This window comes from Rattus norvegicus, chromosome 7, assembly GCF_021556685.1.
Source record: "Rattus norvegicus strain SHRSP/BbbUtx chromosome 7, alternate assembly SHRSP_T2T, whole genome shotgun sequence".
NCBI classification, from domain to species: domain Eukaryota; kingdom Metazoa; phylum Chordata; class Mammalia; order Rodentia; family Muridae; genus Rattus; species Rattus norvegicus.
The window spans coordinates 116711205-116769514 of NC_141540.1; the positions used below are offsets into that span (position 1 = coordinate 116711205).

Below are 58310 nucleotides of genomic sequence, written 5' to 3' on the forward strand. Positions count from 1 at the left end.
TGAATGGAAGCAGTGAACTGGAAGGTCACCACTGAGCTTCCTCTTCACAGACCTGACTGAGCCACCCAGGGGCATTTGGTCACCTGCACTGTGAGGACCTGAGGGGCCCACCTGACCAGTTTGTCTTGTTGATAAAACAAACTGCCCTCAGGGTCCTCAGTACTTGATCCCACCCCCTCAGGGCTGGGCTGGAAACACTGCTCATGCCAGCCAAGCACATCCTTAGGTGGTTTTAAGAAACCAAGCTCAGGCTAAAGCTGAGTGGAGAAGGGGGCTGGTGCTAGTTCTAGGTGCTGTGTAACTCAGCTGTACCTCCTGCCAGGCCCCAGGGGGTGCAGCTTAAGAAATCTGGGAAGGTGCCTCCTGGCACCTTCTTTTCTCTCCCAGGGCCCAGCCAGGTTGAGAAAGGGGTTGTGGTTGTCTTTTGGTACAGTGACTCAGGCAGAGAACAAGGATCCATTGAAAACACCCAAATGAACTGAAGTCAGGGATGGGGTGGGGGATGTTCATGGGAGGAGCATCCCATGTTGCATCCAAGGAACACCCAAGGAGAAGGATGTTGGCTTCACCACATACCTCATAAAAGGGCCTGTGTGGTCCATTAGCCTTAGTGGGAGAGTAAAGGTACAGGCAGGTTAGGGTAGAGGGTTGTACGAAACCAAAAGAGCTACATTGTTATTAAAGGAGCAATATTGTTATACATTGTTACTAAGTTTCCGTGCCTTACAAGGTAAGTTTGTTTCCTTAACCTAATGAATTCTGCAGAGTATTTTAACCGATGTTGAACTTGTAACCCTGTGAAGAATATCCACCCCCCCAACACCCCCCACCCCGTAGCCTTGTTAAACTCCCAAACGCTGTGATGTCGCCCCTTCCACCAGATATACTTTTGCACTTATCTAACCCACAGGCAGCCTTGAATCCTGAGTCCCCCTCACTTCTGTCCAGATGCTAACAGCCAATTCTCTTAACAGCTATTTTCCATCAACCCTAACCCTTCTCCAGTAAAAGGGATCTCAAGCCCTATGAAAGACCGCTCTCTGGAATCCCCAGGAGAGGCAGCTGTCTGGCCAACCTAAATAAAGCTTGCTTAATCAGACAATTGTACAAATATTTGTTTCTCAGGTCAAACAGTTGGTTTCTTTGGAATGTGAGGCAAAGTCATTTCATAGAGGAACAGTTACTTTAAGAACCATCTGGGCAGACATTCAGTGTTCAAGTACATTTGTTGGCATTGTCCCAAGGGGAGATAAGCTTGTAGCCTTAGTCCACAGGGATAGATGTCAGCTTCTGGACTAAGATGCTTAGGGCTCAGAGTAGAATGCCCCTGGGAGAGCTGTGACTGCAGCCTGCCCTCCCAGACAATAGCCTTCAGTGCCACAGTTTGCCACACTAACTCTCATAGCCTGCAGACCCATCTTCAGAGCATAGACCACCCAAGCAACATCATCATTAGTGAACTCCCAGAGTGCCTGACCTTGAAGAGTCTTGATTTAAGATTCTCTTGATTGGGGGCTGGAGAGGTGGCTCAGCGGTTAAGAACACTCACTGCTCTTCCAGAGATCCTGAGTTCAATTCCCAGCAACCACATGGTGGCTTACAGCCACCCGTAATGGGATCCGTGGCCCTCTTCTGGCACACGGGTGTATATGCAGATAGAGCACTCATACACATAAAAGAAAGATTCTCTTGATTGGCTATTATAAAACCCCACGAAACTGTTACCACATTGAACATGGGTGGTGCTTAGGGTAACTGGCAACTGCTCCTTGGCCATGGTCACTCACATTTGATTCCAGAATAAGCTAGGTAAGAGCTGCCCTTTGGCACTGATATCCTGGAGAATGGAAATAAAGTGCAGACTAATTACAAAATAAACTGGCCCCTGTTTATAGTCCAAGGGTGTGCCAACAGTTCATGTGGTCACCTCTAACACAACACTGGATAGAAGAGATAGACTATGCCACCACTGACCCAACAGCTTGCACTAGATGCCTGTGAAGAACAGCTGTGTGGCCAGAGGGTGAGCAGACCTTGGGGCCAGGGTCTGGGCTCCTTCCTGTACTGTCTCTGTCTTGCCCTCACCAATAGTAGCACTCGTATGGCTGAGGCTGTCTTGCTGCAATGATAAAAACAAAAGTTAATCTCAGACAGACTAAGCCCCAGCACCCATCCCTCAGTTTCTGAAATGGGCACATATGTGTGAAGCAACCAACACATGCTGTAGTCCTCACAGGGCTACACACCCACAGCTCAGAGCTAGTTTGGGTCAGGACAGGTAAACTTGTAGTTTCATGGTTCTGCTGCTCACCGGCCCTTGTGTCTTACCATTCTTCCTGTTTGTCAGGAGGGCCCCATAAACAGACTCAAGAAGAAATTTCTGTTAGCTCCTGTGGGTACACACAAGCCAGGGAAGGACCCACCTGGGGCCAGGCACTGAGGCTGGGGAAGTCACTGCCCTCTGCAGGCACACACAGGAGCCAGAACTAGCCAGGCTTCTGGAGAGCTCAATCCCAGGACACCTGCAGAGTTTAAATGACTGGCCACCATGCCCCACCCTGCAACTTCAGACCTATGGCCTCAATGTTGGCCTTCTTGTCTCCTTCCAGAAAGACTTGTTCCTTTTCAAAGCCCTGAATCTCTAGATTATAGAGACCTGCTCCCTCTTGTGTCCATGTCTGGAAAGAACGATGAATACCAACAGGACCTGTATGTATAACTGTGCCAGACACTCTCCCTTCCAGCTCATTAGCACTGAGGTCCTGTGCTGCTCCAAGAACCTGTGACACTGGGTCCCCAGCACCAGAGCATCTAGAACCCTGAGTTGACCTCAGCTTGGGTCTGGGCCTCCTTCATTAATGTCCCTTCCCCTCTCTGATTGAACTGGGTGGTGGGATCTGTCCTCTATGGGAAAGATCCCTGGTGAGAGGATGTCTGGTCCTTTTCATTGGTCCCATAGTCCTGAAAGTGTCTGGAGCCTTAAAGTGTGTTTTCTTCCCCTGGTTAAAATTTCTTCTTGTTGATTGGACACAAGCCAGGGTCATCTGGGAAACAGGCAACTTCTGTTGAGAAAATGCCTTCATTAGATTTGCCCATAAGCAAGTCTGTGAGGTATTTTCTTGTTTAAGGCTGACATGGGAGGACCCAGCCCACATGGGTGGTGCCACCCGAGGTGGGGTGTCCTTAGATGTATAAGAAAATAGTCTGAGCAAACCCTGAGGAGCAAGTCAGTAAGCAGCATTCCTCCGTGGTCTCTGCTTCAGTTATTGCCTTCAGGTTCCTGCCTTGGCTTCCCCTGAGGACTGTAATCTGTAAGCCAAGTAAACCCTTTCCTCGCCAGGATGATTTCGGTCTTGGGGTTTTACCTCAGCAATAGAAAACTGACTAAGACACTCCCTGTGGAGGAGCCTTATCTAACAAAGCTGTCATCTTACCAACCAGGGGGGTCTCGGTGCCTGTCCATGAGACCAGGTTACACACATGCACATGCATGTTCACACACACACACACGCACGCACACATGGCCCAGCTGAGAAAACATTGGTGCAACAGTCAGGAACCTGCCTCACAGTAAGCACTGTGTGCAATCTGAGGGTGAGTGTTCAGTTATCGGGCATTGAGGAGCCCTCTGTCCCAGGGTCTGACACACTACACTGCATGGGAACCATGATAGTCCAGGAAGGGGATAGGGATGGGAGGCAGGGGCTTGGCTTCTTCAGAGCATGCCCAGATCATGGCAAGTTCATATAGACAAGTTTATATGCCCTGTCCCTAAGCAAGCTAACATTCCTGCCCAGAAGACAGTAGCTCTCATCTGAGGGGCTACCTGAGGCACCTCTGCCCCCTCACACACCCTGTAGACGTGTAAATCCTTACCGTGTGAGGAGATGGCTCAGCATCCCTAGACTGCATAAGAAAGACTGTACCCAAATTGCATGTGTGGCGGTGGCACCATCAGGACATCATTTCCCCAGGGTTGAAGCAGCAAGGGTGGCCTGAAGGAGCAGTGTGGGATCCCAGGGGAGAGAGGTTTCTCTCTAGGGTCAGCTGGGCCCCCTTGGACTCCTACTGAGAATGCCCAGAGGTTCTTTCACATCCATCACAGGGCTCTGGAACTCCAACCCCCCAGCTGGTCCAAGATTCAGATGCCTAGGCTGAGTCCATAGCACTAGAAATGTCGGTCCCCACTTTCACTGCAGCTGGGGGTCCCCGAAGCAGTGTGCATGCTTCATGTTGCTGCCCACCTTTCTACCACACTGTGAGGCCCTTCTCCAATAACGCCTCACTGGTTTCCAGGTCACCCTGGGATCTGGATTCCTCCAACACTTCCCTGTGTCTGACCAGGCAGACAAAGAGCAGCTCTGCACTGAGTCTTTGCCTGAAACCCTACAACCCTTGATGATGCTGGTCAGCTCCCCGCCTCTTCCCAATTTGTAATGTGTTCCATGTTCCTCGAGGTGTCTTGTCTCAATTTCAGTAAAACGCACATATCAAAACACATGAGCGCTCTGGCACTGCTGTGACACCATTTCTACTGACTGCCTCCAGGGCTCTCCCGCCCTTCTGAATGAAAACTGCTTCCCGCCCTTGGCAATCACATTCCAGGAATGTAGCTTCTCTAAGGCCCTCCTATGGCTGGCATCACACAGGGCCGTCATTTTGTGACTCACCATAACGTTTTCAAGGTCCCTCCTTTTCCATGTGTCATATTTTCCTTCCTTCCTATGACTGGGTAGTATCCTGATCCATTTTGTGCTGCTATGACAGAGTACATGAGGCTAAGGCTCTGGAAAGAAAAGAGGCGTTTTGTTTTTTTTTTTCTTTTTTTTAGCTTACAATTCTGCAGGTTCAGGAGTGAGATGGCTGTGTCTGCCGGACATTAGCAGACTAGTTTCAGGAGAGGTAATCAAGAATCAATCCTCCAGACAGACCTGCCTTCCTACCAGGCTTCATGACTTACTGGTCCCACTGCCTGGCAGCATCTAAAACCAAGCTTCTAGCATTCAGAACTTTGAAGGACAGCCTTACCCACCACAGCATAACTTATGCATACACATCCTATATATGCATTCCTCCAGTGATGGGCATTTGGCTTACCTCCACCTTTTGTTGTGGCCACTACATACAAAGGTATGCACTGACTGTATACACAGGCGAATGCCTAGCCAATGCCCTGCTTTCAATTCTTTCGGGGCATAGAAGCAATTTGAATGATGTAATAATTCTTGTTAATTCCCCACCCCCTACAGCAGCTGCCCCATTTTCCTTTCCCTCCAACAACACAAAGCTTCCAATTTTTTCACCTCCTTACTTACGCCATCAGTTTTCACAGTGGCTATTCTAATGGGTGTTACTTGAAAGTCACATTTTCCAATTATATTACTTTCTGTGTCACTGGGAGCCAAGAGTCCCAATCAAGGTAGCTGAAGAGAGAAAAGGCCTGCTTTATTCAGTTACGGTGGCTCAGTCATCATGGTGGGAAAGGGCGTTGTGTAGTTGTGGTTGGTCAAGAAGCAAAGAAATGGGAACACACACTGCTAGTTTACCCGCTTTCTCTCTTATTCCATCAGAGTCCGTATCCCATGAGACGATGTGTAGACTTAGATTTTTCAAAACCTACTTTAATAAGGCTTTTTAAATGCTTTAACCTCCCTTCTAGCCCACCACCCACCACAGGTAGTGGAGAGAAAAGGTTAACAGCAAAGGAGGATGAGGACCTGCTATTTCTTTGGGGCGATTCTAATCTGCCTTGTCAGGATATCAGCAATTCAGTTCAGGAGTCAGCAGCAGTAGCTTAAGCCACTCTCAAACACCACTCAGGAATCAGCAACAGTTGTTAGATACAACAGAAACCAAGAGGCTCAGCCAATCAGCCCAAGTCTGCAGAAGCATCAAGAAGCTGCCACAGTATCCAGAGATGTCCTTTGAAGTGTGTCCCTCTACAAAATCACAACAAACGATGATCAGTGAAGAAGGCAAGGTGAGCCAATGCCACACTGTGTCGCCCACTGTCTATTGGGTTACACTTACACCTGTTCCCAACATCCCGTGTCCTCTCAAGCGTCTCCTCTAGCAAAACATCTCATGCCCTTTTCCAGGTAGCTTCCAGAAAAATACCACATGTCTGCTCTCAGCAAAACACAATGTGTCTGCCTTAACAAAACTTCCTCTGATAGGACAGTTTCCAGGTAAACATCACATGAAAGAACTGAATCTCTAAAGAACCCAAGCAATTGCACTTCAATGGTGACCTCCCCACACACACACATTCAGGCAGCTCTTGCAGACACATCCAGACGTGTACCTTCTGGGCGAGTCTAGATCCAGTCAAGCTGACAATGGAGATAAACCATCACGCTAACTACAAGCAATGCTAGGTGTCTTCTGGCTGCTTATTTGGTTACTCCTGCATGTTTCTTTGTTGATTTATTGTTGAGCAACGGCAGCTCTTTACATTGTATCAGTACCAACCTCCATTCAGACATGTGGTTTAGAAGTATCCCTTCACCGTGGATGGGTAAGCAGAGAAAAGAAGATGCTGATGCTGTACTGGGATAGCACTGAGACAAATGACCTCGATCTTCAGGCATGCATCTGGGCCTCCTTACAGAAGATCAACTGACTGGTCTGCTGACTGCTGATGTTCCCTCATGGAAGGAGAAGGAAAGCCATCACCCATGCTGGGTACAAACTCTCCACTGCTTTTACAGTCCTTGCTTACGCTCTTGAACTAAGCCCAATAAATTCATTGGCTCTTCAGGGGAAGTTTGGTGGACTCAAACTTTGGTTTGTAATGGAGACCTTAGAAGGTGGGTGGTAGATATTTCTAAACTTTTCCAGCCCCTGGGGAAAAATTGTAGAGCCATGTTGCTTCTTTCTCTGTCCTGCAGAAAGGAGCGACACACGACATTCTTCTCAAAGCAGTTTATTCAGGAACCTTTCAACATGCAAACAGGAATCTTTCTTTTCTTTTCTTCTCTCTCTCTCTCTCCCAGCCCCCGAGCACACTCCCTTATATCCTCCCTCAACTCAGCCTTCTCAGTCCAGACTGCGTAATCTCATTCATAGGTCCACGTCACATGGCCTGATTTTGCGTCATGGTGCGCCTGCACAGCTCTCACAATGGACACGGCTAGTTTCAGGTGTGTGAGGAAGTCAGGTGCTAGTCATGAGACTTAGCTGCAGTCCCGGGCGCATCTTGGGACTGTCACCACACCCACTCCCCACATCTCCCCCTTCTTTATGTTTTTGGCAGAGAGAATGCCTATCTTAGGTTGCCCCTGCAGCAATGCCCCTTACCCGTCATCAGGAGACAAACAGCTTACGCTCGATCCCGTCTTAGGTTGGTGACAGGCCCAGCTGCAGTCCTGGGCGCCATCTTGGGACTGCCGCTACACCTGCTCCCCACAGAGCCAGCAGGGAATGTTGTCTCTTTAAGATGCCTTTAAGTTAGTTATGTTAATTTTTTTAGTATGTATGTATGTATATATGCATGTATGCATGTATGTGTGCATGTATATATATATATATATATATATATATATATATATATATATATGAGTACCCAGAAGAGAGAAATAGATCACACTTTATAAATGATTATGAGCCACTGTATGGTTGCTAGGATTGAACTCAGGACCTCTGGAAGAGTAGACAGTACTCTTAACCAGTAAGACATCTCACCGGCCCCCAGTGATGTTAGTTTTTATATTAATGAGTTTATCAGGTTTCATCAACCTTTTATGAGAAGTACACTGAGTCATTTGCTTTCTTAGTGTTCAGGATGCTTCAAACTATGTCATGAACTTCTGACCTTGAAAGAATTTTTATTTCTTTCATATATGAACTATGACCTTGAACTTCTGATCCTTCTGCTGCAAATTTCCAATTGCTGGAATTATGGGCATGTGGGTTCTGGGGATGGTGCTCAAGGCTTTGGACATGCTAGGTGAGACTTCCATTTGCCATCCACGTGCCCAGTTCCTCCAAGTTTTAGTTAATGTTTTTCCCTCTTGAGCACAGCAATAACTAATTATACTCTTACATGATCTAATATTTTTAAAGGCTTGTTTTATTTTAATGACTGATCCACGTGAGGCCACAGCCTGCCCACTAAGTACAGACATGAGGGAAGCTTCACTTCTTGGTCTCCTCCTCCTCGGACAGAGTCTTGATGCTCTCCTCCTTGGCTTGGAGGCGCTCCTCCCGGCGCTTTCGTGCTTCCTTGGTCTTAGACCTTCGAGCCTCAGCCTGGTCAGCCAGGTGCTTCTTGCGGGCCTTGTCTGCCTTCAGTTTGTGGATCTGCTCCATGAGAATCCCCGCTTGCTTTTGAACACATTCCCTTTGACCTTCAGGTACAGGCTGTGATACATATGGCGGTCAATCTTCTTAGATTCCCGGTATCTCCTGAGAGGCCGGCACAGGATCCTGATCCTTCTCATCCAGGTCACCTTCTCGGCCATCCGAGAGTTGCAGTGCCCTTCCACTTCCCTATGCCCGTATGCCTGCCCTTCCGTCAGCCAAGGTGTTCTAGTATCGAGCCCGGGAATGGACAGTCACAGGCTTCCGGATGATCAGGCCATCTTTGATCAGCTTCCTGACAGGAGTTCACATTGGCGATTTCGTAGGTTTCTTTGGGGTCCAACCAGACCTTCTTTCTACCACAGCAGAGGACACTAGAGGCAAGCCTCTTCTGTAGCCTGAGCATGCTCATGGCTGGAGACACAGCAGCGAAAGGAAAGAGCTCATGATCTAATATTCTATTTTCGCATTTAAGTTCCTGGCGTAACATGGTAGGTAGCATCTTTTCTTTGGTAGGGCTTTTTGTTTTTGTTTGTTTGTGTTGGTTTTTACTTAGTTTTATAAAGGATCTCTTAATCTAACTCTAGGCTCTTCCAGAAGTGAATCTATAGACCAGGCTGGACCAACTTAAGGGAAGGTCTTGCGTCATTTCTTTACCTGCTTGCTTGTGTCTTGAGACAAGAGTTCATGTAATCCACTCTGGCCTTTGACAGTCTATGCACCCAACACTGAGCCTTGAATCCCCACTCTTCTGACCTATCTCCCAAAAGCCGGAAAGAGTTACTACCCTGATTCTCACTTGTAAGAAGTTTTTGTATAAGTTAATATTATCCTGCCTATTTGTTTTTAATGTGCACGATAGCGCTACTCTTAATGTTTAGATGATTTTTATTTCTTTGTATATGAGCATACTTGTGGATGCACATGCACACTGAGGCACGCATGGGGAGGTCAGAGGAAAACTTCATGGAGTTCATTCTTTTTCATTGTGTGGATCCAAGGACTGAACCCAGGTCATCAGGCTTGGCAGAAGCTGAGCCCTCTTGTTTAGTATTTGATTTTACTAGATTAGCCTGGTATTCTCTATGTAGCCCAGGCTAGACCCAAGCTCATAGTGACCCTCCTGCCTCAGCCTCCCAAATGCTAAGATTACAGGGATGTACTACTCAACTGAGCTTGGTGTTAACTCAGCGGTGCTTTTTCCTCAAGGGCCCCCAGGGATGTTTCTCTCCTAATCTATTGCCGGGGTGTCACTCACTCACCCCTCCTCTTCTTCATTCACATCCCTCTTAGTTTCTGGATTAGGCCTGTCTTGGTCACCTGCTACTTCTTATCAATCATCTTAAAAGTTGGTTTCTCTGCAGCTGTTCTTGTGTGAGAGCCACCCCTCTCATGCGCATGAGCCAGAGCAGGGCCAGTGTCCTGTGAATTAGAATGCGTCAGGGTCCCCAAAGAGGAGACAGCGTTGGGATGCAGCAGCGTTTGGATGCAGAGACTCAATTAATTGTTACCTGTGAAATATATCCCCCAACATCACTCACTGTCCCATTGTCTGAATTTCTATTTCCAGCCAATAGCCAGCAACAATGTGTCTCAGCATGCACCTCAGTGGCCAAGGTGACAGGGTCAAAGCCAGACTTAACTCTGGGTAATGGACTGGGTTCAGTCCTTCTTTTTTGTCCGCACTACAGAGATTAGATCTAGGACCTCATGCATGCTAGTTAAGTGACACCACTGAGTCACATCCCCCAATACTGAACTCAGTCGTTTGAGCCAGTGACCATTGTGACCACATCCCACATCAAGAGAAGCAGTGCACGAGTGTATACATACCCTCTTATACACCTTCACATACGTGTATATAAATATATACCACCATCGCATGCACACACTAGCACACACACGGAGGGGCAGAGGTTACTAGCTGACTGCTCTCCTTCCTCTCCTGTCGATCCTCTTGAAGAGAGGCTTAGAATGAAGGAGAAATCCTGGCAACCTGCCAGCCGCAGCTCCTGCTGGTGCACTCTGATGGGGAGAGGTCAGAGAGTCCTTATCCCAACAGGGTGGGCAGTCCATAAACAATGTTGACTTTACAAGGCGTGGCTTATCCTGTCAGGACCTCCTACATAATAATGGGAAATTAAAGAGAAAATCATCTCTCTGTGTCAGGGTGTTTCGTGGAAAGAGGGGCTGGGTCCAGGTTTCTGCATCTCACATGTGACCTTGGTAGTTCACAGGCCCATGCTGTGATAAGGGTTATTTTATTACCATCCAAGGGCCCTTTTCTTTCTGAGTCACATTTTAGTTTAGTTCAGAGTTAATACTACCTTGTGTATACAAATGGTACAAAACACCACCGCATGTATACAAATGGTATATAATAGCACCACGTGCATACAAATGGTGTATAATAAGTAGAGTGGCTTTTACAATATGAGGCAAACATCTGCTTATTATGTAGTTACACAGGTAGCTCGTTTCTCCCAATGGTAGGAACAATTAAGATTAACCACTCAAACCAGCCAAATAGTGCAGTAGATAAAGCCACCTCTGCCAAGCCTGATGGCCTGGGTTTGATCCCTGGGACTCACAGGATGAAGGAAGAGAACTGGTGTCTGAATGCCCTGCCCTTACCTCGAACACTCACAAAATTCACATAGTAAAGCTTATCTAACCTTTAAAATTATTTATGTGTGCCTGCCTGTCTACCTACACACCACGTGTATCCAGGCGTACTCAGAGACCAGAAGAGGCCATTGGAGTCCCTGAACTTGGGGTTACAGGTGGCATTAAGCTGCCAGATGTGAGGGCTGGGAATTGAACTCAGGTCCTCTGCAAGAGCAGTCAGTGATCTTGACCTCTGAGCATCTCTCCAATCCCAAACAATGAGTATCCTAGGCTGGCCTTAGACTTGTGGTCCTCCTGGCGACACCTCTTCAGCATATCCCACTGACACACACCACCATGACTGGCAGCAACAACAGTAACAAATAATCTGCAAAATCGGGGGTTGGGGATTTAGCTCAGTGGTAGAGCGTTTGCCTAGCAAGTGCAAGGCCCTGGGTTCGGTCCCCAGCTCCGAAAAAAAAAGAAAAAAAAATAATCTGCAAAATCTCTGAAACAGAAAAACCATTGTAGTTTAGCACTTCAAGGGGAATGGGCTGTAAAAGAGGTTAACTGAAGGGTGTGTGTCTGTGCACCACATGTTTGCCACCCCTGTGGATCGCCTAGTACTGGAATTATGGAAGGTAGTGAGCTGCTGTGTGGGTTCTGGGACTAGAACTTAGGTCTTCTGGAAGAGCAGCCAGGGCTCTTAACCACTGAGCTACCTCTCCAGCCCTGACCCTCGCTTTTTGTTTACATGTTTTTTTTGTATTGTTTTTGGCCTCAGACTCCAAAACTTCCTGCTTCTGACTTCTGCGTGCAGTCAGTAAAGAAGCCCACCGCCATGACAGCTGACCAAGTTGTTTAAACAATCCTGACTTTATAGAGGAAGAGACAAGTTCATTTGGAAGGTTTCATGGGGGTGGAGACCTCTGATTTTACACTTGTCCTATCAGCCAACACGGCCTATGTAGCCAGCTGGTGATGCTGGGGCCCCATGCTCATTATGAACGATGGTTTTTTTTAAAACGGTGGGGCTGGAGATTTGGCTCAGAGGTTAAGAGCACTGGCTGCTCTTCCAGAGGTCCTAAGTTCAATTCCCAGTAACCACATGGTGGCTCACAACCAAACATGGGATCCAATGCCCTCTTCTGATGTGTCTGATGACAGCGACAGTGTACTCATATACATAAAATAAATATATAATTTTTTGAAAGGCCCATGAATTGCTATTCTAGTCTGAGACTTGACTCTGAGACTGGGGCAAGGTTACTTGAAATGCAGCTGTCACCAGGCAGCAGGACCACTCGTGTGTCTTTCCTGTGAGCCCTGTGGTGGGGGTGGTATAATATGGGAAAGTTGGAATGGATGTCCTGGGCCCTTTAGAGATCCAAGTCAGACAGGGCCCGAGAGGAACTGTGCCAACAGAAGGGATGCTTCAGGGCCCTGAGTTCTTCCCCTGAGATCCCCGAGGACTAGACTCTAACCCTCCAGCCCTCCTTCCCTGATCTCAGGCTTACCACAGACCAACGGAGGAGAAACTGTAGACCTGTCTTCCCAGTCAAGAGGGGCTTACCTGGATCGTTTCAGAATGGGGGGGAATCACATCCCAGCAGTGCTCTGTCGCGCACCCAATGTCCCGCCAGCAAGAACGACGCGCGGCAACCGGATTCTTCTGCGAGCAAGCCTTTACTGTGTTACAGCTCTTCTTAGTGTTACAGCTCTTCTCAGTGTTACAGCTCTTCTTAGTGTTACAGCTCTTCAAAGTGTTACAGCTCTTCTTAGTGTTACAGCTCTCTTGAACAGGGACTCCGAGCAGCAAAATCGCTCGACTTATATAGACAACTGTATGCTAATTATCTCTCAGGGATTGGTGGGGCTTGGATCACCCCACTACTTGTCCTCCAGTGATTGGCAGAGAATGAATCACCTCATTAGCATATTAACGGTCAACTGACACCTGGTGCATAAACCGCACATGTGCAGTACCGCTGTTCACCACTAGAGGGAGCCCTAGCAAGGGGACAAGCCTGCACATGCGCAGTAAGTCGTTTATATCCAGACAAGGCTGGATGTCGGCGCCATCTTTGTTTCACAGCGCCGCTCTCTACATCTCCCCCTTTTTTGTTTAATAAAATGACTGGTCTAGATCTGGGTGTCACGTCAATCTTGTCATTGCTCCTGTCTTAGGTCGTTCTCATCCAAACTTGGCCTTACCCGTCATAGAGTTACCCTATCGCCACCGGGCCCCATGTCTTAGGTTGGTCCAAGTTCGAGGAAAGTTGCCCGTCCCTGCATACAATGACTCCACATGACTGTGACAAAAATGATCTAGGGCGAACTCTTGATCTTTCAAAGAGGTCAGCCATATGTTGGGAGAAGTACCCTTTTTAATGGTGGTCATAGCATGGTAAACAACCACTTTGTGTCTGGCATGTTCTCTTTTTAAACGGCCAATAAGCCAGAGACCTACTCCGCATCCCAGAAGGACAATAGCTCCCCGGGACAAACATGCCCGCCCACTCCTTAAAAAGGGAGAAAGCATTGGTAACCCATGAGGTAAAGTCTTCAACTGTGATGGGGTCCAGCCTAGTGCTGTTGAGGACAGCAATCTGCATCAGCAATTGTCTTGATAGTTGCTCTGCTTTCATGGACCAGTTTCCTTTCAGATAATTCGAGATTTCTTTGTTCTGTTGAAAATCCTGAGAAAAGTTAGCTCGCAAAGGAATAATGCATAAACCTCTAAAGGAGGAAACACAAGACAGCTGTGTCATATGATACAGTGCTTCAATTTGTTCTTGAACTAAATCTATCCTTTGATTGGCTAATAGAAGGCCAGATGCCAAATGGGTATTAAATTCTTCTTGTATCTCTAGTGCCACTGCAGTTCTTTATACAATCTGATTGACAGTCTTAGCCATCTGTATTTGATTGGCCATAGCAATTTCAGCTGTGGTAGCTGCGGCAGCAGACAGCACAATGGCTGAAATTATGGCTGCCGTAATTCCAAAATCTCTTTTGGCTCTCAGCAAATTAAGAATAGGAAAATTATCTGGGTTTGCCTCCACTAGGATTGGCACAAAGGAGGGAATCTTAACCATCACTGTGGTGTCATTAGTGCCATCCCAGCATTCAGCTACATAGCAGACTACATCAGAGCTATTACAATTCAAAGCACCACTGCTTACATTAGTGCTTATCAGAAAAAAGGTGATCTAGCACATACTGAAGTACTAGTGGCAGTATTATTTACCAAGAGGTTATTATATTGAATATTGATCAACCTGGTATCACCTTTTTCTGGTAGCTGAAACATTATACAGCACGAAGTTCTCTCCCATCAACCTAGCAAAGGGGGTCAGGGATGTATATGCCCCTTGCTCATTGGACAGCACCCATTGAAACCAAGGCCAGAGATTATGCTTGCCAGTCTTATTCTCAAAACAGTAGAATTGCTATGAACTGGCATGGGTACTGGCCAGGATCTGGCAATAGCCCACAGGGTGAGCGAATTAACCTGTATTACCATTCCCAGTAGTAATAGTAGGGTTCGTCGTCTCATCTTCAGGAAGAGCAGAAGGCAATTTTCGAGTCAAACGCTCAGGTACCCAAATTGGATTTTCTTGATTCTGCGGAAAAACACAAATCGCTCCCCTGGATCATATTAGAAAAGGATCCGGGCCTTTCCATTCTCCAGTGAGTACATCCTTCCACTTCACCTGATCCTTGGGTTGGATAGGCCACTGCCCATGGCGTTCTGCCATCGAATAGTCATGGGCGTCTAAATTTAAGAAATTTAAAGTAAGAAGTGCAGTGGAGATGGCAACCTTGGGGGTTGGCGGCACCTCACCAATTCCCCCTTTTTGTTTATTTAAATAAGCCTTTAATGTGCGATGGGCACGTTCAATGATTCCTTGGCCTTGAGGATTATAAGGAAGTCCTGTCAGGTGTGCAACACCCATCTGATTGCAGAAATGTTTAAACTTTTCTGAAGTATAAGAAGGGCCATTGTCAGTCTTGAGCAGCCTAGGAAGACCCCAAGCACTCCAAGCCTCAAGACAGTGGGCAATGACATGAGAGGCCTTTTCCCCAAACAAGGGAGAAGCAACTATGACCCCGGAGCATGTATTGATGGAAACATGCACATACTTTAATTTTCCAAAGGCGGGGACATGGGTAACATCCATCTGCCAAACCTGCAGGGGTCGAAGGCCACGGGGATTAATGCCCACATGTGGGGTGGTAATAAACGCACTGCAATTACCGCAGCGAAGCACTATTTTTCTGGTCTCTGTTCTAGAAATAGGAAAACGTCTGCGTAAGGTCTCAGCAGTAACATGAAACAAGGAATGGAACTGGGTGGCAGCTTCTACAGGAGTCAGCACAGCAAACGTAGTCGCTCTAGTAGCCAAATCGGCCAGGTTATTCCCATGAGACATTGGGCCAGGCAACCCTGAATGAGCCCTTATATGGGTGAAGAAAAAAGGGGAATGCCGAGATAGTAACTCCTGCTGGATCTCCAGAAACATAGAAGCTACTGTATTAGTGGTTCTAATCATTCCCGCAACTTCTAAAGATTTAACTGAATTAACCACATAGGAGGAATCTGAAACAATATTTAATGGACTAGGGAACACTCGGAGCACTTCCAATACAATCTAACACTCAACTAATTGAGGGGAATTAGGGATAAATTGCTTAGTTACCACTTTACCGTCATGCACATAAGTACCCAAACCAGTTTTCGATCCATCCGTATAAACAATATCCCCTGCCTGAAGGGGTTCCATGCTGGTAACCCGGGGAAACACAAGGGGATGACATTTTGCAAAGGTCAAAATGGGGTGCCTGGGGTAGTGATTATCAAACACCCCTGAAAAGATGCACACAAGTATTGCCCAGTCATCATTTGTAGCAGCCAGCACTTGGAGCTGTTCTGCAGTATAGGGTATAACAATTTTTATTGGATATTTACCAAAATGAGTTACAGCTACTTTTAGTCCTCTCATAGCCAATCTTGCCACCGTTGAGGGGTACCACTCTATGGTTTTAGCCAGAGAGGCTTGTGGGTGAATCCAAAGTAAGGGGCCATTCTGCCATAACACCGCAGTGGGTAATTTAGCAGTTTGCAAAACACATAGCTCAAAAGGTTCATCAGGTTGTATCCTTACTAATTGAGCCTCAGAAAGAGTCTTCTCCACCTTTCGGAGGGCCTCTACAGCCTCCATAGACAGGGATCACGGGGATGTTAATTGCGGATCCCCTTCCAATATATCAAACAAAGGTTTTAACTCAGCAGTAGATATTTTCAGGAATGGCCGTAGCCAATTAATATCTCCCAAAAGTTTTTGAAATCATTTAAAGTTTGTAGGTGATCTCGCCTGATTTCAATTTTTTGTGGAGTAATAACTTCTGGATGTACAACGGCTCCTAAAAACTTGCCCATCAGCGATCTCTGAACCTTTTCAGTAGCTATAGTTAGCCCAAACTGTTGCAAATGCTTAATTAAGTCAGCATATGCTATCTCAAGCTCTTGAGGTTTGGATCCACAAGGAGTATATCATCCATGTAATGAAGAATCGTTAGTGATGGATATTGCCCTCTGACAGGAGTCAGGGCCTGTTGTACATATAACTGACATATATTGGGGCTGTTTGCCATCCCCTGAGGCAAGACTTTCCATTGATAGCGCTCATCAGGCTCCACATGATTTATTGCAGGCAGAGTAAAGGCAAACCTCTCTTTATCCTTAGGATGTAAAGGAATAGAGAAAAAGCAATCCTTAATATCTATTATAATAACCTCCCATTGCTTTGGCAAGGCAGAAAGAAGCGGAAGACCGCGTTGGACTGATCCATACAATTTCATTTGTGTATTAATTGCTCTAAGATCATGCAATAGTCTCCATTTTCCTGACTTCTTTTTTATAACAAATATTGGAGTATTCAAGGGTGAGCTTGAAGGTTCCAGATGTCCTAATTGCAACTGTTCCTTTACTAATTGGTGAGCGGCCTCCAGCTTTTCAGAGGAGAGAGGCCATTGAGGAACCCATACAGCCTCCTCTGTTATCCACGGTATGGGCATAGCCCCCTCAATGGCCCCTAAGAAAAACCCAGATCGTGACGATCGGGTTTTGCAGTGGGTTGAATTGGTGATGCTTACCAATTTCTTTTCCTGGGACATACCCCATATCCTTCACCATTCTCTGTGCTGGTAGGGAATTCTCATTTATAAGTTTAAGCCCTAACTCAGCCAAAATATCTCTTCCCCATAAGTTGACAGGTAAAGGAAGAACATATGGGACGAAACTACCCTCCTGTCTTTCTGGGGCTTTCCACTTTAAGGGCCTAGAGCTAACAGTTGGACTAGCTTCATAACCTAAACCTTGTAATGAATGGGAAGATTGAGTAATGGGCCATTTTGTAGGCCACCATTTAGTGGATATAATGCTTTTGTCTGCCCCTGTATCTAGAATTCCCTCAAATGTCTTTCCTTCAATGGTTAGGATCAGAGTAGGTCGAGCGTGTAAATCGACCATAAGATATGCTGAATCAGTGCCCATAGAGCCGAAACCCTTCTTTCCTCTTTTTGTACTTCCCGATTTAAACTGGGCGTGACAACTGGGTAAAACAAGCAATTGTGCAATCCGGTCACCTGGGGAAATGGAGAAGAGACCTCGTGGGGAGGAGCACATGATCTTCAACTGGCCCTCATAATCTTGATCAATAACCCCAGGATGTACCACCAATCCTTTAAGAGTAGTAGAGGAGCTTCCTAAAAGCAGCCCAACTGTATGGGGTGGTAAAGGGCCATGAAAGTCAGAGGGGATAGGCTGCACCCCCATTTGAGGGGTTAGGACGATTCTGGAGGTGGCACGGAGGTCTAATCCTGCGGAACCCGGAGTGGCCATCCTGGGGAACTTTGATTAGCCCAGGTTACTGGGGAGGTGGTTGCCCCATATATTTGAGGGCCCTGAGGACGGGGGCCCCGTTGGACGTTTTTTGACACATCCAAGGGTTTCCCCGTTATGTCCTTTACTGACCTGCACTCATTGGCCCAATGCTTCCCTTTCTTACACTTTGGACACAGTCCTGGGACTTTCTTTGGATTAAAGCCAGGATTCTGATTCCTGCACTCCCTTTTCATATGACCAGGCTTTCCACATTGGAAACACGTGATGCCTCTACTAGAGAGGCCAGGCCGCCTTTGTCATTGTAATATAGCCACGGCTAGACCGGTATTGGTAAGTGGTCCTCCTATTTCCCTACAGGCTTTCAGCCAAGCCTGCAGCCCCTTAGATTTCCAGGGGAGGATTGCATTGCGGCATTCTTTGGTACATTGTTCAAAAACTAACTGTTCTATTAAGGGCATAGCCTGGTCTTGGTCTCCAAAAATCCTACCAGCAGCCTCCATCATCCGGGCCACAAAATCTGAGAAAGGCTCACTTGGTCCTTGGATGACCTTGGTCAGGTTCCCGGACACCTCTCCTCTGTTAGTTAGAGCTTTCCATGCCTTGACAGCACTAATAGCAATCTGGGCATATACCTCCAAGGGGAAGGCAGTTTGATTATTGGTCCATTGCCCTTGTCCAGTTAACATGTCAAATGTCCAGGCAGGTTGTCCTGCTGCTGCATTTGCGCGTGCTTGTGCTTGGCAAGCATCGTGCCACAATGCCTTCCACTCAATATACTGTCCCATGCTAAGGAGACAGGCCTTTGTCACAGATTGCCAGTCTGCTGGAGTCATGGCAATGCTTGCTAGTCTTTCTACCTGTGACATGGTGAAATTAGCAGTAACCCCATAGGCACGAACAGATTCTGCCAGTTCCTTAACTTGCTTGTGCTCTAGGGGCTGATGAGAATGAACGCCATCATCCTCAAACACAGGAAACATTTGCCTAAGTGCTCGCTGTGTTTCAGGTGGACAGAAAGAGTACTCACACTTCCCCTCTATATAAGGCGGGGAAGTGGAGGCCACTGCAGCATTAATAACTTTCAGTTTCTTCACAGTGGCTCTCCACCTAGGCCCATATCTTTCTTCGTCATATCTGGCTGCCTCTTCCTCTAATTCCTCCTCCTCTGACTCTGACAACTCTTGCTCAGAGTCACTACCAGTCAGTTCTAAGGCTTCTGATTCTTTTAATGGATACAAAGTATCCTCTCCGGATGACTTGTACTTCATCCTCCCGGGCATACCTATTTTTTCCTCCAGCGGCATTTCTTCCGCATTTTGTATCTCTTTCACTTTTGTTTTAGTAACCTTTTTCTTTTTGCGTGCTCATAATTTCTCACTCTGCTCCGTTTCTGACATTCTCTCTTGAATGTTCTGTCCTGCCTTGACTATGTCCTCACATTTTAACACAACTAGTAAGAAGACAACAGTCACTATAAAAACGAGCAACAATCCCTCCATGGCAAGACTAAATCCAAAAAGGGGCATGCCTCTCGGAGCTTGCCTTTTAATTTACCTTCTCGCAGCTCTGAATCCTCTTCAGCACACTGAAGGGTCCCCTCGGCACTGGCGATGTTGGTTCCCGGGTTTCGGCACCACTTATCGCACGTCCAATGTCCCCCCAGCAAGAACAACGCACGGCCACAGGATTCTTCTTCGAGCAAGCCTTTACTGTGTGACAGCTCTTCTTAGTGTTACAGCTCTTCTCAGTGTTACAGCTCTTCCACGTGTTACAGCTCTCTTAAACAGGGACTCCGAGCAGCAAAATCACTCGACTTATATAGACAACTGTATGCTAATTATCTCTCAGGGATTGGTGGGGCTTGGATCACCCCACTACTTGTCCTCCAGTGATTGGCGGAGAATGAATCACCTCATTAGCATATTAACGGTCAACTGACACCTGGTGCATAAACTGCACATGTGCAGTACCGCTGTTCACCACTAGAGGGAGCCCTAGCAAGGGGACAAGCCTGCACATGCACAGTAAGTCATTTATATCCAGACAAGGCTGGATGTCGGCACCATCTTTGTTTTGCCGCGCCGCTCTCTACAGTGCTCCTCACTGAGCACCTGGAGCCACTGTTCAGAGTGTTACGATGCTCTCTCTATCACTTCATTGTTTCTCAAGAGAAGTGCTGCTTCAGTACTGAAGGGGAGCCTGTGAGGGGAGTGCCATGGCCTAGCTCTGGCTCAAGGATCGGCCTATGCTAATGCCCATAGGTGATGGGGAACTTGCAGCCTGCTCCAGGGCAGATGGGATCCAACAAAAATGCCAAGAGCCATGCAGGTAACATGGATGGAGGGAACTCTAGCACAGCCTCACATAAGTGGACACAACTTAGTGGCGCGGTGGCCTTGATGAGGCACCTGGAGTACACCCAGCACATTCACAGCAGCCATCAGACAGACATGGGAGATTTTAGGGGTGGAGCTTATGCAGATGAGTCTCCACTCCACCACCACCACCACCTCCCCTTTCTGGGACAGTGGTCTTATCTTTCCTAATGTTGTGCAGACACTGCTCACAGCCATGCAGTGGCTCAAGATCGAGTGCCATCCCTCATGTGAACATCAGAGGGTGCACTCCTCCAGCAGATGTCTCAGCAGGCTTAGGGGACCCCACCACCACCAGTAAAATAGGTCACCTTCAACCTCTTCCTCCAGGAGAGGGCTGCTGTCCTCCCTTCTCCCGGTTTACTGGACATTCTGGTTTTCTTAAAAGCCAATGATAAGGGTGGGATTAAGAAATTATTTATGTGTTTTGCCATGTGTGTTTCAGCACACACGTGTGGTCAATGTGACTCCCAGCTGGTTTCTAACAGTACAAGTCTCAAAGCAAAAAAGGAAACCTGACTTTGCCACCTCAGCCAGCTGTGCAGAGCATGCTCTCCCAGGGGATGGGTAGGCGTGAGTGTCCAGGGCAGCCATAACATCACACGGGAGGTGTCTACACAGTGCCACCTGAAAGTCATCTGCACACCCAAGAAGCAACCCAGATACAACTGAACAAAAGCCCCTCAACACACTGGCTACCAGGAAGAGGGAGCCCAGGGAAAGCCAACCCTGCCAGAAAACAGCAACATCTTGGTGAGTGTCTCCAGGGAAACCAGTGTGGAAATTCAGTGCCAAGCAGCACCTGAAACAAACACGTGCAACAAAAATGAATGTCTAGAAATGGGCAGAATGCCTTACCTTGTGGGGGCTTTAACCAGCATCCCTCTCCCTGGCTCTATCACTCAGCCATCCCAGAGCTAGTTGAGGTCTTGTGGGTCAAGAAAATGACTAGATCTAGCCCATTGCCAGGGTACCCTCCAAGCTTCCCCAGAGCCCACCCTCCCAGGAAGCTAACATCTACATCCAAGAACCTCTGTTGCCTACACGTCCCCTCCAATCTAGAGGCTTAGTGGCCTTGAACACAAGGGTCTAAGTGGCCCCACTGCCCCAACCCCTCACCTAGTTTTGTTTCCGTTGCTGTGATAAAAACAAAACAACAAACAGACAACAGAGCAACTTAAGGGAGAATGAGTTGCTGTGATAAAAAACCATAGTCCAAAGAAACTTAGGGATGAAAGAGTTTATTTTGGGTTTAGGGGTCCAGAAGAATAAGAATCCCAAAAGGCATGGGAGCAAGGAGCCAGCATCCTGACAGAAGGAGGAAACATCACACCTCCAAACACATGCAGAAAGCAGAGAGCAAACTGGAAGACAGGCAAGACTAAAACCTCTCAAAACTACCCACCCCCCATGACACACCTCCTTCTGCCAGGCTGCACCTCCCCACGACCACCTCAAGTGTTCTGATACCTGAACCTGAAAGGGACAGCTCTCATTCAAACCATGACAAACAGATAATGGATACATAGATGACAGATGGTCAGTAGGTATGAAGATGGGTGGGTAGATGCCAGATAAAGATAGATAGATAGATAGATAGATAGATAGATAGATAGATAGATAGATAGATATTAGATAGATAGATAGATATTAGATAGATAGATAGATATTAGATAGATAGATAGATATTAGATAGATAGATATTAGATAGATAGATAGATAGATAGATAGATAGATAGATAGATAGATAGATAGATAGATATGTAGATAGATATTAGATGGATAGATAGATAGATATTAGATAGATAGATAGATGATAGGTAGATAGATATTAGATAGATAATAGATAGATAGATATTAGATACATAGATAGATAGATAGATAGATAGATAGATAATAGATAGATAATAGATGGATAGAGAGGTAGATAGATGATAGGTATATAGGGAGATAGGGAGATAGGGAGATAATAGATAGACAGGTAGATAGAGAGATAGATACAATGGTAGATGAGAGGTAGTAGATAATTGATAGATGATACATAATATATACAGAGATAATGATATGTAATTAGCAGAAAGGTAGATAATTGAGATGTAATGACAGATGGAGATATCAATTAATTGCTACTGAACAGATGCTAGATGGAAGAAAGAAACTTTATTCGGTCTAGTCAGGCACAGTAAGCTACATTTAATCTCAGTTACACTAGAGCTGAACAGCAAAACAAGAAGATTCCACCTCCAAAATGATATAAAGGCTGGGGATGTGACTCAGTTGCTAGATTACTTCCTTACCATGCATGAAGTCCTGTGTTTAACTGGATGCAGTGATGTAGGTTTGTGATCCCAGCACTTGGGAGCTGAAGCAGAAGGATCAGGAGTTCATTCAGTCAACCCTCAGTTCTAGGGCAACTTAGTGGACAATTCAGCCTGCAATTCCTGCTACATTGTCTCAAGAATACTGTGAGGAGAAAACAGAACCAGACCCCCGTTTTATCAAGTCCGCATAGATTTATTTCCCTACCACACATTTATAAAGCATTGTGGAGTAACTTCTGAGTGGCAGGCTTGTGAATCGTCTGAGCCTTGTGTCCCCATTTTTGTTTTGCTGACAGTTGTCTCTGCTGGGCACTGTCCTTTGCACCTGGTGTGTAGTATTCCACTGTGTGATGACATCACTATTAACACTTTTCTCCTATTGATGGGCCGTTTCTGGATATTTATTTTTCTTATGATCAGTGAAGTTACAAGCATCAAATACAAGTCTCTGGTATGTTTGGGACCCCTGGGACATTTTTATTGGATGATATGCTGGCATGGGATGTCTTGGTCGTGGGGGACATAACCACTTAGCTTTCCAGAAGGTACAGTGTGTCCCCCAGGTGGCTGTACAATTTGTCTCTGACCTGAAAAGTCGAGGCAGGGCTGCAAAGCAGGTCTTCAACACATGGCACTGTCAGCTCTCCCAGGTATGTTAATCCAGCAGGGACAGCTCATGTCTGCGGTTGTTTCCCTGGCAACTAGTGAAACTGGAGACCTCCGTACTAGAGACCTGTTCTGTGGCTTGCCCATGCCTGCAAGCCTCTGCCATTTCCAACAGATCTCTGGTCCTCATCTTCCAGGGGCTTCCCTTATTTACCAATGTCAATCGCTTACTCTGTTGCCAGTGTCATTTCTCCAATTGGAATTCATCCTCTTGCTTTCTTTAAGATTTCCACAAGTGAAAGCTTTCAGCTTGTGATTGTCACTAGTAGCCTTTTGTTATAATTCGCTCTTTTTGTATCTTATTTTGGAAGTTCTCCCTGTGCACAGGTCACAGGAAAGCCCTTCTCCAGGCTTCCCGCTTGACATTTCCCTCCGTCCCTTGATCCTAGAGTGTGGTGACGAAGGGATCCAATATCTGGTTCCCTGCTCCAGCTCTTTATATGGTCCCATCTTGACCTCCAGGGACACAAGAGTGTCATATTGAGAGCTGTGCCGTCCCCCAAGGGTACTACTGAAAGAACTAAGGGGACATTTGGGAGACAGGGACATTGGAGCTGCAACAGTTCATAGAGGCAGAATTTGGGGTTTGTGTCTGGTGTCTGGAGATTAGGCCTTTGGGGCAGATTATACCCCAGAGTATAATTCTGTAGCTTCCATGTTAATCACCTGCTGTGTTCTCTCCACTCTGTGCTGCTGACCCTCCCTCCTCCTGTTCTGTCTGAGTTCCCTTCTTGAAGCAGAATACACACCCTCTTCCCCCTGGGATTAGGTGGGTAGGTGTGACTCCTTAGAGGCAGTCATGGTAGGTGGGTCCGGGCTCACCTCTTCTTTCTTATGAGTCCATTAGGGAAACCCACCACGGCCTCAGAAGCCCCTTTATTGATCACTTACTCCCAGCTGCCCCATATCCAAAGACCATCCCCCCTCAGCCACACATATCAATCTGGAAACTCTCCTTTCCTTGGGCCCTGTCGGGGGCGGCAGAGGCTGCTTAAGCCTTACCATGTGTCCTTGGTCTTCTAGCCACCACGTGGCTCCCACGAGCTGGAGGCTCTGCCATGCATCTGCTGGCAGAGAGCTCAGTCCTTTCTCTGAGAAGACCAGTCAAGGCCCAGATCTAATGTCCTCCACCATTGTATGGACGCCCGGCACACATTCCCACCCCCAGAAAATATAGAGGCAAAGGTCACACTGTCATTTATGGCGTCAAGCATCATTCTCCCTCCCCAGATTTTAAAAATAATTACACCGGGTATTCTACAATGGAAGGGGAGGACAAAGACGTTCTTCACATCCCCAACGGGAAAAGTCAGAAGTGGATAGTGAGCCTGCTTCCTGCTTCAAAGGAAAGCTGAAGTTTTGTTCTGTGACCTCACAGGAGGCACCACATTCCTGGGCCGTCCGATGTCTTCTCTCACGGTCCAAGGTCTGCATTTCCCTCCCAGGTATATACCTGTCCTCCAAGGCAGGGACAGTGGAGGCCTGCAAAGGTGTGGCCTTTCCCACAGGCCCAGGAAGATGAGATTATCTGTGAAGGGGGATAGAGCCCTGAGCTGGGACGTAGATCTGTGGTGGGGGTATCTTACTTGTGGGAGGCTTTGGTCCTCCCAATTGGGGATTGGGACAACAGACATGGAAACAGCTGAAGCAGCCAGCGGCAGGCACACAGGGCCCCTTGGCAGAGTCTGCATCTTGCAGTAGGCAGGAGGCAGAGCTGTGGGACATCTCACATGGACCCTGCTGGATGTCATTATGAAATCTCAGGTAAGGTGCTTTGGGCCACATTCCCACTAGAAGGAGTTAGGGGCTCCTATTGGGGTCCAGCACCTCCTACCCAAGCCCTCTACTGTTGGCAACTCTGATCACCTTGAGGAGGGCAGGTTCTGCTGAGCTAGGGAGAGACCTTGGTGGATTATCGCCGTCCCTCCTTTGGGATCCACTGTAAAATTTAGGCCTCCGCTCCCTGCAGGCCTAAAAACCTAGACCTTGTCTGTCCTCCAACAAGGTGCAATGAGCAGAGCTGGCAGGGCCCACATGTAGCCTGCACAGATGGAAAGGGAAAGTTTAAACAGTGCCACTTTCCCAGATGCCTCAGTTGCAAAGGCACGGTAACCATGGTGATTACCGGATCGCACACCCGCCTCAGACATATTCTGCAGACAGACTGAATCCCCCAGATTCTCTGGGTCAGCATCACAGTCAGTGCCACCTCAAGCTTCTGAGCTCCTATTACCCAGATGCGGTCATGTGTGGCCTGGGCACCGCAAGTCTAGAAAGAGACAGTCTGGGGAGGGTTTGAACAGGAACCTTCCAACCTCCCCCTGGTGGAAGCTTTACAGAAAGTGAGTGTTTGGGAACAAGGTCAAAAGAAGAGGGTTGGCCCTGGGACTCTTAAACAAGCCACACTCCTTACTCCAGGCTATCTGTTCTTCAAAGCTCCTCACAGGAATCTCCTTCTGTGTCCACCCCAGACTGGGTGTCACTAGGCACTTGATTCCTGGCTTATGGTAAATGCAACGCTGTTTATCCCACTCCACTCCTTTCTGTTTTATTCATCATTCTTTCCAGTCATTCATTCAGTAAATTTGGAATACCAATGGTCTTCGGAGAGGCTGTCCTGTCAGGCCCACTTGTCTATACCCACCCATGTGGGGTTGGGGGGAGTAGCTCAGTAGCCTGAAGAGGATAGAGTAGGCCCAAGCCTGCCACACAGCCAGGCTTCCCAGTCCTAATGAAAGGGAAAGAAAGCCTGAGGACCAGCCTTTGCCCTGCTCTAACCAACACCTCAGTGCTGCCTCCAAATGTCCCCAGAGACACCGTATATACCAGACACTTCACAAAGTTTCCTGGTACCCCTTGTCTGTGTTCACCCTGCAGAGCTGAGAGAAGGAGCTGCGTGCAGTTACTGGGATGTGGGAAACTGGTGACAGAAGATGGCGGTTTCACGGTAGCCTGGGAATTCAGGAAGTCCATACAGGAGAAGAACAGCAGAGATCCTATCAGAACCTCACCAGCTCCTGCCTTGCTCAAGTCCAGCTCTATCTGGAAATCAAAACATTAGATTTAGTCACAAATAAAATAAAATTCCCTAAATGTCACAACCCTCCTCTCTACAACAGGACACATTACACATCAGTGCTCATAAATTTTAGGGCACACTTGGGCAGTTCATGTAGATTCAACAGGCTCCAGATTCCCAAACTTGGAACAGCAACAACTGTGGCCCAGGGTACAAAGAGTTTGCCCTGACCCTCAAACACATTTGCACAAAAAACAGAGCTTAGTGTTTTAACAAGCGCCCCCATCCTGGGAAGACGTCAAAAACTTGGCACATACACAGACTCCAGGTATGCCTTTCGCACTGTGGTAATCGGAATGAGAAATGTCCTCCATAGATTCAGGAGTTAACCTTTGGTCCAAAGTTGGTAGTGCTGGTAGGGGAGGTGGTGAAGCTTCCTGGAGGAAGTGCATCACTGAGGGCAGGCTTTGAAGTAAATAGCCCTACACTGGTGTCCAGTTGGCTCTCTGTTCTGTGTCTCTGGTTAAATATGAGGTCTCTTACCTTCCTGCTCTGTCTCCCTGCTGCCCTGCCTTCCCTGCTATTATGAATCCTCCCAGTGGAGCTGCAAGCTGAGGTAAACTCTTTCTTCTAGAAGTTGCCTTCATCACACACCCTGTACTTGTGGGTTGCAAGTGGAAAGAGTAGAGGACTTTTGGCACCCCAGGGCCACTCATAACACTTCTCCCCATTAGCAGCTGACAGAAGCTGCTGTATTAGCTATGCCTCTTCTTCTGACCAAATACCTGACAAGACCTGGCTTCAGAGGCGAGTGTTCATTCTGGCTTGCACTTTGAAGGGATACATTCCATCATGGTAGGGAATGTATGGCAGCCAGAGTGTGAGGCTAATGATCTACAAGAAAAGAGTGGACAGGAAGAGGGACTAAGCTATAAAGCTTCAAGTCCTTCCTCCAGCAAGGCTCCACCTCCTAAAGGTCCCACAACCTTCTGAGACAGTACCACCAACTGGGGGACCAAGTGTTCAGATACAGGGGTGTATGGGGGACACTTCACATTCAAATCATACAACTGCCTAACTCCTGACCCAGACTGTAGTTATCTACTGAAAGAGTCACCAAAAGACCAAGTATGAGAGATCCTGGGGAACAATGAGAAAATCAGAAAGCCCTCCCCTACTCTCCAGCCCCAGAAGCCCTGGTTAGTCCCCAATCTTTTGATGGAAGGAGAAGACATAACAGAAGAGGGAGCTGATATAGAGAGACCACAGTTTTGCTTATCTGGCAGGTTTGTCCTTCCTGCTAGTCACAAAAGGAAAATCCACACCAGATTGCAGAATTCTTCACACATAAAATATAAGCCACCACAAAGTCTCCTGCCTTCCTTCTCCACTGCCCAAATCTGGGAGTTAGAGTAGAAATCCTCAACAACAACAAGAACAACAACAACAGCAGCAGCAGCAGCAGCAACAGCAGCAACAACACCAACAGCAGCAACAATAACAGCAGCAGCAGCAACAACAGCAGCAACAGCAGCAACAGCAACAGCAACAGCAGCAACAGCAGCAACAACAGCAGCAACAGCAGCAACAACAGCAAGAGCAACAACAATAACAGCAGCAACAACAACAGCAGCAACAGCAGCAACAACAGCAACAGCAACAGCAGTCACAACAACAGCAGTAACAGCAGCAGCAACAGCAGCAACAACAATAACGGCAACAACAATAACAACAATAACAGCAGCAACAACAGCAACAGCAACAAGAACAATAACAGCAGCAACAACAGCAGCAACAGCAGCAACAACAACAGCAGCAACAGCAGCAACAACAACAGCAACAGCAACAACAGCAGCAGCAGCAACAACAACAGCAACAGCAACAACAGCAGCAGCAGCAACAACAACAGCAGCAACAGCAGCAACAACAACAGCAACAACAACAACAACAGCAACAACAGCAACAGCAGCAACAACAACAACAACAGCAACAACAATAACAGCAGCAACAACAACCACCACCACCATATTCTCACTCCAACCTCATACAGGGAGAGTTTCAACATTATGCCTCTGAGGGCTCATTCATAAATAGAAATTCCTTCTTGTTATTGACTCCAGGATTCTCAGACATCCTTTGTTTGGGCTTTTCTTGCTCTGCTCCACAGAACTGATGTCCACTGCAGCTGGTGGAATCGTTTTATCTGCTCTGACAATTTTAACCAAGTCCACCCTCTGGCTTGACCCTTTCCTTTTCCACGGTCTCCTGGAATTCTCTCTCCTTTGTTACCCTAACCTGCTCCGCCCCTTCCATAAAACCACTCAAAACTACATCCAAGTACCAAGTAAATGATAGCTTCACAGGTTGTTGGAACAGAGTCTCGCATCCCTTACTGAAGGCTCCTATTATCTAGGGCATTTCATTTAACACACACAACAACCCTTTTCTGGTTAATCTGCTGGACTGGATTGCCACCAGTCCATCTTCCCCATCCAAGACTTGGGAGACAGAAGCAGGTGGATCTCTGCAATTTTGAGATCAGCTTGGTGTACTTAGCAAGTTCCTGAAAAGCTAGGGCTATATAGTGCATCATTGGTTAGATTTTTTTTTTCTTTTTCTTTTTTCTTTTTTTCGGAGCTGGGGACCGAACCCAGGGCCTTGCGCTTGCTAGGCAAGCATTCGACCACTGAGCTAAATCCCCAACCCCTAGAATTTTTAAATTAATTAATTTAATTTAATTAAAGAACAATTTTAAAAACTAAAAAAAAAATACAGAAAACAGCTGCCATGAACACATAAAACACATAGTGTGCCTTCTGGACAGACATAGTAGGAAGCTTCCACTTTTATATTCCTAAGTTGTAAGGAGGGCTTAGCAATAGGGAAAGATCAATTCTGTGTTACACAGAATCGAACAGCCATCTTTCTCTGTTTACCAAGAGGTGGCAGACGTGGCCACCTTCCCAATTGGACTTTTCTTTTTCCTTTCTTTTCTTTCTTTCTTCCTTTCTTTCTTTTTCCCTTTCTTTTTAGGAAATGTGTTTCATCCCTCACAAAAAGCCACAACAGTCACTTCTTTTTGATACTGAACAATCTGCTTAAAGAAGAGAGGTAAGGTCAGGTTAGTTGGACAAGTACCAAGACCGCATCAGAATTTTCAGAATCCATCTTTAGTTCTCAAAATTCTCTTGTTAATTTCAACATCTCCCTTTAACTTAGAATTGTTATTATTCCTGTTAGTAATTTGTGAATTACCAGTTTTCTCATCTTTTCTTCTGTAGATGTATTTAAAATCCAGCTAAGGCAGGCTGCCCATTTATGATCTATAATCCTATTATCTAGGGCATTTCATTTAACACACACAACAATTTAGAGGTATTAAATGCTCCCCATAGGGAGAAGCACAAAGTCAAGTTATCTTTAGTTAGATTCCCCTCTTCTTCTTTTGAAACCCATGCAATTTGAATTAGCAGTTTTCAAGCTTAAAACCCAGCTGGAATACCAAATAATGCTCTTTTGTCCAAAGGTTCCCTGTCCTTTAAATTAGATATCAGAGGAGCAACCAGAGACCAGGCTGACTGCTAACAAATTAACAAACCAAAATGCCTTTTGGGGGTCTGACAACAACAAACCAAATCCTGGGGAGCCAAGACGCCCCTAAACCGAAGGGACAAAGTGAACACCTTAAAACAAATGCCTTGGAAAGCAAACCCCGAAAAGTATCCAATAAGCAGGATCCTAACAATCAGTTTCCAGAAATAATGCATTGACCTTCCCCCAAACCAAGCGAGTTAGGAGCCCCAGAAAGAACTCAGCAGCGTCCTTCTGAAGAGATCATGCTGGGTGGTAGACACTAAGGCTCCTCGCTGGTACCTGGTGCAGATTCGGGTGACAAATGGGTTGTGCTTGGGGCCTTAAGTTTGAGAACCATGACAGCCAATGCAAAACACAGCTCTCATCTGAAAAAAAATGATAGTTTATTCTGGCGCCAAGAACACAAATGTCCATGGTTTAGGAACACAGATTCAGGTTTCTCCATGCTCCATGAAGTTTTTACAGTAACTGTGGTGGTTTGAATAAGCTTGGCACCTGGGAAGTGATGCTAATTAGGGTATGTGGACTTGTTGGAGGAAGTGTGTTACTGTTGGGGAGAGAGACCCTCCTGCTGGCTGCCTGCAGATGGAGATGTACGACTCTCAGCTCCTTATCCAGCACCATGTCTACCTACAGGCTGCCATGTTCCCCTCCATGATGATAAGGGACTGAACCTCTGAAACGATAAGCCAGCCCAAATTAAATGCTGTCTTTTTTATCAGTTGCCTTGGTCACGGTGTCTCTTCATAGCAATGGAAACCCTAACAAAGACAGTAACAGATCAAAGAAAGCTATAAATCAAAATACTTTTAAATATATTGGTCAAGGGGCTGGGGCAATGAGTCAGTAGTTAAAGTGCTTGCCACTCACATCATAGTCACCAGGATTGTAGTTTCCATTCCCAGAACCCGGGTAATCATCTGGTGAGTGTATCAGCCAGCCCTCCTGTAACTCCAGGGCTGTGAAAGTAGAGATGGATTCCCCAGAGCAAGCTGCCTAGATGGCCGAGCCGTACAAGTGAACTTTGGGGTTCAGCAAGAGACCTTACCTCAGTGAATAGGTGGAGGGTCACCAGGAAATACTCTGACCCTCAGCTTTGGCCTCCACAAGCTGATACATATGCACATAGAGACCCACACCCATGTGCACATGCATGTGAACATTCATACTTACATGTACACATACACCACAGATACATGAGAAGGGAAAAAATAAACATTTGGAGACAGTGATAGTCACACCGTAGCAAAGCAAAGTAGGGGGTTCTCTAATGAGTTCTCGATGCTCTCTGGTGATCGGCTTAGCTTTTGGATTGGTCAAAGCTAGTAGCTTGCTAAGAATACATTGTAAAGGCTGGTGGTTTTGTTTTTTTAGTATTGTCACAAAGCTGTTAGGTTAGACAGAGGAATGAGCAATGAATGACTTTCAAAGAGACTAAAAATAGCCTAAGATCATTTGGCTCTGGTCTGCAGCACTTTGACTCTCCATAATCATCAAGTCCCGTCTTCCAGCCTTGTAGAATCTGAAACATAGGTGTGCCTCCCACCTGAGAACTTCTGCTGTAAATGAAGACCCAATACCCTAGCTACCCATATACCCTGAATGCACACGCCCATGCACACAAGAATTCATGGGAGGACCCACCCTTCTATCTCTCTGCTGCTCCATCCTAGAAGTAGAGCCTAGCACTCAGCACCCAACAAGTAATAAAAAAGTTAATAAACAGCACATCTCCCAGTGTTTTCCGTCTCTTCTGATGTACCCACCCTGCTTATTATGAGGTATGGCTGGTACAGAGGCCTGGAGGGAATTGAGCGGGAAACCTCCCTTCAGTCCATAGTTTCTAGTGCTTTCCGGCTGCTGCTCCTGGACCAGCATTCTGCCAGCCTGAAACAGAAGCAGCAGAGCCAACGGCTAGACTCAGCCTTAATTCCACATTCACAGAAGCCCATCACCCAGACGTCCTACCGCACAGCTCAGGACCAGACTGGGAGGGTGCAACTCTCAGAGAGGGAGCAGAAATCTGCATGGAAGCAGTCTAGCATTTCCTGCAACTCAGGAAGACGTCTACCTCAACACCTTCTCTCTCTCTCTCTCTCTCTCTCTCTCTCTCTCTCTCTCTCTCTCTCCTCTTTGTTTCCTTAAGATTTCTTTTATGTGTGTCCATATCTTACTTGCATGTATGCATGGGTGCCATGTGTGTGGCTTGAAGGTGCTTCTTCACATGCATGATGCCCTGGGTTCTATCCCCACCAAAGGCTGTGGGATGGGGAAGGAAACTGGCTCAGGAGATGGTTACATAAAGAAGACTCAGGGCCACCAGCATTCACAAGGCAGAGAATAGGCGTCTAATCCAGCCAAATCACAAGCAAGAGACCTTGCCTGTGCAGATAAAGCAGAGTGCTCTTCATCCCCCCTCTTCCTTCCTCCAGCATCAGCCCTGAGGGAAGCCCACCCTAACCAAGTGGTCCCCCACTCTTAGCCGGCTAATATGAGCTAGCTAGTGCAGGTAGCAGAAAGGGCAGAGATGTGAGCTGGTAGGCAGGACTCAGCAGACACAGTGTAGCAAAAGAAAAACTGAGATCTTGACTGGGAGAACAGAGAGTTTATTGGACTCAAATAGGGGGACCTTGAGATGCATGTGTGGGAACCCTGCAGGACCCCAGATTTTTATGTATGGATGGAGGTGGTCACACAGTGCCTTGGGTTTATGCCTCTTCCTCGTGCTGTCCACGTGCCTCCAGGGCCAAGAGCAGCAAACCACAGCACAATGGCATTCCAGGAAGTAGAGATCTGAAAGCCCTAGAGAGGGGAGTGGGGCACCTACCCAGCAGGGGCTATAGAGTTGAAACAAGGTGTTGCACACCCTACCCCCACCTCTGAGTTTCTATTACTCAGAATTTATCACTAGAGGGCTCCAGGGAGGAGTGAATACACAAGAGGATAAAAGGACAAGGGTGGCAGGGCTTTGGAAGGGTCATCACAGCAGGGTCTGCAGGAGGACTGAGCCCAGGATGAACAGAAGCACCCCTGCCATGGTCCAGGTGCTGCCTCCAGTGGGCCCTGCTGCGTTGCAAAGATCTCTGGTGCAACAGGAAGTATTCACTTGGACAACGGTACCCAGGATCTCAGCAGTTTGAGAACTCGTTGGGCAGACGGGAAGGCAAATATGGTTCTTTGCTTTCTCTCTTACAGAGCCTGCAAGACATTAGGGAGTGAGTCGCTTCTTATGCAGGAAGAACAGAGCACCCCAAAGGATGGGCCACATGTCACCAGGCCTGGATGGCCCAGACTTGTCTCTAAGGCATGTTGAAGCCAGACAAGTCGCTCAGACTTATAACCCCAGAACTTGGAAGACAGAGGAAGGAGAATTTTTATGAGTTCCATTCCACACTGGGTTACGTGGGGGTTTCTGGGCAAACCTGGGCTAGAGTGAGACCCTGTCTCAAATAACAAACAAATGAAACAAAGATCAAAACCATGGGCTGGTAAGGAGGCTTGGTGCATAAAGTGCTTGCTTACACAAGCAGGAGACCTCCCTTCTCCCAGTTCTGGTCACTAGAGCCCATCAAAAGATGGGCAGGCAAGGTGGCCTACTTGTATCTCTGTGCTTCAAATACAAAGATGGGGATCCCCCGAGATGAGCTCACTGGCTAGACAAGCTGAACCTGAAAGATTTGAATTCAGTGTGAGATCCTGCCTCAGTAAATAAAATAGTTGCCACAGGAGATTCCCATCAACTTCTGGGTCCCTTATACTTTTACCTCCACAGTGTATGCACATTCACGTGTGTGTGCACATGTGTCTTTACATGCAACGTGCTGTGGAAGCAGCTCAGTCAGTGAAGTGCTTGCCACATGGAAGCATTAAGGACCCAAGTTCAATTCCCAGCAACCATATAAATAGCTAGCCAAGCACGGGGTGCTGGTTATAATCTCCGTGCTGGGGAGAGGGAATCGGAGGGTCCTGGGAGCTCACCGCCACCTCCCTCCTCTCCTTTCCTAGGTCCCAGTGAAAGATCTTGTCTCCAAAACCTGGTGGTTGGGACTGGAGACATGGCTCAGCAGTTCAAAAGCACTTTTTGCTCTTACAGAAGCCCAGGGTTTGGGCCCCAGACCACATATGGTAGTTAACAACCTTCTGTAACTCCAGTTCTAGGAAATTCAAAACTCCTGTGCATTAAACAAAAGTAGACAGTGCCTAAGGAATGGTACTTAAGGATGTACTCTGACCTTCACACACATTATGTTATATTACATACATTCATATGTATGCACCCACATTTATAGACAGACAGACAGACAGACAGACAGACAGACACACACACACACACACACACACACACACACACACACACACCACAGAGACACAGCACAGTGAACGATCACTCAGAGGCATAGCAAAAAGGGCAACCAGCCTCTCAGAATCTTGCAGTTCCCTGGGAAGTTACATCTAAGAGTCCTACTTCAGGAGACAGGCAGGGTGTGGTCTGGAACAGGAAACTGCATAATAGGATGGGGCTGTTCCTGCCTTGTCGATCTGGAGGATATGTTGAAAACTGGGTCATTGAAGGGTCTGAAATGTCCTAAGGTCTCCCTTCTATCAGCAATCCTGTCATTCCTTTAGCCCTAGCTCCAGATTCCTTCACTATATAAAAAGACTCACTAAATGCTTCCAGCTCTCCAGGTCTGACAGTGAGATCCTAGATATAACTGAAGGGCAGGAGCCACACATGACTACCCTGGCAACAGACGGGGGAGGGGATGATGAACACCATGCATGCCAACAGGTTTATGATCCACACCCCAGAGCTTCCTCGGACCCCAGCAGTTCCCACTTTGCAGGAGTCCCACTCCCACCCCAGGAGGTTTCTACCTGGAAGGAGGGGGAACCATGGTCCAGAACTTGTACCCAGACTTTTTCTTCCAAGCCACCCCCACCCATATTTATACAGGATACGGGGAACTTACTCACAACAACTTCTGCCACCTGAATAGCGCAGACTCCATCAGGGTAGGGGCAGGTAGCAGTTGATGAGCAGGTATAATCAAATGGGATCCCCAAGCAATTGTAGCACTTTAGGCCCTGAGCTGAGAAAGAAGCCAATACATGAGGAGGGTTAGGGCATGCCCTTCCTAGCCCAGACCCCTCCTCTACAACGTCTTTCCTTCACACAGCTGCTGGCCACTAGGACAGAGCAAGGACACTACTGCCCAGTCACCTCCACCAAAGCAAAAGTGAACCAAGCACAACAGTCGTTCAAATACGCTCGGTGCTGCTGTTTCAGTGAGCCAGCCTCACAGGAGAGACCTGGACCTCAAGAGGCATTAGAGAGTCAGCCACCATAGTGGGAAGGCATAGAAACCAAACGTCTGCTGAAGCAGTGAATGGGTGTATAAGTAGGTACTGGGGGCTGCCACATGGGGAGGGCTGCTCTGCCCTTCCCACCCTAAACCTGCAGAGCTGGTCTCTGGGTCTTGGAGCATGACTGAGCACTGAACATCTCAGAGTCCAGCTCAAAGCTAAGGCTTCCTGCAATACAGATGTAACTAGACGAATAGGTGTATTTGATCTCAGAACCTCTTAAAGAAGGAAATTCTAGTATTTAGACCTCATGTGGCATAGTCTGGGGCATAAGAAAAAGCCAAATGCCAAGAGTTAAGGATTCCAAACCCCTTGACTTGGCAACTTGGCCACAAAAGAAGCCTTCGCCAGTTTGTGTGTACACAAGTCAGTGTCCTGACTGGGAGGCAAAGGCAGCAGGGTAGAGTCGCTCTGGTGGCCAGGGTTTGTGGCAGAGGTTAGTGCTCTCCAAGAGTCCCTCTGGCATGTGGTGATGGTTGCAAGGCAGGCACTGGCAGTTTACAGACCCAGGAAGCCCTCCAGCACAGGAGGCTTCACCCACCACAAGCCAGTCCCCAATCCCCTGACCCCAGCACACCTCAGGCACTGGGCACACAGTGGAAATGCAGGTTTATCCACAACCCCGAGGCCCGTTTTCATCTCCAGTGTGCCCCCCTGCCCCTCTCATTTTCCACCTCACCTCTTTCTGCACACAGTAGGGCCAGGAGAAAGATGAGCACACAGGACATCATAGCACAAGAACTGTTCATCCTCTGAGAAGGGGTGCACAGAGAAAACCTTGGTAATTGCAGCCAGTTAATAGACTTCCAATCAAGTCCCAGGGCTCCCACACAACTCAGGCATTCACCCCCAACCCCAAAACACACACACACACACACACACACACACACACACACACACACAAAGAGCTTTCCCCAAGGAATAGATGTCTTTCTACAACTCTTATCTCCCACCCACCCAGCTTTTCCTTCCTAACCTCAAACTGCCACCCTCAGCCCTATCAGGAGGCTCTTCCCTGTGCTTGCCAACTATCAGCTCCCTCCTGACACCAGTCCTTACTTCCTCTCTGTGACCAGGTTGCAGGCACCGTGGAAAATTCTAGCACATGTGGACTTATATGAGTACTTTACTTTCCCTCAGCTCCTCCCACCTGACATCCTGAAAAGGGACGGTTTAGGGATTTACTTCCTCCCGGGTGTAATGTTTATTGCTTAAGAGTTACTGAGATTTGTTGTTTAGGTCAGGGAGCCAGATTTACAGTAGTTGGGGAGGGAAGACCACGCAGTTGGTGAGGGATCTTGGTGCTGGAAAACTCAGATGGCAGAAGGGCAGGGGCCTTGGGTGACTTGTGCTTACCATTCAGAAAGCAAAGGAAGGAAGCAACGTGCTCAACTTTTTCCGGGTTTTTGCTTTTTATTTTTGTTTGTTTGTTTTTGTGTTTTGGATTTTCTGAGACAGAGTTTCTCTGTCTGGCTTTGGCTGTCCTACAACTTCCTCGGTGAGACCAGGCTGGCTCAAACTCGTAGCTATCAAAGGTGGGCAGTAGCTGCTGCTGGATCTGCCACCACCACCTGCCTTTTTCCTGTCTCTAAATAGGGGGTATGGGTTGCAGTGGCTCAGAGCCCACAACCTTCCTTCCTATAAGCAGGTAAGCTACTGACTAATAGTTGGAGACTAGGTCTGGTGAGCAAGCCCCTAAGAGCTTGTTGTATCCACAAAGTGAGAGTCCTGGGCCAAGAACTAACTGGCAACTAGGGTGGAAGTTACTAAGCAGGGTCTGATGTGTTTGGGTGATATCTGGGGCTGTGGGTGCTATGAGCATCTGGAAGCTAGAGCCAGAGATGTTTTTCATGACACAAGTCAGTCTTATGCAGAGGATGAATGAACCTAGTGTCCCCTCTGCCCAAAAGCCTCCTTGAAGCAGCCACATGCTCATTCTCCCTGCTCTGGTTCATATGTTCCCTGTCCCTACACCTATGAGCTCCTAGTCCAATGTGTTCCACAAAGGGCATGACTTTCCCTGGCCTTTATGTCACTTCCAGGTGACATAGTATTCTAACAATTAAAACCTTACTAATGAGCCACATATTGATGACATCTGTGGCCCAGCCCTGGGATTTTGCCCACATCAAGCCAGAGTCTGAGTTTCCTAACTCCATGGAGCTTAGAGCTCAGTGAGTAGCCCCACTTAAGCCTCTACAAGGCACTGACTGATACAGTTTACAGAAGGAAAGCTGGACACAAAAAGAGACCTGAGCTGGAAATCATCCTAAGAGGATTCCATAGCAAAGGACAGGCATGCTCAGAGGACAACTGTGTCCTAAAATGGTCCACAGTCAGTGAAACTGAGTGCATTCACTTAAGCAGGCAAGGCTACCAAGAAAACATAGCCAGAGGCTCAGGGAACATTGGCAGATTCTCCCGATGGGAGGCACAGGGCTGAAACAAGAGTCTCATTCTCTCTGCCATTTCTGGCTGGTCCACATGTACATTCAACTCCAGTGTCAATGTTCTGGGTTATGTAGGATGATCAATCGAAAAGAGAGACACTGTAGACCAAAGGCAGGATTCTGAAGGAGCAGTGGGGAATTGGCCTTTTCGGTAATGAGTACCAAACCTAAGGACTGCTTCAAAGCCTCGGTGCCATCACCCCAGAATTCATACAAGATGGCGTTTCTCTGTTAAAATTCTGTTACTTTCCATGGCCTGTACCCTAGCACCATTACAAAAATCCCTTCCTTGTTACCCTATAATCTATGATGCTATCAGACCGTGTTTGCCAGCAACATTGCATAACCCAGCACACACCACCGTGGTAGGAGGAAGAGAACAGGGAGGAAAGTTTTCTCTGTAATTCCCCTCACATGCTGTCCCAGGCATATAAGAGTCTATGTCAAGGAAAGAGCAGCAGTGACCAAGGCCCTGCAAACAAACACAGGGCATCCGTAGCAGATCCAAGTGACAAGCCCTTCCAATTTTTATCACCAAATGAGTTTATGGGTTTTTTAACAGATGATGGGTGAGGTCACTTACAGGAACACGCATAATATCCAAGCCATGAAGTGACCGCCAAGTCTCACCTGCCAATTCATCTTCTGTTTCCTCTTCATTCTAGCACCTTCTGAGACCACTTGTGGCTGGAGGAGAGCAAGAGGGAGTAATGGCTGGAACCCCATTTGACAGTCCTCCCCTGTGAATATAGAGAGTTCTGTCTGTTATCACATACCTGTCGTCGTTTTGTTCCTCTGACCCCATTGCTGAGGCTCCTGGGCAAAATTATCCCTATTCCAGGATGGCAATGGGACCACATCACCACAGTGCTTCAGACTGCTTCTCTAAAAGTCTTAAACTAGGGGTTCTCATGAGTCCTCCACTTTCCACCCAGCACCACTGTTTGGGAAGTAGGCTTCCCTTAGTGAGGACTCCTGCCCAAATTACTGACAGACTCCCTAAATGAACTCTTAAGGAGAGGGCAACGGTGGGCTTGCCGATTCTTAGAGTTCGATGTACCTGATGTTACCAGGCTTGTGTGAGTGAAGCCAGGCCCTCTGCAGAGAGGGCTACATGCAAGACAAAACACACCCAGCCTCTCTCCTGCCTTACAACTCAGCCAGCAGCCGGACTACAGTCACACTGAATAGGTCAAATATTAGCCAAGCCTGTTCCTCTCCACAGAGAATGAAGGATCTCTGTTAAGTAGCCAAGGTCACATATGCCTCCCTCACTGCCTTCAGTCACACAGCAAAGGTTTCTCCTTAACTAAGTGTACCTCTTCCAAGTGCCACTTGCCCCTCCCCCACCAGTGTGGTCTCAGGATGCAGAGGTGCTGGGAAGCAGCTGTTGCAGGGTAGTAAGTTTGGTGGGGATAAATGATTCAGAAGACTGTGTGAAAAGGACAGCTCCTTTTCTGAAACAGAGGGGCTGGATTATACAGTTTGAGTCAGGGGAAAGGGAGGAAAGGGAAAGAAGAGGAAGTGGGTGGTGAGGGCAGAGGCTTCTAAGTGTTTCAGGTGCCAATCACATGGTTTCTAAGGAGACAGTACTCTGGTTGAAAGAAGACAGTACTCTGGTGGGGAAACAGAAACCAGCCTGGTTTTATCATAACTTGGCTTTTGTCTCAATGGAGTTGAGTAGGTCCAAGCCTGCTTTAGGGAGAGAGGAACCCCAATCCTTCAGTGCTTTATGATGGCTGTCCAGTGGTATGGTCAGGGTTAGCATTCCTTCTAGGCTCTGCCCACAGTTACCTGGCAACAGTTAGGTAAGCCTGACTCACTACAAAGGGGCTGCTTTACCCCTCCTCACTCTCTTCTCTTGCTCCTTCCCTCTCTTCCCCTCTGTCCCTTCTCTCTCTGTTCCCCTCCCCTCTCTGTCCATGTGAGCATGCACAGCCTCAACTCTTCTCTCTCCCCACCCAGTCCCACAACTCCCTCCCCATGCCCTAATAAACTCTACTCTATACTATACCTGTTGTATGGCTGGTACTTCAGGGAGAAAGGATGCCTCATTATGGGCCTGCAGAGGCACTGCCTGCCCCCAGCACCATAGACTCCACCAAACATATCCCTGGCTTCGTTTTCCTTTTGTAAAACACAACAGTCAGCTCTCTACTGTCCCTCATCTGTTTTGGGAACCCACATCTCCCCTTTTGTTTCTCAGAATGGGGCCCTGTCATATTTGTCAGCATGGTTTGTGGGAATCGCTTATTATGGTTATTGTACCAGAACGTGGTTGATGGTGTCTGTGGCTATATTAGTACCTTGTTTTTACAATACAAGGGATGAGAAGGAGGAGGGCTCCGATGGCAACCCATCAAGTGCAAGAGCGAGACATTCAGGGGGGTTGAGTACCAAGATGTGGAATCATTGAAGGCATATTGGGACCTCAAACTGTTGCAGAGTCGTGAAGGGCCTTAATATTTTGTCCATCCCTCCCTTAGGATGACACAAGATCCAATTCTCTCCTCACTTCTGCTGTCCAGAGATCCAAAGTGTTCTGATCTAAGCTACGGATGTCATGAAGCCTCACCATATGACAGATCTCATGTGGGAGGTTGATCGGGGTGGGGGTGGGGTGTTGGTGAGTCCCTCAAACTAATGCTAGGTGACATCCTGTTAGTTTACTTGTGTTACCTTTCTGTTTTGCAGTACAAGTCCAGCAAGGGTGGCCTATTGTACCTGGGGAACAATTATAACAGGAACGCAGAGGTAGGGAGGCCCTCAAAAAGTAGGGATCTCCTGTAAGGGTTGATTGAAGGAGAGACCCAGGAGGAACCATGCAAGGTAGTATTAGACTATTCCGAGGCTAAGAGGGAAACAGAAAGAAGGCACTAAGAGACATGGAGAGGCATTGGGGTGGTGCTCTGAGAGATGCCTGGGGTATGGGTAATGCTCTACCATCCTCTCGTTTGGCTTGGGACACCTCCTCTCACTAAAACAAACAAAAAACAAAAAAAAAGTTAATAGAGGCACTTTATCTGAGAAGAGCAGAACTTCTACCTTTGCTGAGCTGCCTGCTGGTATTAATGAATCTCTTGCCTGAAGGAGGATTCTACTCGGTTCTTCTGAATATCGCAACCCCCCTCCCCCTTTAAACATTAGAAATGATACTATGAGGCTAAGAAGCCCCTAAGGACAGCCCGACTCTTATGATCAATTCTGGATCACACCTCCTGTTTCCCTAGAAACACCCCAATTTTTCCAAACAGAAAAAGAACACATTCCTTAAAATTTAAAATACCAAATACAGGAAGGTCAGATGTATGGGTTTTGTTTAAGCCCACTTACAGAAAGTTATCTCTTAAGGTGAATCAGACCTTCTTATGAAATTATTTGTATTTAACCTCTCTCCCACCCCCTCTTGATTTTTTTCAAGACAGGGTTTTCTCAGTGTAGCCCTGGCCATCTTGGAACTCGCTCTGTAGACCAAGCTAGTCTCAAATTCATAGATTTCCCTAGGCGTGCTTCCCAAGTGCTGGGATTAAAGGCTTAGTTCATTTTTTTAAAAAAGATTTATTTATTGAGTACACTGTTGCTGTCTTCAGACACACCAGAAGAGGGAATCAGATCTCATTACAGATGGTTGTGAGCCACCATGTGGTTGCTGGGATTTGAACTCAGGACCTCTGGAAGTGCAGCCAGTGCTCTTAACTGCTGAGCCATCTCTCCAGCCCAGGCTTAGTTCATTCTCTTTAATCCACTCTGTTTCAGAATTTTTGGTCGAAAGAAGATTTGGATTCTACCTCTGACACTGGTGGAAACAAAAGTAAGATTATAGAAGCATACCAGTGCCCTCTCCCCTAAGAGTTAATATCGAACATCACAGGGAAGGAAGGACAGATAGAATAAGTCCGGGCATGTTTATTTGTTTGCTTGGGCTCTGCTTGGTTTCTTCACTTTTATGTTCATGGACTCCTTCAGTCAGCAGAAGGAGGGGTTTCAGAAAGGTATTATATTGCAAGTCAGCTTAAGAAAGCAGAACCACCATTTAGTGTTAGGATCTGAGAATCGCTGAAGGATGACCCCAGACTCAAGTAGTAAGCAAAGGAAAAGAACCTTTACTCTGCAGAAATTAGTAGTGTAGTGCCAAGGAAATGTTAGTGATCCCCAAAAACCGGACAGGAGCCTATCTGATGCACATCACAGCAGGGTTTTTATTCTATTCAAGTTAGCTCAGCCCCACCATGCACCACAGTCACGCAGGGTGGTTTTGGGGTGAGGTGGGGGAGCCCTGAATGTCTATGGGGCAAAGTTTTATAGTAAGCAGCAGGCAGGGAATACGCATGCAAGCATCTAATTGGGAATCTACTGTGGCTGAAAGACCCCTGGAGTGGGGAGACCCTCACTCAAGTCTCGGGATGACGTGACCCCCCAAGAACTCAGGTAAGATTGTCCTTGCTGTAATTTACACGAGGTTTATTGATAGGAACCAGTGCGAGACTCATATCCCACGCAGGGGCAGAGGAGTTCGGCCCCCAGTAGCTTGGAGAAGGGGTATTTACAGGAAGTAGCCACAATCCAAGGGGGCAGGGATGGCGTCATTGGAAAATGTGGAGAATACTAGTGAAAAGTCACAAGGAGAAGCTTCCTATCTCTCAAGATTGCTTTTAAGATTGTTATCTAACTTTATGGTCTGCTATTTCCTGGGAGAAGATTTGTTATCTTTACTAGTTCTGGATCACTTATCTAATGGCCTTATCTTTAAGCCCTATTATCTAGGAGAGCAGGCTCAAGAAATGTGACCTTTTACCTCTTACAGGTAGAGGGCAGGGTCTGGAATTTGAGGTATTTAGGGCTTCTTAGGGGTGAGACAGCATTTCTAAACTTCTGACTTTTTGGCTGTATTTTTTATTCTTTCATGGCCTTCAACATAAAATTGGCTGGTGCTGGGAATCATATCAGAAACTTAATTTCTGTTCTCTTCTGCATTGGTGATTGTTAGGAAAGGGGTGGGCTTGTAACCTGCGGGTGCAGGTCTCTTGTGGTAATAACCTGGAAATGCTGGTCATGTTGGGGATTAATCTAGAGACCGGAGCTAGGCTTGAGTTTTGCTGTGTGACAACTTGGAAACTAATGCTAGAGTTAGTTTACCTGTATTTAAACTTAGGTCAGGTTTTCTAAAATGGAGTCTGAACTTTAAAGATTTGGCCTCACTCCAGCATGTGGGGGGTCAACCACTCTTCAAAAGGGGTACAGGTTACACCAGTAAGGTTACAGTTTAAATTTGTTAGCTAAGCATATTGACCTTTGAATCTATTGGCTACCAGCATATGACATGCATTCGAACTCTATCTGGGACCAGAGAGGCTCAGGTGACTATCAGCACATTCTGTGGCTTTTCAAGAATGCACCTGCTCCTCCTGAGAACTGTGGGTGGAGAATGGAACTTGGCCTAGCCTTAACTCGAGGTGGGAAACTGGTACTTGTCCTAAACTTGACCTGAGCCGGTAGTTGTAAGGCTGGTGGAAGCCCCTAGGGTCCTTCACAGAACCCCATAACCTACCTACGTTCTACCAGGCCAAGCCTCTTAATAGCTCTTCCACTCCAGTAAGAACTAGAGTCCTTCACAGTTAGACTTTTCTCTTAAGTCAGATGTTAGGCACATCTGGTTGGGTTCTGTCCTGTCTTTTACAAGGCCTAGGCAGAGGGGAGCAGAAGCCAGAGCAATGGACAGTTTAAGTCGTTGGAATTAAAGTGCATAGATTCTTTCTCATTATTTTTCCCTGTATTCTTGAAGGCTGGACTTGAGAGATGAACCCAGGATTTGCTCGCAGACATTTTGGTACCGATTGGATTGGCCAGGTCACGGTGTGATGGGGAAAAGACATTTAACTATCGCTTGACATTTAGGTTAATGCAATAATGGGCAGATGATGTGCAGATAACTTCCTTACCAAGAAGAAAAAAGCTCGTGAGAAACAGTGGTCTAAATAACATCATAGGTAGATTTAAGTCTAATGTATGGGGAGTTGTCGGCGCCAGCACAGACACAGTACCGAGAATTGGGCGAAAGCCTACAGGATGAAAGAAACACACACACACACACACACACACACACACACACACACACACACACACACACACAGAGGTTATCATGTCAAGCCAGGAGAGGAAGAGAGGAAGAGAGAGAGAGAGAGAGAGAGAGAGAGAGAGAGAGAGAGAGAGAGGGAGGAAGAGCAGAAGGAAGAGTGAGAGTGAGGAAGAAGAGTGAGAGTCTCCTGTAACTTTATTCACCACTTATATACCCAAGTCTCCAGGTAGAAAGTAACTGGGAAGCACAGTGGGAAACCCTGGCTCGTGACTACCTGGCTCCTGACTTCAGTAACAAAAGACCAACTAGGAGACCTGAATTAATTAGGGAGAAATCCGAGAAGACCAGCCTAAATCTCAAGGATAAAGGCTGAGGAAGCAAAAGGCAGAAGTAAATTGACCACCACCCAGGTGTGGTCCAGGTGTGTCAGTTCCACATGCATCAGCCGGGTCAGCAGAGGTCATGCAGTGGAGACACCGGGTGTTTACTACTTGGTCTTTTCTTCCTGTGCCGTAAATACATGGGAGAGGCTTTTAGGAGTATGTGTGGCCAAGAGTCACATACCCACTTTGAGTTATCCAGGCCCAAATCCAATATGGCTCACTACATCTCCCCCGTTATTCTTTTATAAAAGACCATTAGGTGGAAGTAGTGGTCTGAGAGAGATCAGACATGCCTCACAGAGTGCCCAGCTCGGCCATGGCGAGCCACTCTTGCAGTTAGGACTGCACCCCAATGGTTAGGAATGAACTTATGCTGTAACACACCGTTCTGGGCTATACGTGTGTGTTTATTGGGGGAGAAACTGGGCAGAGGAGCATTTGACCGGCCCGTACGTTTAAACGGGGTGTAGCTACCTCTGTCTTAGGATTGACCTCTCAGACCCCAGCCTCTCTGTCATAGGACCACCTTGTCGCCCTCAAGGCTCCATGTCTAGATTGGTCAAGGGTCAGAGGAAGTTGCCCGTCACTGAGAATAGCTACATCAGGTCATCTTCTCATTCCTCTTACTTGAGCCCAGGGGCAAAGGAGCAGGGGCCAGAAGGCATTAATTTAAGAGATTGTGGAAGTTGAGCCTCTCCCGATAAGTAGTGGGCACCTCATCTGGTTCTCCTAAGCTGCTACCACCAAGGGCCGTAGTCAAGCTGCTCCTATAATAAAATTTAGAATTCCCAATTGTTAGCAACTACTCCAGAAAGTTCACCCACTGTACTTGCCTACAATAGATTGGGGGAGGGTAACTCTAGACACTGCAGACACAATGGCTGCAGCAGTAATGGCTGCTACAATAGCAGCGAAAATGCCAAGGTCTTTCCCAGGACAGTTCAGGATCGATCATTCTTCTCTGGAACAACCAGCAGGCAATGGAACTATATCTGAGATCTGCAGAACCAGGGCAGAGTTCCCCAGTCCACAGCAGCTTCCAGCAAGCAGTAGTGCACAGAGGGTCGGAGCGCAGGCCGCAGTGGGACGGGACACAATGACTGCAGCAACGCCAGAATTTCTGTGATGACAAAAGATGAGGGGGAATCCTCCGTCTTCCTCTAAGGGCACAGGAATGACTCCAGGAACCCGAACCATGAAAGCTGAATCTTCATGCTCCCAGGATCAGCAAGTCTCACCAGCCACCTCTGGCAACTGGTATACTCTTGTAGCATCCTGTAGAAAAAACACAAACATTCCCTCTTCCCCATATAAAAATACCTGGACAGGATCATGCCAATATGTGGATCTTTCTATTTCACCTAGGCAGAAGTATGCCTAGTTGTAGGGTGCCATAAACACTCAGAGTTTCTTGGCATCCAAATTTTAAAATTGAAATAAAAAGAGTATTATTTAGCATACAGGGATAACTCCCCCTTTTTATTTATTAAAATTGTTAAAATGTTATTTATTAAGATAATTGAGGACACTGAGCACTTGTATTCATAAATTGACTTGTATACCAAATTATTGTTTCCAGCATTATTGTTTTGGATATATAAAGAATGAGATTTTTTGACTAATTGTTTCTATGTAAGGCCTATAATCTGCCTGGTATCATTGTCCTCCCTTGCTAAGGGGTCCAGGCAATCCAGTTTGAGTTCTTAAATGGCCTATAAAGGAACAGGACTTAGTGCTCTTAACCACTAAGCCATCTCTCCAGCCCCTCACCAGCTTTATTTACCTAAACATAAGCATTAATTAGAAATGCCAAATCCTGGGCTGGGGATTTAGCTTGAAAGACCCCAGCTTAGCAGCAGTAACGCCATTTTGCAAGGCTGTACTTAAGATGACTGGTTCAGGGAAAGGTTAGAACACTGAGTACACAGCGGCTGCCAAACAAGATATGTTTGGTTGAAGGCCTGGCAACAGGACGACTTCGGTTGAGCACCTGACAATGAAAAAAAGCCCCGGGAGAGGTCCCACACCCTGGTGGGGGGCCGAGTCAGTCGTTATGTTCCAAGAAGGTAGCTAAGAAACTTGCCCCCGGGCTGAACCCTTGGGGGGCCGAGTCAGCCGTTATGTTTCAGGAAGGTAGCTAGGAAACTTGCCCCCGGGCTAAACCCTTGCCATATTAGAATCCACCAATTATATCCCTGTAACCATGCATCTGCTTCTGTATGCTTGCTTCTGCTCCCCAAAATCCTATAAAAGCCCATCCTTGGTTCTGTGGGGCGCGCCAGTCCCCCGAGTGACTGAAGCGCCCACAGGTGCCTGTGCCTGTATATCCCGACAATAAACCAAATCCTCTTGCTGATTGCATCCTGTGGTGTCTCGGTCTGGTCTTTAGAGTTAGAGGGTCTCCATCCCGAGGGAAAGTTCTCCCTGAGAGCTTTTCAAGCTCAGTGGTAGAGCGCTTACCTAGGAAGCGCAAGGCCCTGGGTTCGGTCCCCAGCTCCGAAAAAAAGAACCAAAAAAAAAAAAAAAAAAGAAATGCCAAATCCTGTAAACAAGGTCCAGATTTAGCCTTATTTAGAAATCCCTGAGTTGGCAGGGTGAGGCTGGGCGTTGAAGTAAGCAAATGGAGGGTGTGTTATCAACTCCATTACCATTTTCAAAGAGCTGGGTCTATGGTTTTGTTTAGTTGTCTGAGCCAGAGCACTGAAAGGACAGTGAGTTGTCAGACAATTCACACTGAAATCATCACTCACTGATTTCAAGTAGAAAACCTGCCTCTAATAAAGCATTAAGTAATTGTAAAATTTGAGGGCTAGTAGTATCTAAAAAAAAAAAAAAAAGGAAAACCTTTTAATCAATTGTAAACCAGAAGCCACACATTGGCTATCTGTATATGAATTGAAAGCTTGATTTTTTAACATTTAAAAACAGTGGCTACAGGACGTAATCTAATAATCTGTGCTGAAGCAGCGGAAACTCAAGAGAATAAACAAGTGATCCAATCATACATGTAGCCTTTTCATTAGATGAACCACCTATAAATACAGTAAGCGCATTTTCTATGGGTTGCATGCACAAATGTACAGGAAATACAAAAGCATGCAAAGAGTAAAATTATCAATTTTGCCTGAAAATTTTGTATATGTAATAGGCCAAATATCAGTATTTTGTAATAACCAATTAACTCTTGTTTGGAATAAGATATGTTTTACCAGGTTTCTTTTCAAAATACTTCCATGACTCCAGTCCACAACTCTGTACTAACACAGCTGAAGCTTTATCTCCAATGTGCATAACAAAGACCTAAGTCCTCTGGTAGGGTGAGGTACTTAGCCAATTAACATATCCTTAGAAGCTTAAAATTAGTTTCAAATATTCTTTTCTGGAGTAGTGTAACAGCTACTCCCCAAATATTAAAGCTCATTTTGAGAGCAAAGATTTGTAGTAAAAATTTCCACATACACTGAAAGATTCAAAGTTCTAACTTCTTACATTGAAGAAGCAACAAAATTACATAATAAGGCTATTAGCCATTCTTTTGAAAAATTTTTAATGATTTCACTTCATGGGCTCTCTAAAATTATAAGCAAGCTCATGAAATGAAAACCACAAGGTCACCTGAGTTCTGAGTACTGTCCTTGGGGCAGTGGAATTAGCATTAAAATACAGATAACTTCAGGGCAAACTACAACTTTGGAAAGCAAAACTCAACCTCCAACAAACTAGTCTCCAAAATCCAGTCTCCAAGACACCGAATCTGTCCTTCATGCTACTAAGTTTGACTGCCAATTCCTACATATGAACGCACGATGGTGTGGTCTCCAATACCTGAACAAAGAGACATTGTCCTAAAATCTTTTAGAAGCCTGGTTTTTAGAATAAGAGTTCCATAAAAATATTTTCTCAATTTAGACCTATTTCCCTAGGTTGGCTCATGCTGCATGTTGTCTAGAATGACTTTATCCAAATTACCAGCTTTATGTCAACTTTTTGTTACTGACATTATACCTTTTTAGCCATATCCTATAACTTAAAAGCCAATAGTACATAACCAGGGCGTGTAGAGCTTAATTATACATTTAAAACCAATCAGAAACAAAATTGAAGTGGCTACACATGTCTTTAATATTTAGACCAAGCACCATTTTTACTTTTTCTAGCTGTAATATTAAGAGAAGCACCTTGTCACCTGCTAAGTCGAATAATAAGTCAGGGATTTTTCTAAGAGAAACAGCTATCAGTTTCATTACCATAGAAGCTGTGAAGCTCCTGGTGCCTTTAGGATCCGTTAGTATAAAGATTTAGCCAGCCCCCTGGGGAGCTTGCCCAGCGGACTTAGGCTTCTAGCTACAGATGTAGGCTCTAAAAGCCAATTGAAACTGCTCTTTATTCATTGTTCTCTTTTTGAAACGAGTTAAAACCAAATCAAGATGTGAACGATTGACAGATAAAGTTTTTACCATTTTTTCTTTTGAACATGAAACATAAAACATTTAAGCAACGAGAAACAAAAGTCACAGACATAAACTGACAGACATGGACAGCTTGGTGCACCAAGGACAGACAATAGACATAGAGGGAAAAAACTAGATGGTGTCCCACCGAAGGGACCCACATATCCTACCTATGGAACCCAGAACCAGAAATAAGCATTTCTCCAATAGGAGCCAGCAGAGAGGCAGGACGTCTCCTGCTTTCCCTCTGTTCCTAGGAGAGCTCTGAAAAGGTTTTCCTCTTTCTCCAAAGCAACCGCGGAGTCCGGGAGGACTGTTTTTCCCAAACCCATTCTCTCTCATGTCTAGGGTGTAAACTATCTCTAGTCAGGGTCCAAAGACTAAAATATAACTCTAACAGAACGCATATGCAAAAACACTTTACCGTTACCTTGTGCCTTTTTTATGACAAGTTCTACTCAGGCTAGCCCAAATCATCCAGGCCTTTTCTGGCCCATCTTACCCCAATCCGTCCCTTCTCCAATGCCAGCTGGGCTCCAGGGATGTCCCGTAGGTGGTACCCCTTTCTTCTCCAATCTCGGTGGGACCTCCATTTGTTGGCGCCAGCACCGACACAGTACCGAGAATCAGGCTAAAGCCTAAAGGATGAAAGAAACACACACACACACACACACACACACACACACACACACAGGTTATCATGTCAAGCCAGGAGAGGAAGAGAGGAAGAGAGGAAGAGAGAGAAAGAGAGAGAGAGAGAGAGAAAGAGAGAGAGAGAGAGAGAGAGAGAGAGAGAGAGAGAGAGAGGAAGAGCAGAAGGAAGAGTGAGAGTGAGGAAGAAGAGTGAGAGTCTCCTGTAACTTTATTCACCACTTATATACCCAAGTCTCCAGGTAGAAAATAACTGGGAAGTACAGTGGGAAACCCTGGCTCGTGACTACCTGGCTCCTGACTTCAGTAACAAAAGACCAACTAGGAGACCTGAATTAATTAGGGAGAAATCTGAGAAGACCAGCCTAAATCTCAAGGATAAAGGCTGAGGAAGCAAAAGGCAGAAGTAAATTGACCACCACCCAGGTGTGGTCCAGGTGTGTCAGTTCCACATGCATCAGCCGGGTCAGCAGAGGTCATGCAGTGGAGATACCGGGTGTTTACTACTTGGTCTTTTCTTCCTGTGCCGTAAATACATGGGAGAGGCTTTTAGGAGTATGTGTGGCCAAGAGTCACATACCCACTTTGAGCTATCCAGGCCCAAATCCAATATGGCTCACTACAGGGAGTGTGATCTCTTGAATTGTTTAAAAAAAAAGATACCTTACTTTTTAAAAAATAATTATGTTCTCACCATATGTAAGAGCACTCAGAGCCTCGTGTGTTTTTAAATATTTTTTAAATTAAGTTATGGCATCATTTCCTTCTTCCTTTCCTCCCGTGTAACCCACTTGGTCTCTCTCAAAATTTTAAAGATCCTTTTTATCTAATTGATGTTAATACACACACAAACAGGCATGTACACATATGATCCTAACTACATAAATACCACTTGCTCACACTGTATAATGTTAGCTGATTTCAGAGCTGAGTACTTGAAATTGGGTTAGGAGCTTTCCCTTTGTAAGACTTTACTCTCAGAATTCGTTTTCATTGCCCGCAGTTCTTTGCCTAAGTCTGGGTGGGACCTGTAAGGTTTCCCCCTTCTAGGAGGGCATATCTGTCTATTAGTGTCATCTGTGTTCAAGTCTCATTTAGCCAGCGTGTTGTTGATGCTTCATAGGTGTAAGAACGCTTCCTGCTTGTCATGTTCATAGGGGATCCCAAATTTTGACTCTGGTTTCCTGCTTTTTTTTTTTCTGGAGCTGGGGACCGAACCCAGGGCCTTGTGCTTGCTACGCAAGCGCTCTACCACTGAGGCAAATCCCCAACCCCGGTTTCCTGCTTTTGAAAGAATAAAAAATGCAGCTAAGAAGTCAGAAGTTTAAAAAAGCCCTAAGTACCTCAAATTCCAGACCCTGCCCTCTACCTGTACTAGCTGACCATAAAGTTAGATTAAAATCTTAGAGAACAATCTTGAGAAACAGGGAGTTTCTCCTTGTGATTTTTCACTGGTATTCTTGTGATTTTCCAATGGCACCACCCCTACCCCCTTGGGTTGTGGTTTCTCCCTTTAAATACTCTTTCTCCCAGCCTCTCGGGGATGAACTCCACTGCCCCTGCGTGGGATATGAGTCTCGACCCCAGTGCACTGGTTCCTATCAATAAACCTCATGTTTATTACAGCAAGGACGGTCTCACGTGAGTTCTTGGGGGGTCGCATCATCCCGAGACTTGAGTGAGGGTCTCCCCGCTCCGGGGGTCTTTCATTTGGGGGCTCGTCCGGGATCAGCGACCACCCTCGTCTCCAAAGACCCACTTGGACGTGAGATAGCATCTGTGTCTTTGTCTGTGTCCTTGTGTTTTGTGCCGCCTAAACTCTGGGTCTGTATTTGCTCTCGAGTTTTGCAGCCACTCTCATCTCGGGCTGAGAAGGGAGGCTCCTGTCTCAGGAGAGACGTGAGTGTGAGCGGTAGACATGCCAGGGGCTCACCGATTGTGCTGCCCTGGGAGATGTCCCAGGAGGTCTGGGGGAACCCCAGGGATGCCTGGGAGATTCCCATCTGGGTGCCGGTGAGGATTCGGTGATTCTCCTGGACTGGGGAAGAGACCCGTCCTCCCAGCTATCTGTATTTCTAGAGTGGTCTTTGTCTGTGTATTTTAGGTCTTTGTTTTGTGTTTCTTTTGACTTTGACAATGGGACTCCTGAATTTGACTTTAGACCACTGGACTGCTAGAGCACACAATTTGTACCGTGGCAGATTTTTTGCTCCTTGGAGTGGCCAGCATTTGATATTGGCTGGCCTCCAGAATGCACCTTTGACTGAACCATTATTTTTGATCTGCTGTCCTTCATCTGTCTTTGGTGTCTCCTTGGGAAGGAAGAGTGATGTGGAATCCGCTCTCCTTCATCTGTCATTGGTGAGCTCACGGAAGCTCCCTTCTAAATAAGTTCAGTTTTGTGGTGATCTCACGGTGGCTGCTTGTTTTTTGTTTCTGTGTGCACTTCTATTTTTTTGTCTGTTAATCTTTTGATTGTCTTTCTGTGTGACTGAATGCTATTTGTCCTGTTCAGTGGACCTCTATTTTCTGGACTCTTGTTTTCTCGCCATCCCACTTGAGATGCTTGTTAGTAGCTGTTACAGGAAATACAGAATCCTACTAGAGGCCAGAAAAAAATGTTCCAGACATGGATGGAAGGCCCTCACTTCTGCCTGTTGATTTCAATATGCCTGAAGGTAGGGAGCGCCAGGTCTACCATCAGACTCCAATGGTGGATCTCTGAGGGGCTGAAAAAACGCCCCACCAATTTGGCTAAAGTAAGGAAAAGATATGAAGAAAAAGTTGCAGAAACTTGAAGGGTTAAAGCTAAGTCACTGAGAGAGTTAGTGTAAGTTGCAGAGAAAATAACGTTGTTAATGTGCGTGGTTCAGGGTCTGTGCACAAAAGTGGACAGCACCTAGTAGCTATAAGATGCAGACAGAGAGACTGAAGAAAGAAAGAAAGAAAGAAAGAAAGAAAGAAAGAAAGAAAGAAAGAAAGAAGACAAAAAGAGCAGAAAGCTAGGGAAGAGACAAAAAGAAGAGGAAGCTAGAGAGCTAAAGAGAGATAAAAGACAAGAGAGGAACATATACTGGCCACAGTAGTTAGGGAACCTAGGAAGACAGTACCTGGCAAAAGAAGAGAATTCCTGGCTAAAGATCAGTGTGCCTAATGCAAAGAAAAAGGACACTGGGTCAGGGACTGCCCCAGAAAGAATAAGAGGGGCCACTGGAGAGCCTCTCGGTCCTAGAGTGCTGGCTATGCGCAGATAGAAGGGAAGCCCGCCCAGTTGTTTTGTGGATACAGGGACCCAATGCTCTGTGCTCATACACCCCAGTGGGCCAGTATCTATCAAAGACCTTGGGTACAGGGAGCTACTGGCAACAAACAATACTTATGGACTACCCGAAGAACAGTGGACCTTGGCATGGGCCGGGTAACTCACTAGTTCATGGTTATCCCTGACTGCCCCCATCCCTTGCTCATGAGAAATTTGCTCTCCAAAATGGCTTACATGGGCTGAAATGGCAGGGTGAGGCCACGGGTATGCATATCTGCAGACTGTGTATGTGGTGCTTAAGACCCATCTCAGTGCGCCAGTACCTGATGCTGGGAGATGTGTGGCTTAGTGCTGTTCTGCCTGGAACACACCGTTCCTACCAGTCAGGCACTAACAATTATCACTCAATCCAGGACTTAAACTGTGGCAGAGGGCTGATGTTTTGCCTTTGAATAGAACGTCCCAAAAGATGGGACCACTGGTCAGCTGCCATGGACTAGATTCTCCACTGGTTGGGGACAATCTGGTCACCTTGCTGCCCAATCCTGACCTGGAGCCACCATAGCATGAGTGTCAAGCACTGGCAGAAGCCCATGGGTGGAGGAAAGACCTCTGCGACTGGCTCTTCAACCCCTGCTGAAAGCCGAGGCTACCTTGTCCACAGACGGGAACAGTTCTCTTCATGAAGGTCAGAGATGAGTGGGTGCTGCCATGGTGGACAACACAATGTCATCTGGGATGTCTGAACCTCAACCCCCCAGCACGTCAGCGCAGATGCCTTTGCCATCTCTTGGATGCCATGATGAAGCCAACAACTGTGAGTATTATTTATTGCCCAGGACATCAGGAAGGAAGAGATTCAGTGGCATGGGGCAATAGCAAAGTAGATTAAGTGGCTCGAGAAATGGCTATGCAGGAAACTATCCTGGTTACAGGCCTGCAAGAGACAGTCACTGAGAACTGAGATCAGACTAAGGGATGGTCCCACTTAGAATGTGCAACAGAAGAAAAGGCCCAAATTGCTTAAAAGAGAAAAGACAATGGCACACTTGAGGGAGAGCTATATTCCCCAGAGAACAAACAAAAGACTCACTTTGCCAAATACAGAAATGACTCATTTAGGAGATAAGAAGCTTGTCCAAGTAGTTAAGGTATATGTAATAGACTTTAAGATTTTAGCCAGAGAGGCAGTAAAAAAAAAGTATAAGGTATGTCAGCAAGTGAATGCTTAGCAAGCAAATAGGGCAAAGAGACCTAGAGAGTTTAGTAGAAAGTCGAAGTGAAATTCACTGAGATAAAACCAGGAAAATATGGTCACAAGTATCCCCTAGTGCTTGTAGATACCTTTTCAGGAATAGATAGAAGCTTTCCTCACCAAGCAAGAGATGGCCTCGGTAGTCATCAAGAAGATACTGGAAGAAATCTTCCCCAGGTCTGGAGTGCCCGAGGTAATCTGGTCAGACAACGGCCCTACTTTCGTTGCCAAGGTAAGCCAGGGTGTGGCCAAGTATTTAGAGGTCGATTGGAAATTACATTGTATTTATAGACCTCAAAGTTCAGGACAGGTAGAATAAATAAATAAAACTCTAAAAGAGACCCTGACCAAATTGACCATGGAGACTGGTGCAGACTGGGTGGCACTCCTTCCCTCTTCCTCTCTTCAGAGCAAGAAATATCCCTTCCAGATTCAGCCTTACCTACTTTGAGATCTTATATGGGGCCTCAGCTCCTCTGACTGTATTAGATGATGTTACTGAACCAACATGTCATAGTAATAATGATTTGTATGCCAGGCTAAAAGACCTACAGGTGATACAGAAAGAAGTCTGCTCACAGCTGGCAGCAGCCTATGCCTCGGGGACCCCTGAGACATCTCATTAGTTCCAGGTTGGAGACCGCAGCTACATACAACGACACGGAGCCCAGACACTCGAGCCTCGTTGGAAAGGACCATACCTGGTGCTGCTGACCACCCTGACAGCCGTCAAATGTCAGCCCTCACCAGCCGCATACTAGCTGTTGGGACTAAGAGCTGGGACTGAGAGGGACACTCAGATCTTCAAAAAGCTCCCTAGACTTGCACATCAGAGATGTGACTGGGAGGTTGCTATAATGCTCACTTGAGGAGTGTGCTTTAGAAACAAGAATTTCATGTTAGCCCTGGGCTCCATTGAGATAGGTCCCCCAATCGCAGGTGTGGGGGTAGGCTTGATTTCTATTGCAAATGATGTAACGTCCCCTTACTATGAAGGCATTACGTACGTAAGTACTCCTAACACTTCTTGGGACTGTGCCTCAGGGATCACAACCTGTATAAGTTTAGAAGTTCTAAAAGGCAGTCATGACCTTGGTGTGTAGGTTCAGATAGTGTCCAGATTGGAATCCTGATGCTAAAGACTTAGTAAGACACAAAAGAGAGTTGAGAATTTCTTAGGGCTATCTTAAAGCTGAGTCTAGGTGCTGCAAGGGCAGCTACAAGGACATCTGCTGTTGCCCTGCAACACAAGGATTATGGAGAATTCAGAACAGCCATTGACTCAGATATAGAAAGAGTGAAAAAGATTTTTTAGCTGACCTCCAAGAATACCTAACCTCCCTCTCAGAGGTAGTCCTTCAGAATAGGAGAAGATTAGACCTGATTGATATTCCTTAAAGAAGGAGTCTGTGTGCTACACTGAAAGAAGAATGTTGCTTCTATGTAGACCATTCAGAGGTAATTAAAGACTCCATGAGTAAACTTAGAGAAAAGTTAGACAAAAGACAGAGAGACAGAGAAGCACATCAGGGATGGTTCGAGAGCTGGTTTAGTAGATCTCCCTTATGGGACCCTTCTTAGTTTTGCTTCTGCTTCTGATTATAGGTTCATGTGTGTTAAAGAAACTAGTTACCTTCATTAGAGAAGCAGTGAGTACTGTTCCAATTTTAATGTTATGCCAACAGTATCATGCTTTAGGAGGACAAGAAAGCCAATATTATAAAGATACTAAAATTTAGTTCTATAATTATACCTAGCCACTAGAAGAAGTAGGGAATGAAAGAATAAAAAATGCAGCTAAGAAGTCAGAAGTTTAAAAAAGTCCTAAATACCTCAAATTCCAGACCCTGCCCTCTACCTGTACTAGCTGACCATAAAGTTAGATTAAAATCTTAGAGAACAATCTTGAGAAACAGGGAGTTTCTCCTTGTGATTTTTCACTGGTATTCTTGTGATTTTCCAATGATACCACCCCTGCCCCCTTGGGTTGTGGTTTCTCCCTTTAAATACCCTTTCTCCCAGCCTCTCGGGGATGAACTCCACTGCCCCTGCGTGGGATATGAGTCTCGACCCCAGTGCACTGGTTCCTATCAATAAACCTCATGTTTATTACAGCAAGGACGGTCTCACGTGAGTTCTTGGGGGGTCGCATCATCCCGAGACTTGAGTGAGGGTCTCCCCGCTCCGGGGGTCTTTCACTTTCACAAAGAAGACATTCCCCACTGCTATCAGAAAGGGTAAGTGGCTGTCTGTGGTGTCTATTGGCATACCAATAGATCAAGGTAGGAGCTGGCCTCTGGGCTCACTCAGTACCTGTGGCTCTTCTCAGCTCTTCTGACCGGACCCCTGCCATAGACTTCCCTTGTTTCTCATTCCTATATAAATCTGCCAATCTTGTGGCTTGTCCCTTAGGGGGCAGGGAAGCCTCAGCATGGGCAGGCAGAGGCACCCCTTCCCCCACACCATACAGGGCCTCCACCAAATATATTCCTGGCTTCTTATCTTTTAAAAAAACACAACAATTACTTCCTGGTGCATAACACAACGATGACCAGGAGAGACTTATGGAAGAAAGAATTTATTAGGGTTTATGGCTTATTGGGATTAGAGTCTATAATGCTGGAGAGCCTTGACAGCAAGCAGCAGACAGGGCAAAGTCTAAGGTATGTGAGCAGGAAGCAGAGAAAGCAGGAGAAATGGGGCAAGGCTATAACTCTCCAAACCCATCCACCATGTTTTATTTTATCCTTCAAGGCTCCGTATCCTAAAGGTTCCACAACCTCCCTGAATAGCACCAGCAACTGGAGACCAAGTGTTTAAGTTCATTAGTTTATGGGGAACATTTAATCCAAACTACCACAAATGTCAATCATTTCAAGCCTTCACTGCAGTTTCAGGTTGGATGTTTAAAATTGTGCAGGTGACTAATAGGTTTTCTCTGCTTGTGAAATGAACCAATGCAAGCCGAAATAAATAAGACGATGACGAGGAGGAGGAGGACGATGACGACGGCAGCAGCAGCAGCAACAACAACAACAACAACAACAGAGCAGGTTTATTTGGGGTAGCTCTTAGGTGGGTTCACCAGTCCCAAGGATGAGACCAGGAAAATCACTGGAGAGATGGGGGCAGGCCACAAACACAGACTGTATAATTAGAGAGAGAGAGAGAGAGAGAGAGAGAGAGAGAGAGAGAGAGAGAGAGAGAGAGAGAGAGAACACCCGGAATTACATAGGAAACAGCTTCTGGAAGACTGGAAGCCCAGCCTCTGGGCTGGAATATTCAGGGCAGAAAGTGGGGTATGCCAGCCACACCTTGCAACAGGTAGGGACTGAGAGATGCTGGAAAAAGAGGGAGGCCAGGTCTGCTTTGATACGTTAAATAGGAACCTTAGCGGCTTGTCCTGGGTCTGAAACCCGACAGTGGACAGTGACCTTTTCCCCGCCTGTTGAGAATGCATCAAGCAAGGCTCAAAGTGGAAACATTGAGATAAAAAGCACTGAGGTCTAGGAGGAAAGGTCGTACTAGGTTTACACTTCCACAGTGCTGTCGGTCACCAAAAGGAAGTCAGGACAGGAAGCCAAATGGGGCAGGAACCTGGAGGCAGGAGCTGATGCAGATGACATGGAGGAGTGCTGCTTACTGGCTTTCTCCCCTCCCACCCCCAGGGCTTGTTCAGCCTGTTTTCTTATACAACCCATGGCCATCAACACAGGGATGGCCCCACCCACAAATGGCTGAGTTCTCCCCCCATCAATCACCAACTAAGAAAATGCCTTAGAGTTGGAGTGTATGGGGGCATTTTTCTCAATTGGCCCTCTAATATTATTTGTACCGGTTATCATAATTGGGCCCTGCATCCTCCAAAGCGTTCCCAAATGCTAGAATCGCTCGTCTCAGTTCCAAAATGGCCGCCCTGAGATGACCGTTCACATATGCAATAGGCAAGTGTGTTTTTAATTTCAAGAAAGCCAGAAGTCTGCCTGAAGGATGTTGGCCACTTATTAAAATGGCAAGTCCAGACAAAGGGCACCAAGTCTTGTACAGAAAACTAGAGAAATTTTAGCGAGGGCTGGTTAAGCTAAAACTCCATTAGCCAGCCCCAGGGAAGTTACATGGGTTGGTTTCTGATCGGCTGCTATGTTAGTTTTTCTCTATTTGGTGAGGCCTTCAGGAAATTCCAGGAACCAACTCAGTCAGCAAATGTTCACAATGGTTTTCAGCCATTTTTGCTGGTTTCTCTGGGAAACTGAAACTTTATTTCCAAGGGGACATTATTTTTTCAGGGAACCTCTCAAACCACACTCAACAACATTATTAGAGACAGTCAAGGATTTGACAGGGATGAATATGTCCAGGAGGAAATGAGGAGCCCTCCTGATGAAATTTTGCAGGCAGGAGAACTTTATGCTGCATTGTTAAAAAGAAGTCTGGCTCTGTTTCCCAGAGCCTGATCTGCCCGATCCCATGGCCCTGACCTGCTTTGGTCATCTTTCCTAACCTCCACGAATCACTTGAAGACCTCACTGTTTTCTTGTTTGTTTGTTTTTTTTCTATTGCAGATTTGTCCTTACTGCTACACTGTCTCCTGTAAACTTACTTTGCCAAGACTCTGTAGTTTACTC

General features: G+C 46.5%; 1 protein-coding gene, 1 long non-coding RNA gene and 1 pseudogene across 10 annotated transcripts; all 3 read right to left on the reverse strand.

Moving 5' to 3' along the window:
- Nucleotides 1–8050: 8050 nt before the first annotated feature.
- Nucleotides 8051–8598, reverse strand: LOC148004852 (large ribosomal subunit protein eL19 pseudogene; annotated as a pseudogene).
- A 3982-nt stretch (nt 8599–12580) lies between these two features.
- On the reverse strand, nt 12581–19609 carry LOC148004853 (uncharacterized). 2 transcript variants are annotated; one of them, XR_015624855.1, is made up of 3 exons: nt 19373–19609; nt 14432–14534; nt 12581–13595 (listed from the first exon to the last, which is right to left on the reverse strand). It is a non-coding gene; the product is annotated as an uncharacterized LOC148004853 (long non-coding RNA). The 2 variants fall into 2 exon arrangements; XR_015624856.1 differs by having other exon boundaries at nt 12581–13607.
- A 12774-nt stretch (nt 19610–32383) lies between these two features.
- On the reverse strand, nt 32384–49365 carry Ly6al (lymphocyte antigen 6 complex, locus A-like). Of its 8 annotated transcripts, XM_087558091.1 has the most exons (7): nt 49020–49365; nt 44900–45341; nt 39622–39734; nt 38238–38347; nt 35837–35909; nt 34764–34883; nt 32384–32991 (listed from the first exon to the last, which is right to left on the reverse strand). In XM_087558091.1, exons 4-7 carry the CDS (start codon nt 38331–38333, stop codon nt 32774–32776), a joined length of 507 nt encoding a protein of 168 aa, XP_087414217.1. In that variant the 5' UTR covers nt 38334–38347; nt 39622–39734; nt 44900–45341; nt 49020–49365; the 3' UTR covers nt 32384–32773.
- Between the last annotated feature and the right edge of the window lie 8945 nt (nt 49366–58310).

What these genes read in the sequence shown, in the direction of transcription:
- Ly6al (XM_087558089.1), bottom strand. Translation starts at nt 38,467, where the DNA reads ATGTGGTCCCATTGCCATCCTGGAATAGGGATAATTTTGCCCAGGAGC. An exon ending in AACAGAAGATGAATTGGCAG is followed by an intron (nt 35,910 to 38,237) that starts GTGAGACTTGGC and finishes ACCCCTTCTCAG; the next exon opens with AGGATGAACAGTTCTTGTGC. An exon ending in CCTACTGTGTGCAGAAAGAG is followed by an intron (nt 34,884 to 35,836) that starts GTGAGGTGGAAA and finishes CTTCTTTCTCAG; the next exon opens with CTCAGGGCCTAAAGTGCTAC.